Raw genomic sequence first — 72,089 nt, 5'->3', positions numbered from 1 at the left:
TATTTTATCTTATTTTTAGTTGTTGCTGATTTATAGACTCATACACTTACCAATGTGTTTTCTCAATCTTTTACTTCCTATAAATAAGTAACTTCCAAGATTCATGTCAAATTTTTTGGGTGCAGTTCTTCCAAAAGTGCTTGAAAATGGAGAATCATTCTTTATTTCAATAAGTTTATTATTCGTACTTATGTGCTAGATGATATGCTTATTTCACTTTTCTTTTAAATGATAGTGCAATTGAGTATGAAATTGAGGGTTCAAAGTTTTTCTTAATTTATTGTCAGCAGTTCGTAAATATTACTTCATGCCTTTTCCATTTACTGTGTTCTTTTTGTATATGACATGTTTTTTCTCCCTGGATTCGTTCAAAGTTTCGTACTACTTGTATTTGACATTTTTTAATTTTACCGAACTGTGTTTATCTGTGTATGTTTGTGTGTGTGTGTGTGTGTGTGTGAACCTGTCCTGTTTGACACTTTATAAACTCTTTCAGTTAGAGGTTTTATGACTTTCTTTAATTCTGAAAAATTATCTGATATTATTTTTCAAATATTTTTGCCTTTTCACATTTTATTCCCTTTTTCCATTCCTTCTGGCAGGTCTTTTAAATAGGTATAAAAACAAGTACTTCCTTCCTATTTATCTTTTCCTTTTTGATATATCATTTCCATCTCTTTATCCCCGACGTGTTTGGAAGAATTTGTGACATGATCTATCAGTCAGTAGTGCATTTCCTAGCTGGAAACATTCTTCTATTCAATACCTCCACTGACTTTTTTATTTCAACAATTATATATCTTTTTCATAACTATAGTTCTACTTGGTTCTTTTCAAACAAATTACAACTGCTTCTGTTTTACATTTCCAATATACCCTTTTATCTCTGGAAAGGCAATTACTATGTTTAAGTTGCATTATTACTCTGTCTGGGCCATTAATTCTGCTTTCTGTGGTATAGATTATTCAGTTTGTTACTTCTCTTTCATAATGCTTGGATCTCATAATGTTTCCTTATATAAATATATTATACAGATATATACTATACACACATGGAGGCTCAAACACCCTTGGGATTTTTCATTTCATCAGTTATTTTTATTTTAATTTTCAGCCATTACCAGTTACGATTACCTTGGCTGGTGTTATGTATTTGGAGCCAGGCAAAAGCCCAGGATCCTCACATATTCGTGCAGTTGAGTTTAGGGAAAAAAATTTGATGGTGCATCTCAGAGAGTGCAGTTTATGGTGTTGTAGTCTTGGCTGCTTGCTTTACCCTGTTTGTTTTACCCATCATACCTTCCCTCTGACCCCAGGAGATGGAGTTTACCGAATGGGGTTTGAGACGGTATTGAGGCACTAAGAGACTACTCTTTGTTATATTTTTTCATCCCAGCTAGTTTTCAGTATTCTTCTGAAGTTAATCTTGTTTTCATTTAATTCTGGATGGCTCTGCTGTTTCTTGGCCTTCTATGTGAGTAGGATAAGCAATTATTATCCAAGGTCAGGTAGGGAAGAGAAAAGGACACTGGAATAATTTCTCCCAGAAAGTCCTTGCCAATGGTGTCTTGCTCCCTTTGTTTCTAGGTTGACAATACCCTGCACCTAGAGACCCAACAATCTGTATTTCTGTGAATGTTTCTACTAGACTTTGTATTTAGTTCTGATTAAAAAAAAAAAATCAACCTCCCTGTTGCTTCTGTTCATAGCTAGGGTTGACCTCTAAATCCAGAAATCATGTGTTGAATTTAGGTATTTAAAAAAATTTTTTGCTTACCTCTCACCACACTTTTCCTGTTTTTCTTTTTGTTGTTTATTTGTTTGTTTATACAAACATATGGAAAGCCAAAATTATATTGAATCTGATTAAAACAAGATTTTAAAAAATAATTGGTATTTTAAAGCCCATTCATTATTAAACGTTTTACTACCCTGCCAATCAGGGTACTTAACAAGAAATACAATTTAACTCAGATGGCCAAAATGAAAATTGTTTATTGGAAGTACTACAGCTGAAGAGGTATATCTGGGATTTGAACAAATAAAGGATTGGTCAACTCCCAGAAGTAGAAATAGTGGGAAGCCATTGCCACTGCTAGGGCCACAGACACAAGGGAGGAAAGAAGTTCCACTGGAGTCCAGTGAGAGTTGGAAACATGGAAGAGGGACCACCTAGGGAGAAACTTACCATCATGGAGGGACACAGTTACTACCAGAACGTCTGCACTGAATTAAGAAGGGAGTGAGGAAATGATGCACCTCTGTTCTCTCCTTCCATATTCCTGTTTCCTGCCGATGCCAACATTGGCTGAACCCAAATAGAAACCAAGGTGGTGAAGGAGTTTGGAGAAGCAGTCCAAAGAGGCAACTTTCTAGAGCATGGGACAGGTTGGAAAAAGTTTTCTACTTTTTCTGTTTTTCAAAGAGATGTGGGAAGAGGGTAAATTGAGTACTACCAGCAGTTCAGCCTTTCTGCGCTATATTTGTTCACCTGAAACAAATAGACTTGTCCGATATTTCTGCAGCAAAGATGGGTTTATTCGAGATCAGCAGAGAATCACAAGTCAGGATCTGCAACCATGGCGAGCCACGTGCAAGACTCCACACAGCAAAGAAAGGAGAATGCTATTATCAGAGGGAAAAGGAAGTTGGGAGGGCTATAGCAAACAAAGAGTCCATGGCTTTTCATTGGCTGAGTCCTTGCCAGGAAAGAAGAGGGGTCTTTCTTCTTCCTGTTGGGCTCGGCTGTCATGACAGTGAGGGAGAGCTCTCCCTTCTGGTCTCCCAAATCTATTTAACTGAGGTTTCTGTTTATTAGTTTCTACATATTGCATCATCGTTGCTTCGCACATTTTGAAATAAAATACTGCATTGGAGAATTCTGGTAACACTGTCATGAATATTCTTCTCCCCCTGGAAAACATTTACCTGTTCTGTACTCCACTCTAACAGCAGTACCTCTGTGAAAATCTCCCTCATCCCATCCTCTGAGTTTGGCGGGCTGTCCACTGTTGTCACATATTTACTATGTACTTTCAGTACAACAATTTTCACATTTTGCCTTAATTAATTATTGACTTTTATTCTTCTTATTTTCTCCAGAACAGAAATGATCTTTGTCATTCTTGTAAACCTGGGGCCTCTCCTTATTATTGGCAGATGATAAGTACCAAGAAAATTTTTGGTAAATGAATAAAAAAAGAAAATGAGTGGGTATGAGATAGTATCTGCTCCACAAGAAAAGGAAGGGGTGGGTAAATAGATCACAAGCACACAGAAAAAATAAGAGATTGGGAAATTAAAAAATAAATGATAGTGTGAGTGCAATATAGAAGACATAAGTAAAAAAATGAAACTCAGAACTGGACTAAAACTTAAGTGAAAACAGAAAATCCATAGGACAAAAAATAAACACAAAAACACTACCACATTTTAAAAGATGTTCAATCCAAATAAAATAAAGCTTACAAATATGCTCTGCAATTGGTTAAGAAAAAAAATCTAACTTGGAAATGGCTTTTCTTAAGGTGCTGAGAAGAGAATTTTGAAGTCAGTGCATCCTTTGGTTCTTTGATTTCAGCAAAATATTTTCCCTTGTATTTTTTACGTTGAGGGTAGAGTGTGATTGGCACCATTTCAAAAATTTGTACCCATATTTTGTCTTAGCAGCCAAACAAAGTTTACATTTAAACTTGGTATTTGTCTATAGTTAATAAGAAGGAGAGAACATATGCCGTTGTTTAAGGGCTCTGATGAATAATTTTCCCTTATTTCTAAAAATATAACTGATATTTAAAGACTGACCCATTCATCTAATGTTCAGATAACTCAAGGCAGATTGTAGAAGTGTTTCTTCACACTCAAGATTATTAAATATGAAAGAACATATGTCCATCCAAAACTTATAGTACTCATTTTACTAAAATTCATTTTATATAGTCCAGCCAAAAGACTACAACGCTCTGCTAATTTGATAGCAGTTCATTTAAATAGTTGCTGGTTTCTACACATGGAAGAAAGAAAGAGAGGGAGAGGGAGAATGAAAGTGGTGAGAGACAGTGAGGGACGGGGAGAGAGAGTGAAAGGGGGGGGGGGAAGAAGGAGAAGAAGAAGAAGGAGAAAGAGGAGAGGATGAAGAGGAAGAGGAAGAAGAAGGGGAAGGAGAGGAAGCAAAGAGAAGAGAGAGAAAGAAAGGTTTAATAGGTTTCATTATTTTTCATGTATGGTAAGGTTAACAGTTCAGACTACTGCCATTGAAAAGACAGTTTGTTACATATCCCAGGAGAAGGGGACATGCTACACCACAGGTTGCTGCACAGGGAAGCACTGGGTCCATCAGGAGGCAGAGAGAGGAGAAACTGCGGGCAACAGCTTCTATTGTGGTTTCCTTGTGCAAGGAACAGGTGACTTAGGGTATGCAGGTTTAGGATTGGCTAGTTTGAATAATCTCAGTGTGCTCTGGCATATAAGGACTGTCCCTAGTTGTTTGGTACCTGGCCCCGGGGTGATAAGGGCAAGCTGATAGTGGCCTTGAGAGTGTGACAGCCTGATAGAAGACATTGTTGGAGGTGTAAGCTCTGGATTGGTGGATTTGCATTTGAAAGGCATGTTCCTGGATGAACCCTTTACTGTCTCTAAAACTTTCTTAAACCTGGGATCCGCTGACTCTCTCCAGGGTCAGCAAGGTGCCAGATGTCAAACACCAGAAAATAAAAGACATGGCTAATATAAGAAGGAAGAAAGGAAGGAGAGGAGATAGAAAGGAAAGAAGGAAGGAAGGAATTTTTGTTCCTTAATATACTCAGTACATAGAGTAAAAGCAACAATAAATTGATATCCAAGTTGGAAAAGGGATGGGTCTTTGTTTATTTCACTTTGTTCCTATAAATAGCAGTGGTGTGTGCAATATTAAGAGCTCTGACTTTGGATTCAAAAGGAACTGGGTGAAAATGCTGGTCTTTAACACTAGCTGTGTGATCTTTCTGTGAGCCTTACATTTCTATAATGTTGAGATGAAAGTACCTTCTTTAAAGAATTGTGAGATTTAAATGTGAGGATGTGTACATGGTGTATTAAATAAATACCAGCTGCTTGTCTCTTAATTCCTATTGCCTAAATACTTAGTATTAATGCCCACCTAATACAGATGATGAAATCATGTGTTAGCTTTTCAAGTGAAGCTATATAATTATACATCAAAGAAAAGGGTGGGATATATCTTACCTTGCACCTAAAAGTGTTTTAATGTCTTTTTAAAAAATATTTATTTATTTATTTGGCTGCGCTGGGTCTTAGTTGTAGCATTTAAGATCTAGTTCCCTGACCAGGGATTGAACCTGGGCCCCCTGCACTGGAAATGTGGAGTCCTAGCCACTGGACCACCAGGGAAGTCCCTAACACATCTTATTTTCAAAGGGAGGAAGGAAGGGAAGAAGGAAAGAAGGAAGGGATGGAGGAAGGGAGGGGGAACGGGGGAAAGAAGGAAGAAAAGGAGGACAGGAGGGAGAAAAATGGGCAATTTGATGAATGAATAAATGAAGAGCAAATGAGTAAACATTTGAGCTTAGAATTCTGATGAAAGACTAAAAAAATATATATATCTTTTGTCCATAAATATTTAATGAAGGTGTTGCCAGATAAAAATAAGAGGTATAGAATATTTTGGCATAGATGAGCTTAAACATATATATAATTTAAAGTATTGATACATGATTCTGTGAGCCATGAAATCATAGAAATTGATTTGCAAACTTCAATTAATGACCTTGGTTATTAGTCAATAAGAAAAGAGAGAGAGGTTATGTGAGCTCAAGTAAGTTAACCTTTCATTCCATACTCTACTGACTTCTACACTGACAAGTAATCAAGATTGTTTGACAGAAACAGCAAGTTGTTTAGCTTCTCAGCTCTCTTGCCACTAAAATATGATGTCAGATAATTTGTTCCTGTTTAGTTCTAGCTTGATTACTTCTGGTTCCTTGAGATTTGAATTGATGAAGTTTTCCTTTAGTTACATGGCAGTGTTAATAAATGCTGTCATGTTTATTAATGAGCTGCCAAAATCGTATTGTTATATTTAGAGGACAGAGTCAAGTTCATGTAACTTAAAGTAGTTGAATGTGATAAAAGGTTAATTAGACTTCATGACCTGTTTGGAATATGTCTTAGGGCTCAATACCAAGATAACTTTCAATGCAAAATACCAAGCCCAGAATTAATTTATAAGATAACTATATAATAGCCTGTCATTTACATAGTAAATGATTCTAACAACTCCTGAAGAAATTTTCTGGATACAAAAACAAAAATCAAAAAATAAAGCAAAGCAAAGCAAAGGAGATCCAGCTAAGGCCAGCCATGGTGATATTTCCCTTGATCCAACAGTGAGCTTATTACACAAATATTTTACCCACGCTTTATTCCCAGGATTTTAAATTGTTTCCATTGAAAGAAGAATCCTTAGTGAGAACTTTCTGCAAATTACTCAAGATGTATTACATGGGATTTTAAAATGTAATGGAGTCAGTGAATAGCAGAATACGTGCCGCAGAAAATTTCTCATTCATCATTACTTACTAATTTTTGGCTGGAGATAAAAATAAGAATATTATTCTGGAACACCAGGCAGAACACCATCCAATGACTAAGGACAACTCATAGGTAAAAATAAACATGCAGAACTGAAACTTCAGCCATATTGAAATTATAAAATAAAATTTGTCTTATCTAATGAAAGACTTTACTAAGAATATTAAATTTTTTTTTCATTTTTCATGAAACAGTACAAAATGAATCCATATCTAGACATATCTAGGTGGAATTTTTCAAAGGTAGATGACAATAAAAATATCCAATGAGCTTCTAGTTTTTAAAAAGGATTGAATTACTTTTAAAAAATCAGATCTGGAAACAAAATGAAAACAATATTCAAAACAGGAAAAATTATTTGTAAATTACAATAATAGATCCAAAATTTTCTTACCTTAGTGGGTTACAGAGAAATGACTCTAAAAAAGGGTACAAAATTTTATTGAATAGAAGACAATGTGGACTTCCTAATACTATCATTCTTACTTCATAGTCGTATTTAAAAGAAAAATTACCTAATTAATAATAGTAAGAAGTAAAAAATTCTCTCTTTCTTGTTATTGAACACTCTCCTTCTACTGAAATCTCCACATTAATAGTGTAGATTGTTGAGTATCATATAAATTTCTCCTTGAGTGAGATTTGGTAGTTTGAAAAAATTGTTCACTTCATCTAGATTGTTGAATTTATAGTTCTAGATAGCTCATGGTATTCTTTTGTCCTTTAAATATCTCTAGGGTCTGTAGTGATGTCTCTTCGTTAATTGTGATATTTGTAATTTGTGTTTTCTTTCTTTTTTGCTCTCAGTCAGTCTAGTCAGAAATGTAACAACTTTATTGAACTTAAACATACACAGTCTTTGATTTGATTGATTTTTTTTTCTGTTCTCAATTTCATTGATTTCTATCCTTACTTTTAATATCTTTTCTTCTGTTTGCTTTTAGTTTGTTCTCCTATTTTTGGTTTCTTAAGGAGGAAGCTTAGATCATTCAATTGAGATCCACTCTTTTTTCTACTATAGGCATTTAATGCTATAAAATTTCCTCTAAGAACCATTTTAGCATATCCTCAAAATTTTGATATGTTGTCTTTTCGTTTTTACTCAATTTGAAATATTTTCTAAATTCCCTGTGACTTTTGAAATGTTGATTTTTGAGAAATATGGGTTTTCAAACCCCCAAATATTTAGAGATTTTCCAGTTTTATTTCTAGTTTAATTCTATTATATCCACCCCATGGTGATGAGATAGACTCCTTACCAATTAGTGGACTGAATGTTGAGGCTAATGATGATACATATACCAAAAGAATTTGGAATAAAATTTATCACTTACAAAAATAATTCTTGGAACAGCAGGACAGGTACAATCTCAGCTGTAATGGGAAGAGCACAGGGGAAGTGGTGGTGTGATGACTTGGTTTTGACTCTGGATAAAAGGTGAGTCTGGAGTGAGAGTTTCTTCCTATGTCCAGGGTTTGTGTGGTTTGAAGTTCCTGTGGGCACCAAGAGGACTAATGGATTGAAAGAATCATTATTAGCTTGCCTATATTATGGGGCAAAAGGGGAGAAGGAAGGTATGGGGCTTTGAAGCTGTCAGTGGTCAAAGATCAAAAATGGAGTCAGACCTCTTACTACAATTCACCCCAATGTTTGACTGATGATGGAAATGTGCCATGTCTCATTCAATTGAATTTGAATTTGTTTAGGCGTAATTTTAGGAGCCATATGCCTCTATAGCAAACTAAAATGAAAATGAAAGAGCTTGGTTAGACATATGTATCCAGTCATCTTAGGCAGTTGTTGAAAACCAGGAAAAAATGTTAGCTGGTGTCTGGAGTATTTGCTCAAGAAATCAAATGGTATTTTAAACAAACTTACCTGTTGTCTCAGTTGTTGGATTATTTGAGGAACTTTTCCCTTTATGTCTATCCACGCGTAGCAAGGAATACTTTTTTTTTTTTTTAAAGTTTTTCCCAGTTTTTTTTTTTTAATTAATTAATTTATTTGTTTTTATTTTTGGCTGCATTGGGTCTTCATTGCTGTGCGTGGGCTTTCTCTAGTTGTGCTGAGCGGGGGCTACTCTTGGTTGTGGTGCGCGGGCTTCTCATTACAGTGGCTTCTCTTGTGGCAGAGCACAGGCTCCAGGCATGCAGGAGTCAGTAGTTGCGGCATGCGGGCTCAGTAGTTGTGGCACACGGGTTCTAGGGTACAGGCTCAGTAGTTGTGGCGCATGGGCTTAGTTGCTTCGCAGCATGTGGGATCTTCCCGGACCAGGGCTTGAACCCATGTCCCCTGCATTGGCAGGCGGATTCTTAACCACTGCGCCACCAGGGAAGCCCAAGGAATACTTTTAAGGGAGAAAACACCTCCCTGGCTGGCCAGTAAATAGGCTAAGTCTAGACAATTATCAGCAACAAAGGTCACCAGGAAGCATTGCTCCTCATTGGGGGCATCCAAAACATGGGCAGCTTGTTGCATGTGTTTAGAGGGGATTTTGAATATTTAGTTGTTCTGACTGGATTATGAGTACCTAGGGCGGTGCCAATGACCCCCAAGACTATAAGTGGGGCAAACATAATGTGCAAGATCATAGTTCTTTTGTACGTAATAAGGCTGAAAAAGAAACATTGAGCAGAGAGCCCAGAAGGAAATATTGCCCTACTCCCCAGTGTGTCTAGTGTATATATGATGTCAGAGGAAAGCCCTGGTGGTGGTGTGCAAGAATGGAGGAGCAGGCAAGTGTTATTAAAGTAAAATTAGAGCCCCTGGAGAATTGAGAATCATGGGTAAGGCATACGGTAGTGCAACAACCCTGCTTATGAGGCACCAATAGGTTCATTGCTACAAGCAAAGCAAGAAAGTTTCTTAGAAAGTTTCTTAGAAAGTTGTAAAGCAAATCAGAAAGAGAGGCCAAGTGGGCAACTTAAATAAGTACTTTAGGATCTGATTAGTTTTATGGAGTGGTACATAAGAAGGGGAAGGCTGGCCAAGGGTAAATTCTTATATGAGATTGGCTGGAAGTGGATAATGAGAGCTGATGACCCATCTAGGGACTGGTGTCAAGCTCAGCAGTTAGTGCAGTAAAGGGCCTGAACTGTATGCTTGATGAGTGGTAAATATATATTTTGGGCGAGACCCTTCAAGACAGGGAGGTGCTTACTATGACAGAATGAAGTGGGCCTCAAGGAAGGGGAAAGAACATGAGCAGAGATGGGGATGGGAGTGAACACGGTACTAAAAACTGAGTGGGGTCAACTAGGGGAATGGAACTGGGGAAAGGATGCCTATGGAGATGGCCTAAAGGAGCTGGGGAAGAAGTACCTATAGAGGGAGTGGAAATGTGGGCCTCGGCAAGGAAGGTATGGACTTGTTCATGAGTGGTGGAGTGGTAGTTGTCAGGCTTGGACAGTATTGAAGTCTGGGTGCCAGGTGGTGAAATCTGGAAGAAAACTAAGGATGGTTTCAAAAGTTGAATGTGTCAGGCTGTAGCCTAGACCAGTAGAGCAGAGCAGACAGAGGGTATTCCTAGGCCCAAAGAGAACTTCAAACAATCCATCAGCAGCTCCTTGAAACATGTAATAAATAATAAATAACTATGGGTTTGATCTTGGTGCTACCCATAGCATAAATAAGCTGTTGTAAACACTGACAATCTTTTGTAGCAATATTGAGTGTAGGCATGGTGTCGTTGCATTTGTGTGATATAAAGAATATGGTGCAGAAGAGACTTACATATTGGGGCTGGGTAGGGAAAGGCTTGAGACAAGCAGCTAAGGTGAAGTAGCATTCTCTCCTCCAGTTTCTTCAGGAACAAACCAAAGACAAGCTTCCATTTGCTCTGAGTCTCGTAGCCTGGGGAGGTGAGAGTGTGGACTTTAGGAGTAGAGGTAGAAGGGAAGAGTGAAGTTAGCACAATCCAAAACAAAGAAAGAACAAAAGAGGAGCAGCATTGGTCACTGGCAGTAAAGTTCAGGTCTTCAGTGGGACTGAAGTAATAATCTGGGTTGTATTGGTCAGGTGGACTGAGGTACTCCTCCATCATGGATATGTTTTTCAAGTGGGTTGAGGTCAGCTGGTGGTCAGGGAGTGCAGCTCGCATGTCTACTACCTCCTATATTATGCAACTCCCCTGTGATTTCAGAATAGCCGGTAGAGGCTGCTTCAGGCATTGTAAGAATGTTTGTCATCAAGGTGGAAATGAATTATTGTACCAGCTAGGCTGGATGTGGCGATAGTGTTATCAAGCCTGAATAAGTGTGGGTGGCAGCATGGTCAAAATATAGACCAACAGTTTTTGCATTGATAGGTTTGGTCTGTACAATGGACTGTTGTACCCCAAACCCAAGCTATCACCTAAAGTGATAGCCAGGCTATGAAAAGCCAGAAGACCAATCATTTGTGCAGTGTGGATGCTATAGCTTGAGGAGCCAAAGGGTTGCTGATAAGTATGGGCATAAAGTGGAACAGTTGATGTTTCCATTCTGGATCCAGACACGGAGGGGAAACCTGCATCTCTAAACAGAGAGTAGTTTTAGCAGAGACCAACTTTAATTTATCTTAGCCTCACTCAGCAATACACATGGTAGTAGGTGTAGGTCATAAAACTATAGTTTTTACTTCCAGAATAAGCTCATAATTGACATTATTAATTAAATATCTTTTATCGCCTGACAATTTTGTTGAAGCTTGTGACTTAGGCAGGTTATCATTATCAGGGTACCATCAGAAATCTAGCATTAGCCAAAGACACATTCAGTGGTGAATGGATCATAACTTAAACTTTGTACAGTTTCAGTTATTTTAAGTTTGCTAAGGTTTGTTTTAGGACCCCGAATAATGGTCTATGTTGGTGAATGTCCACTGGAAAAGAAGGTGTTGTGTAATATGTTGTGTACTATTGTTAGACAAAATTTTGTATAAATGCAGTTAAGCCAAATTGGTGATATATTGTTCAGATCCTCTGTATCTTTATTGATTTTCTACGTATTTTTTTTTTTTTGATTACTGAGAGGAGTGTTGAAGTCTTTAACAGTAATTGTGGCTTTCTCTTCCCTTTTTACAATTTAGAAATTTTTTCTCTATGTATTTTAAAGTTCTGGTGTTAGGTGTATACACATTTAGAATTGTTATGCTTTCTTGGTGAGTTGAACCTTTTATCATTATGTAATATTTCTTGTTTTTAAGTCTTTTTTTGTCTGATATTATAGTCATGTGTGTGGGTGTGTTGGTAATTATTTTGCTTGGTGTTTTCTGAGGTCTGGGAATTGTGATTAGTATCTTGATTAATTTTGGAAAATTCTCAACCATTATCCCTTCAAATATTTTTTCTACTCCATTATCTCTCTTTTGCAATTCTAGTAACATGTGTGTTAGAACATTTTGTATTGTCTCACAGTTCTTGGATGCTCCTTTTTCTTTCTACTGTTTTTGCTCTTGGTGTTTCTGTGTGGATAATTTCTATTGATGTGTCTTCAAAGTAACTATTTCCTTAGCTTTGTGAAACCTACTGATGAGTCTACTGATGCCATTCTTCATCTTTGTTAGTGTTTCATTTTGATTATTTCCATTCCATTCTATCACGTATTTTCATCTTTCTGCTGAAATTCCCCACCTGTTCATGCATGTTGTCCCTTTTTCAGCTAGATCTTTTAACGTATTAATCAGTGATATTTTTAATTCCTTGCCGATATTCCAGTATCTGAGATCTGGGATCATATCTGAGTCTGGTTGTGTGTATTGCTTTGTTTCTTGACATTATGTTGTTTTTTTCCTGGATTCTTCATATGTTTTTTAATATTTGATGGAAAGCTGAACATTTGTTGTAAGACAGGAGAGACTGAGGTAATTAGTATTTTTGGCTAGGAAAGGGCATATCATTTCTTTTTGTGCCAGACCTTTACTGTACACAATTAGTTTATCTTGTCAGGAGCTGAGTTAGTTTTGGGTTTTGCTGTTGCTATAGTTACCCTAGTGCATCCCAGTTTTCAAATTCCTCTAGTATAACGTTATGTGTAAGATGTGGGCTGGTTTGCCAGAGGTTTTGTTTTGTTTTGTGTTGTTTTCAGTGTTTCCTCCCTCAACTTTAGGTTTTCCCTTGACTCTCATAGAGGGTCTCTCTCTCCTTGCTCTTGTTTCTCCTCTGGCGGTAGCTTACATGGTGTCCAATATCTGACATCTACCCCAGCCAAATGAGTATTCACTTCTCATCTTACCATGCAGACTCCTATCTTCCCTTGGGTTTCAAGTTAATTGTTTGCCTTACAACCCCAGTTTTCTCATGGTTTCAGTAGGAGTTGTAATTTTTCAAGTTATTAAACTTTTTATCGTAAGAGTGGGAATGTTTCTCTTTTAGCATTTTAAGATGGAAACGGAAGTCAAACATATTTTAAAAAATCAAATGTTTTCTAAATCTCTGGTAAAAAACTTATTATATTTGTGAAAGACAATCAGAATAGTATCAAGACCCTCTAAATAATATGCCCTGAGTTTGGAATTTATATCATGACTCTAGGTAACACTTAACTCCATGAGAAAGTATTCTTAATGACTCTTCTTTCTGAATTTCCTTGGTCCCATGCTGAGAAGAGACCATGAATGTCCCACCAGAATTTTGTTTCAATTTAGCAAATAGACTGTATTCTGTGAGCAGCTCTGTCTAGTTGACAGTTCTGGTAAGGAGTTGATATTTAACTATTTTCTAAGCGTAATAGAGACTTAAGCTGTAAATGTATTTTCCTATCCTCATACATAAAACCAGAGCAGAATAAGTGGTTTATCAAAGGATTTATGCTATCATCTAAGTACTGTGGTTAGATGGACTTTAGTGAGAAGGCTGGTGTTTTCAAGTTAGAGTAAATACACGTGGAGAATCTCCCCAAACCATGTCTTTTCATATCAGCCCTTTCAGTATCAAGTTCACATGACAAACAGTGGAGGGACCTTGAACCCATGCACATGCTGGACAAAACCATTCCTCTAGTCCAAGCTAGAACTGGCGCCTGACCCAACCAACTGAACCAATCATTACCTCAGTCCCTGAATTGGATGGCTGGGATTCCCCCCAGTTGATATGTGGCTCTGGATCTTGGAGCACATGTATTATGTTTCTTAGAAGAAATAGGTATGATGGTTTATTAACAGACAATATTGTTTTTCTTAAGTTAATTTAAAAGGAAATTTTCAGATACTTTTAGAAACCAGAGAGGCTGTTTTACTTTATTTGTTAACATCTTCTGTCATAGCAATCTAAGGTTATAAATCAGTGCTGCAACAGTAAACTATGAGCCAATGTGTGTGAAAAGAAAAAGAAATAGATTTTAACTGATGAAATCCTAAGAGGTTATTAAAAATGAGAGAGAGAAAAGAAGAAAAGGGGAAAAATCCTTTAAAAGAAAATGTAATAGATAATACATGGAGCTATTATTGTCCCACTTCTATTTGTCTGGTCTTCCTAAACCTCTTGATGGGCACTTCTACTCGTAAGACTCTCTGGGAAAAGCATTGAGATTATTTCTCTTCTTATTACTCCATTCACCTCTTCACATTTTAGAGGCTACAACAATTGGTCATGATTGAAGTCTTTCCAGGCTACGTGAACAATAACCAAATACAATGACAATGTACATAATGGGCATAAAAGAAACATCATTGTTAAGTTTTCATGTGATTTGAACTGAGATGTTAATACTAATCATTTGCTTTTATAAGAGGTTTGTTTCAGTCTTTTCTGTTTGCTTTTCTTCCCCCAGTGAGTGTTATTTTCTTTTCATTATTATGCATGTTTTACGAGTTATGATTTATTTGTGTGTGTTGGATTTGATTTATTTCTGTAGTACTCTACAGTTTCTTAAAAATCTGATTAAAAAATGAGGTTCAGAATATAAAATTTGTGCTCTGCATTGTCAGTTCCCCCACCAATCTTGATGACCTTGACCAAATGGAGGTCTAATGTTATTCACTTATGTTTTGCTATCACATGTAAAGTTGGTACCACTGTGTTTCATTCACATTCTTTATTGTATACCTCATATTTTGTAGTTTCTATTCCTCAGCATCAATATTCTATTAAGATGACTGATTTGAGGCAATTTGAGAACAAAAATACCCCAGCTTTCTGAAATTATTCATGTACAAGTAAAGTAAAGAGATGAAAGATAGATATGGCAGCCAAGGTACATTATTTGTCTTTAATAATTCAGTATCATCTTTCTATACCTTTAACTCTTGTAGAGTTATCCTTCTAGCTAGAAATAAAGGAATCACTTACAGGAAAGGAGGATTCAAGAAATAGGGAGTATCAAGTTCTCTTGGTAACTTTATTAATCTCAAGAAAATTTGCATGTGAGAAGAAACGGTTCTGTTAGTGAGACAGCCAAATATGTGTTTGTGTAAAGCATGTGTGCATGATAATGAATATCCATGGAAGGACTAGAATAGGAAAGATGTGTCTATTTTCTCACATTTGTTTTAGGAAAAGGAAATCTTCCAGAAGACTGTGCCTATAGCTAGTGTCAGAATTTGAGACCTAAGGACTCAGTAGGTCTATCTTTATATCTTTCTAACTTCAGAAAAAGAGGCTAGGAAGTTAGGAAAGAGATTTCAGTTGCACCCATTTCAAACTACAAGGAAACAGAATAGAGAAAATCAGTGAGGATTCACATGCAAACACACACATACACTTCTTTTCTGTATATATTTCCAGCTATACTCTACCTTTCTGTATTAAAATGTGAAGATACCAAAACCAGATAAAGACATTAAAAGAAAGGAAAACTACAGATTAATAGTGCTCATGAATATAAATACAAAAAACCTCAACAAAAGATTAACAGTGTAAATCCAGCAATATACAAAAATAATTTTATTCCATAACCAAGTGGGATTTATTCTTGATTTGCCAGGCTGACTCATCATTTGAAAATTAAGTAATTTAATTCATCACATCAACAAGTTAAATAAGAAACATCATATGTTTCTTCAATAGATGCAGAAAAAGCTTTTAAGAAAATTGAAAATCTGTTCAAGTTAAACAGTTTCAGAACACTTTGAACAGAGAGGCGTTTCCACAACTTAATAAAGAAAATATACAAAAACCTGCATCTAACAACATACTTAATGGTGAAAACCCAGATGCTTTCCCCTAAAGATCTAAAATGATGGAAGGAAGTCCCCTCTCAACTCTCCCATTCAACACCCTATTAGAAAACTTAGCTAATGCAATTAGATGAGAAAAGGAAATAAAAATACATAGATTGCAAAGTAACAAATAAAATGGTCTTTTTTTCCCACAAATGTCATGTGTATCTCTGTAGAATTCCCAAGGAATCAACAAAAAAACCTCCCAGAATTACTAAGCATTTATAACAAGTTTGCATGATACAGGGTTAGTATAGAAAAATCAGTCGCTCATAGCAGCAATAAAGGGTTAGAGTTTGAAATTTTAAAACACAATCTCATTTACCTTAGAAGTGAAAATAATTAAGTAATTAGATATAAAGCTAACAAAATATGCATAGGATCTATACAAATAAACCTACAAAACTCCAAAGAAAACTCAAAGATTTAAATAAATGGAGAGATATTCTATGTTTCTGAATTGGATGATTCAATATTGTTAAAATGTCAGTTCTTCCCAACTTGATCTATAGATTCAATACAGTCCCACTCAAAATCTTAGCAAGTTATTTTGTGGATATTAACAAAATGACTCTAAAGTTTATGAAAGCCAAAGGACTCAGAATAGCCAACACAATGCTAACAGAGAAGAACAAGTCAGAGAGCTGACATTACCCAACTTCAGGGCTTATTATACAGCTACAATAATTAATACAACATGGTATTAATGAAGGAATAGACAAATAGGCCAATGGAACAGAGTAGAGAGGCCAGAGAGATTTGTTCGGTAGTGGAACTGTTAGGAATGAAACTGTAATGGTGGATACATGACATTATGCATTTGTCAAAACACATAGTAAATCTTAATGTAAACTATGTACTTTAAGAACTGAAATAATGTATCAATATTGTTCATTACTTTTTAACAAATGTACCACTCTAATGCAATATATTTTTAATAGAGGAAATTTGGAACGGGGGCATATGGGAACTTTCTGTACTCTCTGCTCAATTTTTCTGTAAATCTAACACTGTTCTTTAAAAAACAGTATATTAATTTTTAGAACTGTGAAAGCATAAGCCAGAAATATGGGGGTTGTCTTTATATCTTCCTCTTTCTTTATGACCACTCTCCATTCAGTCAGTCCAAGGATTCAATGTTCTAAACTGCTTTCAAATTTATTTGCTTTTCTTTTTAATGCTATTGCCATTTTCTAGCAGATATCATTATCTCTACCTGGATTTTGCAGTAACCTTCCAGCTGTTCTTGCTTGCCTTCTGTCATGCAGTCTTCAAAATGTTGACAGAGTGAGCTTTCTTTAATATAAAACTATCATGTCATTATACTGCTTAAAACTCTTCTTTAGATTTCTATTTCCAAACTTCTTTCTTATAAGAAAGAACTTATAAGAACTTTTATCATCTAGCCATCGCTAATCTTTCAGTTCATTTCTCTGACTGCATTCTTTCTTGCCTTCTGGCTGGAGTTACACTGAACTTCATATGGGTCCACCAAAGCCATACTCTGTATTGTCTTCAGTCTTATCTACTAATCCCACTGCCTGAATACTTCCCTTGCCATTCTTGCCTGGCTTATGCTTTATCCTTTGGAATTTTGCTTAGATAGTACACCATTCAGAAATCTTTCTACTCCCCGCAAACTGACCTAAATATTCCTCCTAAGTTACCTTGAATTTTCCTTAATATGATATGCAAACTTCATGCTTTCTTCTCAGCATCTTCATTTGATCATTACCTCTGAGAAAACAGTCATGTCTCTACATTTTGCATTATCTTCCCAGAATCTGCAGTGTAACAAGCTCTCTATTACATACTTGTAAAAAGAAAACCACTTAAAATCATTCCTAATAATGTATCACAGTTAAATTCATGTCACTAATAAAAAATGTTATAAATTGGATGAATCCAGTGGAAGAAAAGATATATAGACTAAAAGAATTGGATCAAGGATTATAATCTTAAATTCTGATCTTCCAGGACCCTTCTAGCAGCTCAAGTGACTTTTTTTTTGGTAACAGTTTTATTGAAATATAATTCACATACTATGCAATTCACTAATTTAAATTGTACAACAGTTCAGTGGGTTTTAGTATATTCAGATAGTACAACCATCAATGCAATCAATTGTAGAATATTTTCACTAGCACAGAAAGAAACCCTGAACCCTATAGCCATCACCCCTCAATCCTCTCATGCCCCGAAACCCAAGGCAACCTTTAACCTACTTTCTGTCCCTGTAGATTTGCCTGACCTGGACATTTCACATAAATGGGATCATATAATGTGTGGTCCTCTATGCCTGGCTTCTGTCACTTGGCATAGGGTTTGCAAGGTGCATCCATATTGTTCATATAACTTTTGATAGTTTTAACTGTATATCTTGCAATTTTTCAACAACAGAGCTAGCCAAAATACATCGAAATCTAACCCAATCCATTAAGTGAAGCAATTTTAAACATCGTAATTGACATTTATTCTATCGGCCAATGTACATTTTACCAAATATATTTTATATGAGAAAGTTTAAGGTTTATCACAATTTATGAAGAACTTTATCCTTTAGACTAGCCTGTCATTTGGACCTTTGCAAAGGTGCATTATATGCTATGACGAGGATGCACATTTTTCTTCACAAGAGTTTGCTTCAGTGCACATGGATTGGAATAATAACACCAGATATGTTGTGTCAGTCTGCAAATATGTGTATGGTTATTGAAACTGACTATTTAAATGTATGTCTCAAGAATACTGTTTGACTAAATTTTCCTCCATTGTAGAAAGAGTTCAGCATGCTCCTGAAAGCATAAAGGCTGCCTTTGTTTGACACAATTTGGTATTATCTTCTTTTAGCAGTTGGTGATGAAAACATAGGGAATGCTTTTAAAATACTGAGGAAATACACACTTCAGAGCACTTGTGAACAGTTGATTTACTGCTGATAAAAAGATATTAACAACTCCAGCTTGCATCATTATGTGTGCAACAAAGTAGCTAATGTTCTTTTCCTCCCTTTTGTAGAAATGGTAAATGAAGATCTGCATTCAGGGTAGAGCGTCCTCTTGGGGAAGCAGTAGATGCCTAGACTGACATTCCCTAAGCCCCAAACCTTGTTAAAAGCGGTTTCAGGCCTGGGGACCTAATGCACTGATTGCTTCCCTAGAAGGAGTCTCATTGCTTCCTCCATTCGGTCCTATTACTGAAGGTCTAATTACATCTATTATGCTGTTCAGTTTCACAGAAGGTTGGGGAAGGAAATTAGGGGTATTAGGGGATAGGATTGGGGGCGCGTAACATACACACACATACACACACACTCATGTTGTGGGTTTTGAGAAATAAACTGGTGACCAAACTAGAGTATCTGTGAGATTGAATCTAAGCTATCAAGTGTGTTACTGTAACAAGACAAAATGGAGATGGTTCCCATTCTGTATGATTGCCCAGGCAACAGGGAACCAATTACACTGTCAAAATCTTAGACACTGGAGCTTAAAAGCCCCACAGGACTTCTTTGGAACCAAACACTTTTTTTGCTATCCATAAAAGGGCAAGTAAAGCATTTTTTTATCCCATTGCAAAATGTCATTTATATTCTGAGCTCCCAAAACCTTTCCTAGCCCACTCTTTCCTTGTATACTGCAAACAGTATATGCTATGGTCTGCTTTTGTGTAGCCCAGATGAAGATGGTTATCATGGCCTAATAGAGCTCAGAATGGAAAGGGAGAAGGGGTGGAAGAGAGGCTCATTATTTTTTAAATGGCTTCACTTTTCCCATAGGAATCCTATAGATCACACTTAGCAGAAGCTCATTCCAGCACTGATTAAGAGAGAAATACACAGAATCTCAAAAGGTCAGACCTATAATCATCTGTCCTCAGGGGTTGATATGGAAAACTTCTTAATCCAACTAGAATTTATTGTCATTTTATAACATAGTGAAACAGATGATATGACATTAAAAAAAGATATATATGTATATGTCTTTATATATATACACACATATATGACACATGTGCATGCATACATATGTGTGTGCAGATGATATGACATTAAGAAAAGATATATATATATATATATATACCTGTATATATATATACACACACGTGACACATGTGCATGTGTGTGTGGGTGTGTGAGGGATATCTGCCTACGTAAACTCACAGTAACCTGGTTTACCTGAACCATTTGATTTGTTAGGCAGCCTTCCCTATAGTGTTTTACTTTATTTATGTTATTGATTTGTTTTTATATTGTTGGAAACTTTGAAACTATAACAAATTAAGTTTACTTAGAATTGGCTTTGCATTTGTGAGAAAGAATTCACAACTTATAGACTCTAAAGGCGTATGACTAAAAAAAGGTATGTAAAAAAATAGGATAATAGAAAAAGAGGAAAAACGGAAAGAATTCTTAATGTTTCCAAACTGTGTGCAAGCCTGTGATAAACACTTCTTTGTGGGAAGAATATACTTGGGGAACCAGATGGCTTAAGGTGGACAAAGCTTGGTTTCTTGTCTCTTCAAATGCATTTTTACTTATTTTAGTAAATAATTATTAGTCAATATTTCATTAAAAAATGACTTTGGTCAAAAGCTGAAGGTTTTTTGCTCATCACGCCTTAAAATGCCGTCTCTATTTATGTCCTCGCATAAAATTGCAGTTCTTTCTATCACTTTTATGCTGAGAGCAGCACCCAAATACAAAATGTTAAATCAGTCATGAACCTTCGTGCTTGCTTATCTGCGTGGAAGAAAATAGATTGTTTCTCTCCCTTCTCCTTGTTCCAAGTAGTTATTAAGTTAAGCCTGGAAGAAAATTGACCTTGGAGTTGTCTTGAGCTGTGAGATTGAGAAAGGCTGTGAAGGCTTCTCATTGAAGCATTATTCTGCGCCCCTACTTCCTGGGAGGCAACACAGTCTTATAAGAGTGATGGAAAGGAAGTGGTATAAGTGGCAAAGTGGCTACTCCCTGAGTGGCTTTTCCTTTTCAGGGTTTAGGAAAGTGGTTGTCATTCTCATCTTTTCCTACCTTGTGAAGAAGAGTAAGAAAGGAAGAGAGGGCTTCCCTGGTGGCGCAGTGGTTAAGAATCCACTTGCCAATGCAGGGGACACGGGTTCGAGCGCTGGTCCGGGAAGATCCCACATGTCACGGAGCAACTAAGCCCGTGCGCCACAACTACTGAGCCTGCGCTCTAGAGCCTGCGAGCCACAGCTGCTGAAGCCCGCACACCTAGAGCCGGTGCTCCACAACAAGAGAAGCCACCGCAATTAGAAGCCTGCACACCGCAACGAAGAGTAGCCCCCACTCGCCGCAACGAGAGAAAGCCCACGCACACGGCAACGAAGCCCCAACACAGCCAAAAATAAAAATAAAGTAAATTAAAAGAGCCTGTACCTACAGCTTAATCCTTTAAAAAAAAAAAAAAAGAAAGAAAGGAAGGGAGAGACTCTGAAGTTTAGAGCAGGTGTTTCCCTCCTCTTCTGCTCATTGGAGAAAGTACACAGCAAGTGGACACGATGAGGAAATAAATGTATTCGTCTCTTTGTAGTTTTTGGAATATGTCACAATGAGTGAGAGCATGACTCATCTGTTTCTGTGAGATACTTAGAGTGCAGCAGCTAGGGAGTGGGAAGACCAGTGACAAGACGGAGCTCCTTCCAGGGGACAGGGACAAACCTCCACTGATTGCATCAGTGGAAACGTGAGAATGGACTGGCTAGCAGCCCAGGGCATGATTCACATAGCTGGGCTTGATTCTCCACCATGTGACCCTGGGAAACCTAGTTAACTTCTCTGAGCCTCGTTTTTCTCATCTGCAACATGGAGATAATAATGGTAGCTGTTTCAAAAGTTTTGAGGGACAATTGAACGAAATTATGAATAAAGATGGATGAGCAGAGTGACTAGCCCTTAGTAGGCGCTCATTACAAGTCAGCTGCTCATCCTGTTAATGTTGGGAAGCAAAGACATTGTAAAAGCTGGCAACACCTCTCCCTGTCCTAATCAACCGTGACGGCGACGAGAAAGTATAACTGGCTATTTGCCGAGAGACACAAGTGTTTTGCCTATTTGACTTGAAGAGGTCAAGTATTTTCATATATTCAGGAATGTACCTATAGGGAGCTAATAAACCGATGAAGGAGAGAAATAAGTTGGTTGAGCCTTCAGCATAGGTCACACAGAGGGGTGTATTGCACTTCCATGCCTAACCAAGTGAAGTCCAGCTTCTATTGGAAAGCTGACCTTGAACCGAAAAGAATGCTTTTGAATAGTTAAAACTATCCAAGCAACATACTAGTTTTGCTTAAGCATATACAGAATCTTCAGGACTTCCACAGTTCTGAAACGAGCTTAAGAATTGTGGATCCTGGCTGTGGTTGGTATCTGTTAACCAAGTGATGCTATAGTGTGTCCTTGAAAAGTCCTCAATAAATATCCCTGTCACAGAAAAAGGAGTCGAAGATTCAGCTAGACTCTGGATTGACAATTTTTGTATTTAACTGATACAGAGATTGGTTGCTAAAAAAAGCTGTAAAGAATATTGGCAGGTCAAATAGAGTACTTTTTTTTCTGTTACTATCTATGAACATCAGTGTGGGGAGACTGGAAATCTTAAATCAGCATTGATTTTTACCATATATGTATATACACACACATATATATTGATATAATTTTCTCTAATCCATGTAAATTAGCACAATTATTTGAAGAATCAACATTTATGAATAATCAGCAAATTGGTAAACTGCATTTTCATACGTTCTGAAAATAACTTTTAGTTGTGAAAAGTACAGAGCACAACGGGCTTTTGTTATTTTATTAATATAGAAAAATGCTTAGGTGCTGTTCTTCATTTGAACATAACACATATATTAAAGCATGCCTTAATTTTCATATGTTTATTGAAGGTCTACTGTGTAACCAGCACTGCTCTAAGTACTGGAATTCAATGGAGAACATGCCTTCTAAGATCTTATATGCTAACGGAGGGAATATAATAAGCCAATAAAGGAATAAACAAGTAAACATTGGTTCACATTGAGGTGAACATGATGTAGGAAATATCCAATGGGCATGGAAGTGCTGCTTTAGGGAACACTTCTTTAATGTGCCATTTGAGCTGAGACATGAAGAATGGAAAGGTACTGGTCATGCAAAGGAAACCATCAGCTGGAAAAAGCTCAACATGTCTGGAGGAAGAAAAGGCACAGAGCATGGCTGGAACATAGTGAGGAGAGGGTGGGTCGTGCCTGAGGCTTGGGTGCTAGAAGGAGGCAGGGCCAGATCAGGTAGGCACTGGAAGCCATGGCAAGGTTAGGATTTAGAAGCCACTGATGAGAGACAGAGAGAGAGAGTGTGTGTGTGTGTGTGTGTGTGCGTGTGAGAGAGAGAGAGTGTGTGTGCATGAGAGAGGTGTGTGTGTGTGTGAGAGAGAGAGAGTGTGTGTGTGTGAGAGAGAGAGTGTGTATGTGAGAGAGAGGGTGTGTGTGAGAGAGTGTGTGTGTGTGTGTGTGAGAGAGGGTGTGTGTGAGAGAGTGTGTGTGTGTGTATGAGAGAGAGAGAGTGTGTGTGTGTGAGAGAGAGAGAGAGATTCAGTTGAACAACCTAATTATTGGTTTTCATTTTCTTACCACCCTTATTTTGCATACACGCAGACCTATATACAACTGAAGATCTTAACATCTGGGAAAGCTGCACATTTTAGGTGGAGTTGCTCTGTAAAAGAAACCATGCTACTTGAGAGAGGGAAATGTTTTCACACACATACACACATGCACACAAATACACATACATGCCACATCTCTTTATATTTTTTCCTTTAAGCAGTGATATGGCCTTGTCTAATTTACATTAGAAATTCACAGTTTGTGGGATGCACAATGGATTGTGGGAGGGCAAGACTGAAAGCAGGGAAACCAATTAGGAGGTCATTACAAAATCCTAGGGAAGAGATGGTGATGGCTTGAAATAGGATGGGAGCTTAGGAGATAGTGCCATTTTTATACACACACACACACACACACACACAGGATATATTTTGGAGGCAGAGTAAATAGGACTTGTGATGGATTGAATGTAGGGGTCGAGTCACAGGAAAATTAATGTGAGTTGTGGTACGAAATGGGCAGGAAGCTGGCGGGTGTTTAACATGACAGACCTTTGTTGCAGCACAACCCTCTGGCCTTCCATAAATCACTGTAACATGCAACATCAGGAACTCAAAGGACCAAAAAACTCTATTAGCACTGAAGCATGGCATCTCTTTAACACATGTATTTAACGAAATGGCATTAGTGCTATGCATTTTTCTTGTTATTTTTCTTGTTATTTCTGCATATTTGAGAGAGCAGGCCAGAGAAGGACACAGGAGTACCTAAGGTGTGATCACATTGTTCCTGAGAATACAGGAGGAAAACTGAAGCAGAAGAAGGCTGTCTTACAGAGGTGGGAGGCAAGGGACTCTGTTCTCTCAAACCCTCAAATCTCTTATGCTGTTTTCCAGCCATAGCTGCAGCATGATTCCTGATAGGGTGCATTCACAGCTGTGGCTCAGGACAGAGAGTGCTACTGAGGTTTCCTCTATGGTAGTGTTTTTCAGATGATGGGTGTGACCTTCTAGTGGGTAATATAATAAAATGATTGAGAATTATCAGCATTGGGGAAAAAAAGTGTAATAGAAAACATTACAGTGCACCTCCTACAATACTGTTTTGTGAATTCTTTGTTTTTGTTTCATTTGCATGTATGGATAGATGGATGTGTCACGGTGCAAAATGGATTTTTTAGGATGGATCTAGGTTAAAAAGAAAAGTTGGAAAGCCACTGCTCTCAGATACATTCTGGGAAATGTACTGGGAAATCATCCTCAGTTTCTTGCTTCAATATAACTGTCTGAAGACTTGGAATAGGTTTATTTCCTTAACCTCATCAACTTTAATCTTTATGGCAGGCAGAGACAGATGAATTGACCAAACATTGGAGATAAATAACTTGGTGGGTGGTGGGTCTTGGAAAAGAGGTGGGAAACATAAAACCTACCAAGAGACAGGGGGAATAAGAGGTGAAAAGAAGTTTCCCAGAAAGCCAGATGAAAACAACAGAGCCCCAGACCAGTAGTCATAGCCATCTTATCATCGGGGGAAGGGTTAGCAAAAAGAAGAGTAGAGGGTATCATAGGCAATCTGTGCCTACCCCAGTTCTGCCTGTGTCTACCTTTGGTACTCAACGATGCGAAAGAGAGACCCATAACTGACATTTAAAGAATTTCTAGATGGGAACCATAAGGGCAGCCTCTTCCTAATGGAAAATTGAAGAGCTCAGAAATGTCACAGCATATCTGTAATTCCGCATCCCCATTCCTTAGGCCGATCGTCATTTATTGGATTTGTGCTATACACAATGCCTGTGCCTGATTTCTTCATGTCACTCACAGACAAACCCTGTGAAATTGCCGAAAGATCAGAACAAAGCCAAATTGTAAGTCAAGAATGAAAAGATAGGAGCCTTCCTAATTACAGACTAAGTGTCCAAGATCTCTCCTGGCAGTGGCAAGGGTGAAGGTTCAAAAGTTTTAGTGACTAAAAAAGCTTTTTGATTTTCCAAACATCTTCTGCTTAAGGCACCTCATTCAGATAGAAGCAGCTGCGTAAGATGGGAGTTCAATTGCCTGTTCCCAACCTTTCTCCTTGCGAGCTGTTGTCTCTTGGTGTGTGCAAGACATGAGCGATTGTGCAATAGGCCAGCACCTGAGGTGCTAAAAGTGAGGGACTTGTGCTCTATAACACTTGTGATACACAATACTAATACACTTATGAAGTATAATAATACAAAAATGTGATATATGATAAAACATTTCTAATTTTTTTCCAGCATGCTTAACATACTATTCTGAAATTGACTTTGCCAGATAATTCTAACACTGGAATTGAGGCTATTGTTGACTTTTTAAAAACTATTCTTAATGAAAGATATGGTTTTAAGTATTCATATCATACCTCATATTGTTTCTAATTAAACCTCTGACCACTTTTAAAAGTTATATTCAGATAGAATGATGTGGTATGGTTATTGGAATCAGTCTATGGGAAGGAAAGTGTTGAGAATTTTAATTAGTGAATACTAAACATAAAAATTCAGATCACAGGCAACAGTTTTGGGTGCTGCAATTTGAGAAGGACATCAGTAAACTGGAATATGTCCAGAAAAGGGAAAATGGGACTACTTATACATTAGAGATCTGGAAAACAAATTATATGAGAAACAACTAAAAAAACAAGAAATCATTCATTCAGGAGGAAAGCATGAGCCCCTATTATATTGCTGGCACTGGACTGAAGTTTGAAGATACAGCAAGAGCCTCTCAGGAAGTTTTGTAAAAGAAAAGGAAAGCTTTTGGGGAGGTGTGAAAGTGGCCTTGATGTATCTTAAGAACATTTACATAGATAGAGGATGGATTAAACCTCTTTCTGTCTCCATTTTCTTTGTTTGTTGTTTTATTTTTTTGTTTTTTTAAAATTTTATTAAAGTATAGTTATTTACAATATTGTGTTAATTTCTGCTGTACACCAAAGTGACTCAGTTATACATATGTATATTATTTTTCATATTCTTTTCCATTATGGTTTATCACAGGATATTGAATATAGTTCCCTGTGCTATACAGTAGGACCTTGTTGTTTATCCATCCTATATATCCTAGTTTGCATTTGCTAATCGCAGACTCCCAATCCTTTCCTCCCCTCCTCCCCTCCCCCTTGGAATCCACGAGTCTGTTCTCTATGTCTGTAAGTGTTTCTGTTTCGTAATGATGTTCATTTGTGTCATACTTTAGATTCCACATATAAGTGTTATCGTATGGTATTGGTCTTTGTCTTTCTCCTTCTGACTTACTTCACTTAGTATGATCATCTCTAGGTCCATCCATGTTGCTGCAAATGGCATTATTTCATTCTTTTTTATGGCTAATACTCCACTGTGTGTGTGTGTATATATATATATATATATATATACCACATCTTCTTTATCTATTCATCTGTCAAACATTTAGGTTGTTACCATGTCTTGGCTATTGTAATTGTGCTGCTATGAACATAGGTGTGCATGTATCTTTTCAAATTATAGTTTTGTCTGGGTGTATGCCCAGATGTAGGATTGCTGGATCCTATGACAACTCTATTTTTAGTTTTTTAAGGAACCTCCATACAGTTTTCCATAGTGGCTGCACAAATTTACATTCCCACCAACAGTGCAAGAGGGTTCCCTTTTCTCCATACCCTCTCCAACATTTATTATTTGTAGATTTTTTAATGATGGCCATTCTGACTAGTGAGAGGTGGTACCTCATTGTAGTTTTGATTTGCATTTCTCTAATAATTAGCGACGATGAGCATCTTTTCATGTGCCTGTTGGCCAACTCTATGTCTTCTTTGAAGAAATGTCAATTTAGGTCTTCTGCCCATTTTTCTTCTCTTTTTTTTTTTTAAATTTTATTGAAGTATAGTTGATTTACAATGTTGTGTTAATTTTTGCTGTACAGCAAAGTGGCTCAGTTATACATATATATATTCTTTTTCATATTCTTTTCCATTATGGTTTATCAGAGGATACATTTGTTGAAGAAGGAGAAGGAGAAGAGACAGAGTTTGACCCAAATGATGCTTTTCAGTAGGGGTGGTACAGATTTTGTGAGACCTAAATCTTATATAATTTGGGGACCTTCTTTAAAAAAAAGAAAATTAGATATGTAAATTAATATTTGTTTAGGATGTAATCTGTTGACTTAAAAAAAATAGACTTTCAGTTATTTTTCTAGCAAATATGGGTTTATTTGGGATCAGCAGAGGATTGCAATTTGGGGTCTGTACCATGGCAAGCCACATGCAAGTACCCGCACAGCAAGGGAAGGAGAACGGTTTTATAGAGGGAAAAAGAAGTTGGGAGGGCAGTAGTAAACAGAGTCCATGGCTTTTCATTGGCTGAGTCCTTGCCAGGAAAGAAGAGGAGTCTTTCTTCTTCTTCTTGGGTTCTGCTATCATCGAAGGGCATGAGAGCTCCCCTCTCCGGTCTCCCAACGCTATTTAATTGAGGTTTCTGTTTATTAATTTTTTACAAAATGAAGCCACACAAATTACAGTTCTTACAAAACTGAAAAATCCTACATTCTAAAGCCCAGGAAAAAAACCCAAAATGTTCTTATTAGTTAGCTGCCTGACATACATCTGTGATACTTTTTAGCCTATATTTTAGACTGCAGACTCTCAGCAACTCTTCATGTTACAACATACAGTAATATAAATTTCTATATTTATATAGAGAGGAGAATATAAAGATAGAGAGAATAGAAAGATGCTTCAGTCTTCCTCCTAGCATAGTTGATAGGTGTTTTTAGTTACTGGTAATTTAGAACTTTTTCCACAAGGGAGCTTTTGATGCTGTACATTTCAAACCTCCTTTCCCACTACTATCACATACTTCCAGTGCAAATGAGAAGCTTCTATATAGGTTTGACTTTGACTTGTAGATTTCCTCCATGGACCCCTGATGCTTCTGTAGAAACACCTTAGCTGGATCTTGACTGGCCCCTCTCCCATCATACACAGGTCAGATGGTGGAGAGCCCTGTGCCCAGATTTTAACTAAAGAAGCTCTGCTCTCCCCAGCTTTATGAAGTGGATTTTCTCAGCTTCTGGGGGATTCCAAGGGTGAATATCAAGGGAAAACTGCCCTGAATGAAGGCACTAGGGTGACTCAGAAATAATCATAAAACCAAGTAAATGTTAGTCTACTTTTTATTATCACTTTGTGCCAGCAACTCTGAACAATGTCAGTGAAAAAAATTCTCCACCATCAAAAAGCTTTTGTTGGTTAGAGTTCAAAATAATTGTTGCAGTTGCCTTTAGGTTTTAATAATAAATATGTAAGCTTCAGATTGGCATGTTTTTATTATTTATACTTCAATAAACATTGCATTCTGCATGCAAGCTCATTTGGAAAACTCCCAGCCTCCAGAACACATAGAATCAGTTAGAGAAATTGGTTTTTAGAGTAAGTTCCTAATGATTCTGAACCATTCACGCTGCTTTGGTTACAGCTCATGTCTTCAGTCACTGTGGGATTACATATTCCTCGATTAAACTGTAGATTTGAAATAAACAATGTTCGTAGAGTGATTGGAAAGATTAATAAAACAGTACTTGAGGCACAACAGTTTTGTCATTCTATGTGACCACTTGGAGATTTGTTGGTGTTTAAAATATAAAACTGAAACAGATTGCAAACTGTGAGGTTGTCTTAGTCCTTTCAGGCTGCTGTAACAAAATACAACAGACTGGGGAGCTTATTAAACAACAATATTCATTTTTCACAGTTCTGGAGACTGAAAGTCCAGAATCATTGCATCAGCAGATTTGGTGTTTAGTGAGGACTTCCTGGTTCATACATGGTGCCTTCCTGCCTCACATGGTGCCGTCTTGCCTCACAAGGTGGAACGGACTGGGGAGTCTCCGTGGGGTCTCTTTTATAAAGGCACTAATCACATTCTTGAGACCTCCACCTTAAGCACTGCCCAAAGGCCACACATCCAAATACCATCACCTTTGGGGGTTAGCATTTCAACTTGATGAATTTGGGGAGGATACAGGGCCAGATACCAGACATCTAGGGACAGTCCCTATGCCCAGAGCCTGCCAAAATTATTAGAACTGTGCAATCCTAAACTCGCTTAGCCTGTTTACTTTGCCTTGCCCATTCCTTCTCAGGAGAACCACAATAAAAGCTCTCACCTGCAGTTCCTCTCTCTCTCTCTCTGTCTCTTTCTGAAAGATCATTGTACCTGTGTACTTCCCTATGCAGCCCTGTGTAGCATGCTATATAAGTATAATAAAAACTTTTTCTTTCATGACAGTTATTTTCATGTCAGTGTGTCTTACCATACCTAATTAAAACATTACTATTAAAACATTGTACTATTAAAACATTGTGACAGAGACTATATGGCCTGCAAAAGCTAAAATATTTACTATCTGGCCCTTTACAGACAAAAATTGCTGGCCCCTTCTTTAGAAGATATAGAAGATACTCTTCCAAGTTCATCCACATGGCTGTTAGCAGGCCTCAGGGGATTTCAAGCTCACCCACATGGGCCTCTTGCTAAGGTGACCAGCTGTTCCATATATGAGACTTTCAGGGCTAAAAGCAGGAAAATTCCAGGAAAACTGATAGTTGGTCACCCTGGCAAGACATGGCAGCTAGCTTTCCCAAAATTGAGCAACTGTTCAAGGTGGAAGCTGTAGACCTTTTATAACTTATCCTAGAATTGTTATCTCATTAGTCCTGCCATACTCTATTTGAAGTAAGTTAAGTCCACCCGGCATCCAACAGGAGATTATATCAATATAAGACTGTGAATACCAGGACGCAGGGTTCACTGTGGGCTAACTTAAAAACTGCCTACCATACCATCCTCTCCTTTCTTATCTTTCTACCAGTACAGCAATACATGAGAAAATACATTTTTATTTTGCATAGAGCATGAGTCAGCAGTTCTTGGTGCTATCCTAGGTATATCTGTCCACCAACACAAGAAGGAATCAAATGAATCTGAAACAAATAAATTATGCTTTGTGTGGCAAGGGTGTGATATCATGACAAAATGTGAGATTTAATCTCTACTCTGATAATTATTGTTAAACTTCTTATATCACTAATAATGAACATGGCCCATGGCATACCTTCCTCACAGTACCTCAATGAAAATGCACAACTCAAATTTCCCTATAGATTCAGCAATGCCTGGCAATTATCTCCTTAGTGTACATCAAACACTAAGTATCCTCAGCTATATTTAAAAAGTACATAGCCATCTGTATTTTAAAAAATAGATTAGTTCATAAGACATTCTTGATGTATTTCCCTCATTTTTTCCCTTTTTCAGTTTCTATCCTTTATTCTAGAAAAGAGATCATTAGCTGAATGGTTACTTAATAAGCATCTACATTCTAATTATGATTTTTCCCTTAATGTGGGTAATCTTTCCATTCACTTCTTTTCTTTTAGGAGCATCTGCTTGAAAACATAAGCTTTATTTGTAAGACATCATCTGTCCCTACAGTTCCTTTTCCTCTTGAAACTCCAGTGTTGGACTCTGATATCACCATTAGTTGCTATGGAGATTATTATGATGCCACAAACAGAGAGTTATGAATTCATGCTGGGAAGCAGCGATGGGAAGCCCACTATTAAAAATTAAAAATGTTAACTTTCTAGCTGATTTTAAAATGACTGGGAGGGAACTAAATTCAAGGAAGAAAACCCTAGCCTATTTCTCCAAGCGCACTGTGTTTTCAGAATTGTCTTTACCTGTTGTAGAAGAACTTATACCGTTCAATCTGTGACTTTTCTGATGAGACACTAAGTTTGCAAACTTTTAGGGACCTTTTTATTCAACTTATCTAAACTCTGCCTGTATCTATATGCAGTGGGCAATGGAATTGTGAATGTGCTGATAATTGCCATTTCAGTCTCCTTAATGATAAATAGCAATCTCCGTACTCATACCAATCACAGGGCCATCCCCAAAGATCGTTAAGAGGGCAAAACAAATGGAGTGAGAGTGCTGTATTTCATGTGTTTCATAAGTATACACAGACTCCCTCTAAAATAAGTATCATAACACTGAGCAGCTCATATTAATATGAATTCTCCTGCATAAAACATGAACGAAGAGTCAGCTTCCAGAACAGCAATATTATTTATTGCACAGAGAAAATGCCATATGGAAAGGAAGCCCCGGGGCCTAGATTCTGGGCTTAGCTACTCTTCTGCTTCAGTCTATAACTTTGAGCAATTCATGGAACCTCTCAGGGCTTCCATTTCATGGGAGCAGTGATGGTGTTAGGAAAACCTCTACTAAAATTGCTGCCCAGGGATCCTCTAAGAATTAATGAGGTAGTGTCTATAGAGCATTTTGAAGTCCTTAGACAAAATGAGATAGTTCTGAGAAATATTTAAAGATATTTTAAATCAGGATTAGACTCCAATTTGGATTTTTTTTTGAGTGGCCTGCTCAAGGCTGATTTGTTCCTCATTCCAAAAGTAACAAAGTAATCAAGCTGAGTTGCACTATAGATTTTAACATAACCCAGTTATCTTTATCAATTATGAGATTGAATCTGGCAAACAAAACTAATTTCTATTTATACTGAGGAAATATGAAGGAAATTGTATTAGGCAAAAATGTCCAAAATGTAATTTATTTCCCAGCCAAATATCCTTCAATTCACTTTTGATTTAAAGGTGTCTGTGTTAAGTGTTCGCACTTCAAAAATTCAGCGAACAATTTTTTAACCTTTATTTTCTTGTTTTGTTGTGAAGAACTGCCTTTGAGTTTACATAGAATTCAACATTTGGGAAATATTTTTAAAATATTTAATACACATCAACTATTTTAAATAGTAATAATAAAGAATACCCATCTCACCTCACTGTGGTTGGTTGTCTAGTAGCTTCAGTCTTCTAAAACAGTATATTTAAACACTGAATGTATTTTAGGTCAAATGAATAGCCATGTTAATACCGTGATGTAAATATCTAACTAATGGACATAAATATGCTAATGGTATATGAATAAAAGCAGCTTGCAAATCATTATATGTAGTACAATCAGTATATTTTTCAATATTACTAGAAAAAGTTCTTTACGTCTATACATGGAAATATTTACATTGGTTATCTGCGTAGTGAGATGCCAAGAATTTTTAGTTTAAAATAGTTTTTCTGAATGCTAAGAAATTCCACATAATAAGCAAAATAAGCTAATTTTATTTTAAAAATTAAAATACTTTTTACAGATGGAAACATTACCTTTCTCCCTCTTTTCAAGGTATTATGAAGCTCAATTGAGATAAGGAAGGTAAAAGTACCTTGGAAATTGTGAACTGCCTTACAAATGTGTATTGTTGGTGATATTATACTCCAAATTTCAAGCTCTTTAAAAACAAAGACTATTTCTCTGTCCATTCCAAGAATATCCTTGCATTGCAGCTATGTAAAAATATTTTCTTCATTTGGAAACCAACCCAAGATCACTTTTACATAAGTTAGAAAAAAGTACAACACATTATCTTCACACCTCAAATATCACAGATGGAAAACTGTCATTTTGCCTATTTTCTATGCGAAAATGATTTTTAAATGTAGCAAATGACTAATATACACCTGAAGAAAATTTAACATTTTAACTCCTTCTGTTTGCAAGTGACTGTTTGTGAATGGATTAATTAACAACCGTTTCTTAATGAACTGAAAGTGCAAATATCAATGAAAGTTCATTTACAATTAAGAGCAGGACAAGATGGTACCCATTTATGTAGTGTTTGTTCTTAAACAAGTCAATCTGTACTGTTTTCAATGGAGAACCCTTTTTTTTTCTTCCAGTTTTATTGAGATACAATTGACATACAGTACTGTATGTCAAGGAGTACAGCCTAATGATCTGATGTACATACCCCATGAAATGATTACCACAATAAGTTTAGTGAATTTCCATTGTCTCAAATAGACAAAAAGTTACAGAAATAGAAAAAAGTTTTTTTTCTTGTGATGATGAGAACGCATAGGATTTACTTTCTTAATGACTTTCATATATAACATAGAGAAGTGTTCATTATATTTATCATATTGTATATTATATCCCTAGTACTTATTTATCTTATAATTAGAAGTTTGTACCATTTGACTACCTGTCCAATTCCTCCTCCCCCTAAGCCCCTGCTTCTGGTAATCACAAATCTGCTCTCTTTTTCTCTGAGTTTGCTTGTTTGTTTGTTTGTTTTGGAAGTATAATAGACCTACAACACTATGTTAGTTCTGTTACACAACATAGTGATTCGATATATCTATACATTTCAAAATGATCATCACAATAAGTCTAGATACCATCTGTCACCATACAAAAATATTACATAGTCATTGACTATTTTTGCACACTGTATATTTCATACCTGTGACTCATTTATTTTGTAGCTGGAAGTCGTTATCTCTTAATCTCCCTCACCTATTTCTTTCCTCCCCCTACTTCACTCCCCTCTAGCAACCACTGGTTTGTTCTCTGTATCTATAACTGTGTTTTGTTATGTTTGTTCATTTGTTTTGTTTTTAATTCCATATATAAGTGATTATACAGATTTGTATTCCTCTGTCTGACTTATTTCACTTAGCATAATACACTCTAGGTCCATCCATTGTTGTCACAAATGGCAAGATTTCATTCTTTTTTATAGCTGAGTAATATTCCACTGTGTGTGTGTGTGTGTGTGTGTGTGTGTGTGTGTGTGTGTATACATATATACATATGCATATATATATACCACTTCTTTATCCATTCATTTATTTATGGGCTCTATGTTGGCTACTGTAAATGATACTGCAGTGAATACAGGGGTCCATGTATCTTTTATAATTAGTGTTTTCCTTTTCTTTGAATAATTACCCAGGAGAGGAATTTCTGGATGGCATGGTAAATCTATTTTTAATTTTTTGAGGAATCTCCACATTGTTTCCAATCGTGGCTGTACCAGTGTACATTCCCACTAACAGTGCATGAGGGTTCCCTTTCCTCCATATCCTCACCAACACTTGCCTTTTGTTGCCTTTTGGGTGATAACCATTCTGACAGATGTAAGGTGATATCTCATGGTGATTTTAATTTGCATTTCCCTGATGATTAGTGATGTTGAGCATCTTTTCATGTGCCTGTTGGCTATGTGTATGCCTTCTTTGGAAAAATGTCTATTCAGATCCTCTGCTGATTTTTTAATCATGTTGTTTAGTTTTTTGATGTTGAGTTGTATGAACTTTGTATAATTTGGGTATTAACTCCTTACTGGATGTATTGTTTGCAAATATCTTCTCCCATTCAGTAGGAAGGCTCCTCTTTTTGTTGATAGTTTCTTTTACTGTGCAAAAGCTTTTTAGTTTGATATAGTCTCTTGTTAATTTTTGCTTTTGTTTCCCTTGCCTGAGGAGACATATCCAAAAACATATTATGGAGATCTATGTCAAAGAGCGTATTGCCTATGTTTTCTTCTAGAAGTTATAGTTTCAGGTCTTATATTTAAGTCTTTAATGCATTTTCAATTTATTTTTGTGCATGGTATGAAAGAGTAGTCCAATTTGCTTCTCTTACATGTAGCTGTCCCAACACCATTTACTGAAGAGGATGTCTTTTCTTCATTGTATATTCTTGCCTCCTCTGTCATAGATTAATTGCCCAATAAGTGCAGGCTCAATTCAGGGCTTTCAGTTCTGTTCCATTGATCTATGTGTCTGTTTTTTTTGTTTTCTGTTTGTTTGTTTGTTTGTTTTTTTGGTCAGTACCATACTCTTTGGATTACTATAGCTTGGTAGTATAGTTTGAAAACCAGTGAGCATGATACCTTTAGTTTCGTTCTTTCTGAAGATTGTTTTGGCTATTCAGGGTCTTTTTGTGTTTCTGTACAAATTTTAGAATTATTTGTTCTAGTTCTGTGAAAAATGCTATTGGTATTTTGATAGGCATTTCATTGAACTGTAGATTGACTTGGGTAGTATGGTCATTTTAACAAAATTAATTCTTCCAATCCATGACTATGGTATATATTTCCATCAGTTTCTTTCACCAGTGTCTTATACTTTGCTGAGTACAAGTGCTTTACCTCCTTAGTTAGATTTATTCCTAAATATTTTATTCTCTTGGTGCAGTTGTGAGTGGGATTATTTTCTTAATTTCTCTTTCTGATAGTTTGTTGTTAGTGTATAGAAATGAAACAGATTTCTGTAACTTAATTTTGTATTATGCAACTCTACCGAATACATTGATGAGCTCTAGTGTTTTTTTGGTGGCATCTTCAGGATTTTCTATGTATAGTATCATGTCATCTGCAAACAGTGACTTCTTCCTTTCCCATTTGGATTTTTAAAATTTCTTTTTCTTTTCTGTTTCCTATAGTTAGGACTTCCAATACTGTGTTGAATAGAAGTGGTAAGAGTGGGCATCCTTGTCTTGTTCCTTATCCTAGAGGAAATACTTTCACCTTTTCACCATTAATTATGATGTGAACTGTGAGCTTGTTATGTATGGCTATTATGATGTTGAGGTATGTTCCCTCTATACCCACTTTGTGGAGACTTTTTTATCATAAATAGATGTTGAATTTTGTGAAAAGCTTTTTCTGCATCTATTGAGATGATCATTTGATTTTTATTCTTCAGCTTGTTAATGTTGTGTATCACATTGATAGATTCGTGAATATTGAACCATCCTTGCATCCCTGGGATAAATCCCACTTGATCCTGGTTTATGATCCTTTTTAAGTATTGTTGAATTCAGTTTGCTAATATTTTGTTGAGGATTTTTGCATGTATATTCATCAGTGATACTGGCCTGTAATTTTCTTTTTTTGTGTGGTATCTTTGTCTGGTTTTCATATTACAGTGATGCTGGCCTCACATAATGAATTCAGAAGCATTCCCTCTTTCCTCTGCATTTGTTTGAAATAATTTGAGGAGACTAGGTATTAACTCTTCTCTAAACGTTTTGTAGAATCCACCTGTGAAGTCTTCTGATCCTGGACTTTTGTTTGTTGGGAGTTTTCTTTTTATTACTGATTCAATTTCATTGCTGTGAATTGGCTGGTTCATATTTTCTCTTTCTTCCTGCTTCAGTCTCAGAGCTTGTACATTTCTAGGAATTTCTCCTAGCATGTCTGTGTTTTTGACATATAATTTTTCATACTAATCTCTTATGATCCTTTGTATTTCTGTGATGTCAGTTGTAACTTCCTTCTTATTTCTGATTTTAATTATTTGGTCCCTCTCTCTCTTATTTTTTTTTTTTTTTGATGATCCTAGTTAAAGGCTTATCAATATTGTTTATCTTTTCAGAGAACCAGCTGTTAGTTTTATTGATCTTTTGTGTTGATTTTTTAGTCTCATTTTTTTATGCTTTGATCTTTATGATTTCTTTCCTTCTATTCACTTTGGGTTTTGTTTCTTTTTCTACTTCCTTTAGATGTAAATCTAGGTTTTTAACTTGAGATTTTTGTTTCCTGAGATAGGCTTGTATCTCAGGAAACTTTCCTTTTAGAACTGCTTTTGATGCATCCCATAGATTTTGGATCATTGTGTTTTTGTTTTCATTTGTATTTTTTAATTTCCTTTTTGATTTCTTTATTGACCTTTTGGTTGTTTAGGAGCATATTGTTTAGCCTCCATGTGTTTGTGATTTTTTTCAATTTTTTTGTAGTTGATTTATAGTCTCATACCATTGTGGTTGGAAAAGATGGTTGATATGGTTTCAGTTTTCTTAAATTTATTAAGGCTTGTTTTGTGGCCTAGCATGTGATCTGTCTTGGACAATGTTCCATGTGCACTTAAAAAGAATATGTATTCTGCCACTTTTGGATGGAATATTCTGTGTATATCTATTAAGTTCATCTGATCTAACATGTCTTTTTTTTTTTTTTTTAATTTTTTTAAAATTTATTTATGGCTGTGTTGGGTCCTCGTTTCTGTGCAAGGGCTTCCTCTAGTTGCGGCAAGTGGGGGCCACTCTTCATCGCGGTGCGCAGGCCTCTCACTATCGCGGCCTCTCTTGTTGCGGAGCACAGGCTCCAGACGCGCAGGCTCAGTAGTTGTGGCTCATGGGCCCAGTTGCTCCACGGCATGTGGGATCTTCCCAGACCAGGGCTCAAACCCGTGTCCCCCGCATTGGCAGGCAGACTCTCAACCACTGTGCCACCAGGGAAGCCCTAACATGTCTTTTAAGGCCAGTGTTTCCTTATTGATTTTTTATCTGGATGATTTGTCCACTGGTGTAAGAGGGGTGCTAAAGTCTCCTAATATTATTGCTTACTGTCAATTTCTCTCTTTATGTCTGTTAATATTTGTTTCACATATTTAGGTTCTCCTATGTTTGGTTCATATGTATTTACCATTGTTATATCTTCTTTTTGGAGTCATCCTTTTATCCTTATATAATATCTCTTTTTGTCTCTTGTTACAGACTTTGTTTTAAAGTCTATTCTGTCTGATATGAGTAGTGCTACTCTAGCTTTATTTTCATTTCCATTTGCATGAAATATCTTTTTCCATCCCCTCACTTTCAGTATGTGTGTCTTTAGATCTGTAGTGAGTCTCTGGTAGGCAGCATTATATGTGTCTTGTTTTTGTATCTATTCATCCACTCTGTGTCTTTTGACTGGAATATTTAGTCTATTTACATTTAAATTTACTCTTGATAGGTATGTACTTATTGCCATTTTGTTAATTATTTGTGGGTTGTTTTTATAATTCTTTCTTGTTCCTTTTCTCTTCTTTTGCTCTCTTCCCTTGTGGTTTGATAACTATATTACGTGTAATGTTTGGATTTCTTTCTCTTTTGTGTGTGTGTGTGTATCTATTATAGATTTTTAATTTGTGGTTACCATGATGTTTATGTATAGCCACCTATTTATATATACATGATTATTTTAATAATAACATGCTGTTCTTTTATTTTCTAACACATTTTAACAGCCCTGCATTTTTATTCCCTCCATATTTACTGTCTTTGTCATCATATTTTACATCCTTTTGTGTATTATTTAACTACTTATTGTGGATATAGATGATTTTACTACTTTTGTCTTTTAACCTTCTACTAGCTTTATAAGTTGTTGATCTACTGTATATTTGCCTTTACCAATGAGATTTTTTTCCTTTCATAATTTTTATGTTTCTAGTTGTTGCCTTCTTTTTTTTGCTTAGAGAAGTCCCTTTAACATTTCTTATGAAGCTGGTTTTGTGGTGCTAAACTCTTTTAGCTTTTACCTATCTGTAAAATTTTGATCTCTCCTTCAAATCTGAATGAAAACTTTGCTGGTAGAGTATTGTTGGTTGAAGGTTTTCCCTTTTATTCCTTTACATATATATCATGCCATTCCCTCTGGCCTTCAGAGTTTCTGCAGAGAACTTAGCTAATAGCCTTATGGGAGTTCCCTTATACATAACTTGTTGCTTTTCCCTTGCTGCTTTTAATATTCTCTCCTTATCTTTAATTTTTGCCATTTTAATTACAGTGTGTCTTGGTGTGATTGTCTTTGGGTTGATCCTGTTTGTGACTCTCTGTGGCTTCTGGACTTGGTTGTCTGTTACCTTTCCTGGGTTAGAAACATTTTCAGCTTGTATATCTTTAAATATGTTCTATTCAACTTTCTTTCTCTCTTCTTCTGGGACCCTTCTAATGCGACTGTTAGTGAACTTGATGTTGTTCTAGAGGTCTAAAACTGTCTTCATTTTTAAAATTTTTTTTTCTTTTTTTGATTCAGCTTGGGTGATTTCCACTACACTGTCTTCCGGTTTGCTGATCCATTTCTCTGTATCATCTAAACTACATTTTATTCCTTTTAATGTGTTTTTTTTATTTGAATTATTGTATTCTTCATCTCTGCTTGGTTCTTCTTTATGCTTTCTAACCCTTTATTAAATTTCTCACTATGTTTGACCATTTGTCTCCTGATTTCTTTGAGTGTCTTTATGATCATTACCTTAAACTCTTTAATAAGTAGATTTCTTATCTCTATTTCACTTAGCTCTTCTTCTGGGGTTTTATTTTTTTACTTTGCTTGGAACATATCCCTCTGTCACCTCATGTCACCTAATTCATTGTTTTCATTTCTGTGTATTTGGTAGGTTGGTTACATTTCCCAGCTTTGGAGAAGTGGCTTTTTGTAGGGGAAATCATATGTGTCCCAGCAGCATACTCCCCTGTGATCACCAGAGCTATATGCTCTAGTGCTGCCCCTTCATGGGCTGGGTGAGCCCCCCTGTTGTGGTGGACTGACTACTGTGGGTGGTCTGGTAGGTGCAGCTGGCCTCCGGTCCAGTTCGTTGCCAGTCCCTGCCTTGTATGAAGGCTGCCAGCCCACTGGTAGGTGAAGCTGGGTCCTTGGGTCTCAGGCTGCAGGATTATGGTTGTACTGGGGTTGGTGTCTGTTCTAAAGAAGTCAATCTGTAGTGTGTTTAATGAAGAACCCCCTTTTGCTCCAGAATAGTTCACACTGATGGTCTGTATATAGATGGAAATTATATACTTATATTTCATTTAATTTTCTGATATGTAAATCTAAAAAACAAACAAAAAAGTCAGACTAAAGAAGTGAAAACTTTCTTGATGTTTTAAGATGATTTGATGTTGATTTTAGAACGACTATATGACCATGTGATAAATGGTACATAATTAATAATACAGGTAATATTGAGGCCTATGATATACCAACATCTAACTACAAGACCTCAAGGTAACTTCTAAAAGAAGACTATTTCAGATATTAGAATTTCCAAAATGTATGTAAGTATACTGGTTTCCACCTCTTCACGAGGTGTAGGCATTCATTTTATTATTGCAAGTAAATATTATCTTAGCTGGCTAACTGAGATCCATAAACACGTCTTAAAAAATCATGAGTTAGCTAAAGTTATTTGCTCTGCTAGTTTTGATTGTGGTTTGCTGCTCCTACTATTGTCAACCACCTCTTTTGCTAAATATGTATCCCAGCCTTCTATTGCTCCCCATATTGTTTTTTTTTTTTTTTTAATTGTGGTACATTTCTTTTTAATTAATTAATTAATTTATTTATTTATGGCTGTGTTGGGTCTTCGTTTCTGTGCGAGGGCTTTCTCTAGTTGCGGCGAGCAGGGGCCACTCTTCATCGCGGTGCGCGGGCCTCTCACTATCGTGGCCTCTCTTGTTGCGGAGCACAGGCTCCAGACGCGCAGGCTCAGTAGTTGTGGCTCACGGGCCTAGTTGCCCTGCGGCATGTGGGATCTTCCCAGACCAGGGCTCGAACCCGTGTCCCCTGCATTGGCAGGCAGATTCTCAACCACTGTGCCACCAGGGAAGCCCCCCCATATTGTTTTAATAGTAACTTTTGCTACCTTTAAAAAGTGAAGTTGCAAAAAAGTCCAAAGTGCATTTCTGCTGAATGTACTTTGGACTTTTTTGCAACTTCACTTTTTAAAGGAGTGGTCTGTGTTCTTATTGCTGGTGGGGTGATGGAGTGGGCTGAAACCATGCACTCTGGAATTTGTTGTGTATTATCTCTCAGTAAAGCTTTATTTATTTATTTTTTTTAAGTGACGTTGCAAAGTTAATCTGCTTAGAAATCTGAGCCCACAGATTTGGAACTTCCATCATGCGCACACCAGCATACAGGTTTTGGTAGATATGTGGGTATGAGTAATGGAGTCTTATGTACCAGGAGCAAAATTGCTATCACTATAAACAGGTTTTTTTAAAGTAAAATACTACGATGGAATGAATACTTTCTGTAAAATATAAAATATAAAATTATTAACAATAAATATATTAAAGAAAATGGAGACAATATAAAATATGAATTTTCTCCAACATAAATAGTCACTTATTACTCATTAAAGCCAATCCTTAGTCATTAAAGAGTACTCATTTGTCATAATGTTCTGCAATTCTGTGTTTCAGAGTAGCTGATGATTTACAGCATAGCTTCTGCTTGCTCCTCTAGGTATGAGCTGATTGCAGGAACTTAAAACGTATGCAGACTTTTCTCTGTCTTGTGGCCTTCTAATGCAGAAACTCAACCCTGATCTCCTCACGAGCCTAGGAACCCAGATTCTTGGAGGCTGGGTTCTTCTTAGGAGAGTGGGCATCCCAGACATAATTGTCTTCATTTTTCTTTTTCCTTTATGCTCAAACTCTTCTGTGGAGCTAAAATGCTGAAGGTTTGGTAGTGTTAGGGAGCAAAATTTGCCACCCCAAAATGTGTCTCTTTGGCATGTGGGTTATTTTGAGCCGAAAACAATCAGGTCCAAAAGACTCAGGAAGAAACTTTGACCTTCCCCATAACCACCTAAAAGAATTTAGATTAGAGGACCTGTTCCAGGAAGGTGGCTATCTCCATAGATCACTGTAGTATGAACTTTGTGTGACAGACATGCAGGAACCTAGCGAAGTTTGTTAAAATTCTTCTCTGTATCCCACTGTCTCTGCATGGCCCAGCAAACACTTGTTTACCAAACATTTGCTTTTCCATCTCTATGTGAATTGCCTTCCTCCCCTTTGAAGTCCTAAACCACTACCCGCAACGTCCTCTTTTGTCTTAAGCTGAAGATAGCATTTAATGTGAGGTTTTCAGTCATTTTGACAAGTACTCAGTCTTCCTGGGTTTCTCCCATGTATACGTCTTATTAAATACTTGCGTGATTTTCTCCTGTCAACCTGTCTCATGTCAATTTAATCCTTAGACCAGCCAGAAGAACCTAGAAGGGTAGAAAAAATTTCTTCCTCCCCAACAGTAGCCACTGATATTGTTCAGAGCTGCTCCTCAGTTTGGTGTTCCAGATGTGTTTCCACAAGGCTTGCTGTAATAATCAACTGGATGATGCACAGGGACCTGAAATATTTAAAAATAAACTCACCTCTAAAGCCTCCACCTATTCTAAGTCAAGTTTTTAGTGTCATGCTAAATGCCTCAATATTTCAAACTTTAATATCCACATCTGTAAAATGGTGACAATCATTTCTTCCTTATAGAGGCTTATGGTAATGGATGTAAAAAGCTTAGCACAGGGCCTGTTACAGTGTTAGCTCTCAATACATATGAACTGTGGAAATGGTGGTGGTGGGTGACTATCACCCCCTTTACTTTTTCCAAATAGTTTTGCTTATTTATTTGTTTCTGAAGCTAGAATGCAAGCCCACATTGATAAGAACCCTATCCTAGTTAAGTTTGTTTCTGGCATGGTAATTATCTGCTTTTTTTAAATGACTAGCTTCATAAATACTGCATTACTTGTATTTTACATGCTATAACCATTTACATTTGATGTAAAGCTTCTTTTGTGCTCCTCATTTTGAGCTCCATAACTATCTTACGAGGCGTGTAAGACAGATACAATATATTCATAATCCAAGGAAGGAGGATGAGAAGTTGTGACTTGTCTAAGCTCACATAAGCAAGTAAATGACAGATTTTAGAACTGATTTTCTATGTTGAGCTTTCCTTGGTGTATTAAGAACACAGTCATCTTTCTTCCAGTTGTACCTTTATTTAATTCCAATTTGATCTGTGAACACAGGCATCAGAGAAGTTGGAACAAAAGTAGTAGCCAGTGTAGTTTCAGAAAGATCCACTTAATGATTTCCTCAGTAATGATTTTGTCATAGGCCCAAATGGGCTGTGATCATCCATAAAAAAAAAAAAAAAAATTGGCTTCCCATGTGAACCAGGCTCAATACAAAGTGGAAAGACTTGCCAATTCCTTCTAGACTGATGACTGATCTTGTTCAGAGCCAGCATAAATTCCTTTAAACTCCAAGAGCATGACTATATAATAATGTTCACATTGGTCTGGGCTACGTTTACATATCTCATGAAGGAATTTAAAAACCAGAGTTAGGGGTAAACTAGAGAATTTAACAATCTGTATCTGATTTTGCAATGTGTATGGCCTCAGTGTTAAATAAGACTGGCTTGGTTTTGTGTGATGGGAAGTGATTGGCCTGAGAGAACATAAGCTGAAAAGAGTTGGTGCCCTCACCAAGGACACCAAGTACAGAGCGGTGAGGATCATTTCATAATAGAGAGTTCCAGGTATCTCTTTTTTCTGGCATATAGTGTTCATGTTTCATTTCAGGTATCAAGTGAAGGGGAACAGACTCTATCACCCCCAGAATATGCCTCTTTGGCATAAAGATTATTTTAGGCTAATTATTCTTAAGAAACAGCAGACATAGAAGAGGCTATGAAAAGCAAGTAAAAGTTATCCTTTCATAAGAGATATTTACATTTATGAGGAAATCTCCATCTGCAAGGGTGTCCTCCTCTCTAGTCATCTAGAGGAAGCTGACTCTAAATCTCTAGAAACTCTTATCAATAAAGAAGGCAGGACTTAAATCCGCATAACAACCACACCATTGTTTACTGTGTTTGCCAGATAACCTCCCATAACTGTCTCCTGCTTCCCCCAGCAGTGTTCTTTTGTCTTTAACTAGAGATGGTATTTAAGATGATAGCTTGGACCGTTTTGGGGAGTTACTCAGTTTTCCTGGGAATCTCCCATATATACAGGAGCTATACATATTACTATACTTCTGTTTTTCTCCTGTTAATCTGCTTTTTTATTACAGGGACATCTCAGCCAAGAACCTAGAAGGGTGGAGGGAAAATTATATTTCCTTTCCCGCATAAGGAGGGATCAGAGAAGATCAGATAGTTCAATTTACCAAAGAGTCTGTAACACATTCCTAGCATAGTCTCTACTAATAACCGTGCCCCCAAATAAAGGCGTGCTTCCTGTCATTTTATGCTTGGGAATGTAGCAGGAAATAAATGTGCTAAGAGCCCATGGGGATGCCACAGATTATGGAATACAAGTTAGAAGATAGAAACCACTAGAAGGGTAGACAAAGGGCTGCAGTCACAGTGGGATGAGTGATATCAGGGCTGTAGACAGCTTATAAGCTATAGATAATGGCAATAGGATGACAACATAAGCAATGTGGTTGAGAGATCTGATAGGGAAAAAAAATAACTCTTCCGACATGGGGAAAATCAGCACAAACCATTCTAATGAAATGATAGGGCCCTCTGAGAGCATGTGTCCTCATCCCTTCTCTTTCAAATGATATTCTTGTTGGAAGCACAAAGGAAAAAATGAACGCTGAAGCTTTGGGGAATTTTCATTAATGTGACAGATTGGATGCACCCAGTGTCCCATGATCTTATTTCTTTGACAAGTTTCTGTGAGACATGCAGGCACCTTGTCAGGTTACTCTTTTTAACAGTGGAAAAGCATTCCCATTTCCCTGCAAATGTCAGGCATGTTGAAGAAGCGGATAGGGACCACTGTCTGGTTCTAATGTTAATCTTCCCTTTCCAGTTCCCTCCCAATAGAACAAAGTCCTTGTGTTCATTTCAGAAGTGATAGGCTAATGCTAACTAGAAGGTGTGGCCACTTTTGAAATCAGGAGCATCAAAAGAATAATATTTAAGGCTTCTTGAGACCCAGGCTCAGAACTCATACAGTGACAATTTCCATCACATCACATTGTCAGAGCAAGTCACCAAGTCAGCCTGCACTCAACAGATGGGAGGTGCTTCAAACTAGTGTGGTATTTATCTCGATCTACTGTAACCAAGGGCATTAGCCTCACATCTATCCTGTCCCTAGATTAAACTTCAATTAAAATTCCAATTGTCTTTCAGTGTTTAAGAAAATTGAACTTCTTTTTTTCCTATCCTCATCTACTGTTCCATCATATTCTTGTCAGACAGAATCCTTATGCCCAATTTTAAAATGGAATTCCTGAAGCAAAGTGAAGCACTGTTTTATTTAAAGTAACCATTCCTACTAAGCTAAGATTGAATTTTCTTTTTTTTTTTTTAAGGTATTTTTTTAATTTTTATTTTTATTTTTTTAAACATCTTTATTGGAGTATATGAATTTTCAATTCTACCTGGACAGTTCCATAAACAGGAAAAGGCTGTTTTGCCTTGGTTCTTCCTTTTTTCAGTATCTCTCCTTTTCAAGACCATAATTATCCTTCATTCTTTTGTTGACAAGCTTCGGACATTAACCTGAAAACTCAAGAATGTAATTATCCTTTATTCTTCTTTTGTCAGTTCAAGTTTTCAAGTTAACAGTCCAATGCTTTAAGTTATGAGTGGATGACTCTTCTTTGGAGATACATACAAGTAGGTTAAGTTTACAGTTGCCATACATACTCACTGTGCATTTGAGTATAAATAATCCTGTTAATAAAGTTATGTCGAAGATGAGAGAGAGTGTGTGTGTGTGTTGTGTAAGGGGACAGAGAGGGCAGAGAGGGTTGGTATGTGTCCAGGAGGAATAATAAATAAAATCCAGAGAAAGCTAACTAATGAGAAGCAAAAGCAGAGAGATTTTCAAAGCATACATCTGCACTGCTTCCTGTGGGCAGCTGCCCAGGTGTCTGGGATGATGCTGGAAAAGCAATTGAAAATTCCCAATGGTCTCTATATAAATCCCTTTCATTCTGGGGTAATCTGTCAGTCTCTACAACTCAGGAGGAGCCTCCATTGGCTACTTGCTGAGTGTTTCTGCTTATGTGAGTTTTTATCTTGTTGCCAAGAACCCAGTCGGATGAAGAACAAGCCACATTTACCTGTAACTGCCTTACACTAGCTTGTGATGCCTAATCTCTTTTATTGATCCTCCTTGCTGGTTTCTGTAGACCGTTGATTTTCCTGGCTGTCAGTTTGTGGCCTTGCCTCCTTAATGTTTATTTAGACCAGCCTCCATAAATTGCTTCTGGTACAGAGGGTGAGGGACACAGCAGGAGGTCAGGGGCGCATGTATACCTGTCCGTAAATATAAATCACAGCTTTTGTTCTTTGCTGTTGTTTGTGAGCACTGTTTGCGAGGTGAATGAAAAACGGAAGTATTCCACTAAAACGTGGGGAAGCCATTATGGATTCCCCTGTGACTGTCTGTTTTTTGTTTTTTTATTGCAATCTAGGTATTCAGTGTTCTGAATCCTAATGGTACCTCTTACTGTCTACTCAAACACGTAATGTTTCTTTTTGTTGAAGAAAAAAGTGAAGGCATTGCTTGTTGGCCAGCCCAGAGCTGTGCTTTTGAACACAGGTGGGTTCATTTTCCCTTCCCACCACCCAAACTGCTTCTTCTCAACACAAGCATATATATTCATAAATTTCCATCTTTCAGGAGAAAAGAAGCAGCCTTGGAGTTGACAGCACCTGCTTGAACAATTGAACCAGCCCTGCTCTTCATAATAAAGTTTATAGGACTATCTATTTAGACAGAGGCCATGGCTTTAATGGAAAAGAACTTTTAAGGTGTGTGGCAGCTCACGGTCAGGATGTTCTAACAGGGGGTTGATGGGTGAAGTGCAGAGAGCCACTGTACCTGCAACGCCAGTTGACAAGCCCAGTTGAGCACAAGGCAATATGGAAAATTGTTGCAAGCAGGTGGCTGCTCTGTTATAAATAATTCAAGGGCACATCCTGCAAAATCCAAGGGAAAAGCCCCACACCTCATTATAACAGGGAGTTGGTAGACTGCTAGATCCTTAAATCACTAGAAACACTAGAAAATGTTTTGCAACAGCTAAGAATTTTTTTTTTTTTTTTTTTTGGCTGTGTTGGGTCTTCGTTGCTATGTCCGGTCTTTCGCTAGTTGTGGCGAGCGGGGGCTACTCTTCATTGCGGTGCGCGGGCTTCTCATTGCGGTGGCTTCTCTTGTTGCAGAGCATGGGCTCTAGGCACGTGAGCTTCAGTAGTTATGGCACACAGGCTCAGTAGTTGTGGCGCATGGGCTTAGTTGCTCCGTGGCATGTGGGATCTTCCCGGACCAGGGCCCAAACCCGTGTCCCCTGCATTGGCAGGCGGATTCTTAACCACTGCACCACCAGGGAAGTCCAACAACTAAGAATATTTTCTCCTCTGCAGTAGTAGACGTCATAGTCACTATGAAATGACAAGTGGTTCCCTTGAGGCCAAGAGGAAAGCAATCAATAGAGGGGCAGCCTGGGCTACTACTCTCTTAGTTGATATTGAAGCATTGTGCACGGAAACAATGCCCAAAATAAATCATCAGGAAAAGAAGCATCCTCAAGACAGGAAAAGAAATACCTTCCAGAAAAGACTTGGTGGAACAGCTTGCTTGATTTAGCTGTCTCTGTTTTAACTTAGCTTTTTCATATTAGTTACTAGTGTGGGTCTACTTGAATTTTCTAACATTTTTACTTCCACTTCCCTAATATGCTTCCTGTTATTTTCCTCCTTTACTACCTGTGACACTCACATGGGCCCTGCATTTTATATGCACTCCTCATTCTCTACCCTTTAAATCTCTAAAATCTTTCATGAAAAAATTATTCATTATTGTCAGTGGTTTTCTATTTCTCAGAAATCTGATAGCCAGTTTAACCTGTGCCAGAGTGTGATTACTTATTTGATGCCTGGATTAGTCAGGATAGGTTTGCTCATACTGCAGTAACAAATAAGCCCCCATGTTACAGGACCTAATCAACAAAGGCTTATTTCTTGCTCTCAGAGCCCAGTTTAGATCTAGAGCTCTCTTTAGCAGCTTCCTTCCTAGTATTAGCTCAGGGATCCAAATGCCTCCCACCTTTACAATGATGCATTGGACATATGGCCTCCAAAGTAGGCATAGGGGGAAAGAGAGAGTGTGGACAGTCACCCAGTAGGTTTTATAGCCAGATCTGGAAATGGAGCACGTTGCTCCTTTAGAAAAGAATTCTTTTAAAAATATTCAAGTATTTTTTCATCTGAAATAATTGTCTCCCTACCCCATCAAGGCTAAAAATACATTCCAGATTCATCATTGATCCACACGTCAAAACTTATGAATTATAAAATGTTAGAAGAATATTGCGTAAACATGGCATAAGGCTTTTTGCAGCAACACAAAAAAAGCAAGAAGTTAAAAGAGAAAATATTGGTAGATTTGACAACACAAAATATTTTAGAAATCTATTAGGCAATAGATTATCACCTTAATTATCACCAAATTAAGGTTTAAAAACATATCACACATGAAAGGAAATAAGGGCAGTATACAAAACGAACAAAAACTCAATATTGCTCATATAAAAAAGATCTCTAACAAAGCAGTAGGGGAAAACGCCAAACAAACAAATGAGAAAAAAAAAGCACAAAAGTCATAATTAATCTAGTCAAAAAAAAAAAAAGTGGGGCTTCCCTGGTGGCGCAGTGGTTGAGAATCTGCCTGCCAATGCAGGGGACACGGGTTCGAGCCCTGGTCTGGGAAAATCCCACATGCCGCAGAGCAACTGGGCCTATGAGCCACAACTGCTGAGCCTGCGTGTCTGGAGCCTGTGCTCTGCAACAAGAGAGGCCGCGATAGTGAGAGGCCCGCGCATCGCGATGAAGAGTGGCCCCCGCTTGCCGCAACTAGAGAAAGCCCTCGCACAGAAACGAAGACCCAGCACAGCCAAAAATAAATAATAAATAAATCAAAAAAAAAAAAGTGAACCAATAAAAGTAAGAAAATAATGCCTAACATTTCTATTGTTTAGACTCATGCAAATTAAAACAATGAGGTAAAGCTCTGACCCTAAACTTATCAAAATTTTTAAAATAATACAGTTGTTATGGTTATATGAAAAAAGGCTCTGGGTCATACCATTGGTAGGACTGTAAACCAAAACTACCTTTTTAAAATGTAATTTGGTAGTGACAGTCAAATTTTAAAAAAAAATTTTATTGAAGTATAGTTGATTTACAGTGTTGTGCTAATTTCTACTGTACAGCAAAGTGACTCAGTTATACACATATATACATTATTTTTTTATATTCTTTTCCATTATGGTTTATCCCAGGAGATTGGATATAGTTCCCTGTGCTATACAGTAGGACCTTCTTGTTTATCCATTCTAAATGTAATTGTTTGCATCTACTAACCCCAAACTCCCAGTCCATCCCTCTCCCTCCCCCATCCCCCTTGGCAACTGCAAGTCTGTTCTCTGTGTTGGTAAGTCTGTTTCTGTTATGGAGATAGGTTCATTTGTGCCACATTTTAGATTCTACGTATAAGTGATATCATGTGGTATTTGTCTTTCTCTGTCTGACTTATTTCACTTAGTATGAAATCTCCAGGTCCATCCATGTTGCTGCAAATGGCATTATTTCATTCTTTTTAATGGCTGAGTAATATTCCATTGTATATATGTACCACATCTTCTTTATCCATTCCTCTGTCAATGGACATTTATGTTATTTCCATGTCTTGGCTATTGTAAACAGCACTGCAGTGAACATTGGGGTGCATGTATCCTTTCAAACTATGTTTTTCTCCAGCTGTATGCCCAGGAGTGGGATTGCTGGATCATATGGTAGTTCTATTTTTAGTTTTCTGAGGAACCTCCATACTGTTTTCCACAGTGGCTGCACCAACTTATTGGGTTAGCCAAAAAGTTCATTTGGGTTTTTCTGTTACAGAAAAGGCCAAATGAATTTTTTGACCAACCCAATACATTCCCACCAACAGTGTAAGAGGGTCCCCTTTTCTCCATACCCTCTCCAGCATTTGTTATTTGTAGACTTTTTAATGATGGCCATTCTGACCGATGTGAGGTGGTACCTCATTGTATTTTTGATTTGCATTTCTCTAATAATTAGTGATGTTGAGCATCTTTTCATGTGCCTACTGACCTTCTGTATGTCTTCTTTGGAGAAATGTCTGTTAAGGTCTTCTGCCCATTTTTGATTAGGTTGTTTTTTGGTTGTTGTCGTTGAGTTGTGTGAGCTGTTTGTATATTTTGGAGATTAAGCCCTTGTCTGTCGCATCATTTGCAAATATTTTCTCCCATTCTGTAGATTGTCTTTTATTTATTTTTTTATGGTTTCCTTTGCTGTGCAGAAGCTTGTAAGTTTGACTAGGTCCCATTTGCTTATTATTATTTATTTTATTTCTATTGCCTTGGGAGACTGACTTAAGAAAACATTTGTACAATTTATGTCAGAGAATGTTTTGCCTATGCTCTCTTCTAGGAGTTTTATGGTGTCATGTCTTATGTTTAAGTCTTTAAGCCATTTTGAGTTTATTTTTGTACATGATGTGAGGGTGTGTTCTAACTTCATTGATTTACATGCAGCTGTCCAACTTTCTCAGCACCACTTGCTGAAGAGACTGTCTTTTCCCCATTTTATATTCTTGCCTCCTTTGTTGAAGATTAATTGACCATAGGTGTGTGGATTTATTTCTGGGATCTCTGTTCTGTTCCACTGATCTGTATGTCTGTTTTTGTACCAGTTCCACACTGTTTTGATTACTGTAGCTTTGTAGTATGTGACAATCCAAATTTAAAATGCACATAACTATCTAGCCATCAGCTCCACCAATAAGAATTATTCCACAGCAACTTGTGCACAAATGGTGCATGACGACACACAATGATCACAGCAGTATATGTCATAGGAAGAAAAACAGAAAATCTAAAAGATGTACAAGAAATGTTAAATTACAGTTATAGGAAGAAATTATAGGAAGAAAATCTGGAAAGACAAAGATGGAATTGTTCATGGGGCCTCCTATCTGGCAGGGGTTTGGAGTGGCTGTCCTACTGCTACTGCTGTTGTTACTACTACAGCCACTACCCCTGGTGGCTGACACCTGCCAGGCTCTAACTACCCCTCATATGTTAACTCATCTCATCCCCTTAGCACACTTCTGAGATAAGTATTAGTAACCTTTCCTATTTTACAGGTGAAGAAACTGAGGCTCTCAGAGCGATAGTACCTGGACACAAGGAAGGCAGAAAATTTCAGTTTTAATTTCATAAATTTCTACTCTTGACCTCCCACTCCTATCTCTACATAGCTTCCCAGAGTGATCATGTTAACTGAAAATCAGATCCTGTCACTCCTCTGCACAGAATCCTTCCAAGACTTTCCCTCTCTTCAGAATAAAATCTAATGTCCTTACTACAGCATACAGGATCTTGGGTTCTGAATATGGGATGTCATCTTCAATCAAGCAGCCATATTTCTTTTCTTGTTCTTCTCTGCTCTTTATACTAATAGCTCATTTTATTTAGGCTCTCTGCTTAAATACCAAGCCTTCCACACATCACTCTATCCCTCTTTTTTTTTTTTTTTTAAAACATGTTAATTTCTTTTATTTATTTATTTATTTACTTTTGGCTGTGTTGGGTCTTCGTTTCTGTGCGAGGGCTCTCTCCAGCTGCAGCAAGTGGGGGCCACCCTTCATCGTGGTGCGTGGGCCTCTCACTATCGCGGCCTCTCTCATTGCAGAGCACAGGCTCCAGACGCGCAGGCTCAGCAGTTGTGGCTCACGGGCCCAGTCGCTCCGCGGCATATGGGATCTTCCCAGACCAGGGCCCGAACCCGTGTCCCCTGCATTGGCAGGCGGACTCCCAACCACTGCGCCACCAGGGAAGCCCCCCCCCTTTAACTCCTTATAGTGCTTGTTACATGAGATAGACTTTTGACCTTAGACTATATTTACTTATGCCTTTGTTAATTATCTATTTTCCCATGTAAGGATGTAAATCCATGAAGACATGGACTTTGTTTTATTCCTATAGTTTAAGTGCCTAGAAAAGTATGTGGCACATAGTAGCTGTTCATTAAATATTTGTTGAATAAATGAATGACAACAAAAAAATGCTAAAGGGAGTTATTGCAAGTGTGTTACGATTAAGAAGATTAAATAGCTGTCTGTATGTGTGTGTGCGCCTTGTGTATGTGTGTGTAAATTGAAAGCATAGTTGAACGTTGTTTAGTATGGGGATATCCAGCAGTGCAAAAAGAAAATACAGATTTTTTTTTTGCAGTCAATTAGAATTAGTTTAATCCATATTTGGCACTTTATTTTGACTCATGTCAACCAAAAGCGAAACAAAAACTGAAAAAAAAAAAGATAAAAGGAAGTAGTTTATATGTTGGTTAGTTCACTTTATAAAGAGGTGGACAGTAGGCTCGAATAATCTTTTATTCCCCATCCACTTTCCCTTAATTCTGTACCCACTTGCCTCAACTACCACATGTTTAGACAGATAAAAATATCTTACTGGATAAATAAACTGTACCTGAGCAAAAATAGATTAAATATCTGTGAAGGAAAATGGTTTTCCAATCTTATGTAATAATCGATGAAATCAGTTTCAACAGCTACGTTCTTTGTAACTCTATAGCTCTATGATTCTAACTCATCTAAGAAAACCATTTTCGTATCTCTCTTCATTCACATACTATATATTTCAATTGTGGTTTGGTTGGAAGCCACTCAGCGTATTCTAGTTATGAAGGGTTTTACGAAGTATAAGGGATGGGCAGCGTAAAGGACCTTAAAGCTTAGGGAGCACATGGGGCAAAGCCACTACCGAGCCCCTCAGCCTGAAGCACTGAATCATCTGGTTCTCAAGGGGAACCTGGTGTATTTCCTAAGAATTTCTGGGAAATTCCCACCAACTATTTAATTCTGAGGCAGCAAAAGAGTGGTTGTGAAGAGCTTACCAAGAAGACCCTGTGAGTCACATCTTCCTACACATCTGTATGGAACTGCTTCCAGAGAATAATGGCCTCTCTTTTTCTTCTGCCTTCTAAGCTTTGTACAAGTGACTGTCATTGGCAAACTCTTTCATGGAGGATATTCTGGAAATTCCAGAAAAAACCTCTGAAGAGGATGGTAGTGATGCTGATTTGACAATAGGTATTCTGACACATTTCCTTTAATGGCACATCTGGTTTTTTTAAATTTTATTTTATTTATTTATTTATTTATGGCTGTGTTGGGTCTTCGTTTCTGTGTGAGGGCTTTCTCTAGTTGCGGCAAGCGGGGACCACTCTTCATCGCGGTGCGCAGGCCTCACACTATCGCGGCCTCTCGTTGCGGAGCACAGGCTCCAGACACGCAGGCTCAGTAGTTGTGGCTCACGGGCTTGGTTGCTCCGTGGCATGTGGGATCTTCCCAGACCAGGGCTCGAGCCCGTGTTCCCTGCATTAGCAGGCAGATTCTCAACCACTGCGCCACCAGGGAGGCCCAGGGCACATCTGTTTTTGATTGAGAGGTTTGTGAACACTCTCATCAGTTTTTCTAGGCAGATATACATGTATTTGTGTAGATGCTATGCCAGAAGTTGTAAACTAGCTGGCTACTGTGGGGTTTTTTGTTTGTTTGTTTGGGGCTTTTTTTCCCCCACACAGTATCTTTGTGTTCTTTTTGAGCCACTATTTACAAATTGGAAAATTTCACATATAATTTTGAATTTCTGGCTTCTCCTAAAAACTGAAGATCCGTCAACGCTAGCTTCTATTTCCCATGAGAACTGTATCCGGGTACCCGTAGCCCCCTTAGGCATGGCATGCATTCACAGGTTTTCCACAGCTCTTCACCTCTCAGAATGTTTCTTACACCTAGTTCCCTTAGCTCATTGATATTACCTTCCTGGGCCCTAGAGATGTTAGAGTTTATAACCTCTGCTTCTAGAACTTGAGAGAGGTTAAAGTCAAGACTTTTATGTGACTCTGATGTCCTGAATACATTGTCAGGAAATGTTTTTATGAGCTATTAGCTATGTTTGAAGCATGTTTTTTTTTTCTCCAAATCCCGTTTCCTATGCATATTTTCACATCATAAGTTAGCAACCTTTTCATCTTTTACAGGCTTCTTTATTTTTCACATTACAGTTGTTTTTACTTCAAGAAAAATGGAAAGTTTTTTTTTTTTTTTTTTTGTCAAAGGTACTGTGCACCCTATGACATGAATAAAACATAAAGGTCCTACTGATAGTTAGGATTGAGCAGTTGTGTGCAACCACTGATCTAGTTACCCCTACACATCACAATTGTAACCCATGTGGCTTAAATTCAAGGTCCAGCAAAATACAAACGACTATAGATCTTGGACCCATGAGTCCACAGAAAAGTAGACAAAAATATGGCAGTTGAATTTACAAAAGTCAAAAGTTTGCTGTAAACTCACATGTACATTTACATATGTCTCTTTCTGTATATAAACACATTATTGCATGTCACACACACACACACATACACACACACACACACACATTTCCCACACTGTCTTCTGAACCTCTACACACAAAACAAAATTTAGTTCTAGGAAACAATAAACTGAAAGTCACCTTGACTTTTTTAAACTTGACAAAAAAATAGAAAAAAATGCAGTCAAATTGCAATCAAATGGTAATGGGCTTTGCTATGAAAATCACGTAAAAAGGAGGTTTAGAGCTATGTGCTATATCAGAACTAAACAAATAAATAAAAGACAGTCTAACTGTCTCAGCAGGTGAAGTATGAATTGAACTTTGAGCAATAGGTTTATTTCCTGACCTTCAGACCTGAGCTGAAATTAGGTGAGAAAAACACCTTGTCACCTAAAGTGATTATAGACTATTCGGGTAATTTGGAAGCCTGAAGTTAGAGGGCTGGAAATGTACATATTAAAAAATACTTAAACTTTGGAGAGTCTTATAAATAATGTGCAGCTGTCCAGCAATATGTATAATGTCTGCCAACTGTATAAAGTCTCCACAAATTCTGTTTTGGTTTGGCATTCAGTGTAGAAAAATAATATATCTGTTCCTTGTTTTCCACTTGAAGGCAACTACACTTAAGTGTTCTACATACAAGTCCTTGTTTTTCCCCATGACTGACATTCAAATACCAGAAATGACAAGTTATTGGCTATTGCAGAGAATAAAAATTCATTTATGTCTATAAATATCCAAGAGTTGTTTATTTAGGAGGAAACAGATGACCTAACTGAAGACTAAATCTTGGCAAGTTGACTTTCATTGGCTGAACCCTGCCAATTTCATTCTAGCCAGCTGGTTCCCTCTAATCCTCTCCTGTTCCTTCTGTTTGAGTGATTTTGTAGGGTTTTTTTATGCCACATGCATCCATCACCACCAATTCCAAACAAAGAGCATGCTGGGTGAGAACAAAGCACAGATGAGCTGTCTAGGGGTTCACAATACTGGGGATGAGGCCAAGGAAACTCATCAAGAAATTCACACATCCATAACTGGGAGTTAATGACAGTACAGAAAATGAAATTTAAGAGGGAGCCCCAAACCCTTTTTACTCTTGTAGTTTAGTTAACTGGACAGCTGGAGGCGCTCCAAATGACCTTTAGTTCAACCTAAATTATGTCATTCTGTGTTTAGAGAATCAGAACAGAGGGGCCAGGAGTCCACAGAGAAAGACTTGCAGAGTGGCAGGAAGCTTGCTCTCTGTTTGCATAAGGCAGTGAGTTAGAGTCAATTAAGCTTATAATTTATTTCTTTTTAAAGATTCCAATTTTTATTTCACAATAGCCCTTTCTTGTGTTTCCTTTAAATTTCATTTTAATGACACAAATGAGGGTTTGATTACAATTAAACTTTCCCCTCTAAGGGCTGGTGTGCCTGGTCAAATAAAGTTGGAAGGGAGGGGACTGGCCGAGGCAAGCAAGAGGCACAAGGGGAAACCCAGTGCAGGTGTGGAATGGAGCTGAGTACCTAAAGAAAAACTGGAAGCACGATGAGCAATGTATAAATCTGGTCTGCCTGTTTTAATTCCTAAGTGATAGGGGCCACAGAGAGCATACAGAGAAAAAGCAGAAACAGTTGTTTGATGGATGTTACACATTTAGGTCCTGTAATTACATAGGAAGTGGATTTATCACAGTGTCCTTGCATCAGTGAAACATCAGGGGCAAGACACATGTGTGGCCCCATCAGAGGAGGAATTGTTTTTAGGAAGCTCTGGCTTTGCAGTCTGGAAACGACAAGAAAAACATGAGGCCAATGTTATTACTTCTGAGAACTTTCAACACAATTAATGCATGAAATTAAACGTGTAAAGAAGTGGAGAAAGGGAAAATTTCAAGTACAATCAGCAATGCTCTGGCAGCTTTGAAAATCAAAATACTATGTAAATGTTTCTGAGACTAGATTTGCTTAACTAAGAGACCAAGTATCCTCACCTTCACTGTGTTAATACATGTTAGATTCTCCTCTCTGGCATATGTTCACTCCATGTACCACAGATGAAGATTCTTAAAATATTTCACGAGTTTTCTTGGCCTCTTCAAGATATTAATGCCTGGACTCTGTTGTTTTTAATCATTGTTCACATTAAGAAATTGAAATACTCATCAAGGAGTAAACAGTCAGGTTAAGACAAATTGTGTAGACAAAGCTATAACAAAGATATGATCTTGAGAAATAGATAAGCAACTTTGAAAAATTATTAAGCAAGTAACCTCAGTAACATTTAAATTTCCATTAGATATTTTTCTTGAAAAATAAAGCTAAAATACCAACAGAATATACATACACATGCACATACATATGTACATGTGAACATACATACATGCACACATACGGATATACACACATGTACATGTGATATGTGTTTAGATAGAGTTGAATATCACAGGCTATGGATTTACCTCTGTCTTCCTCTATTCCCTGTGCATTATTCTCAGGCTGAATATTGCATTAATTTGAGTGTTTATGAACATTTTAATCAGGGACAAAGTAATTTAATGAATGATATAGACATGGATGATATAGACACAGTGACTTACTGTGAAGAATGTAATGATATTGAATGCACGTTGACTGATTTCTTTTTAATTTCAATGAAACTGACTGTAAGCTAATAGATCCTTTTTTTTTTTTTCCAGCACAATGGGAAATAATGTAGTATCCACCTTTGATGACTTCATTATGTTGATTCTATAGCCATATATAATAAGGTAAGTAATAATGATTGGGGACACTTATTATTAGTGGTAATATTAAATTGTTCCTGTATCCTGTATGCATATTTCAAAGGCCGGAGAACAATTAACTATCAAGTTGATCATAACCTATTCAAGTTGATTTTATTTGAGGATTATCCAGCAAAGTAAATTTTGAAAACTTTGCTATAAAGACAAAACTCAGTTCTAATGAACAAGGGGTAGAACCTTAGCATCAGCTAGTTACATGTCAGTTATCACAATTGTGTGCCAAAGCCAGCTCACACATGCTTGTGAAAGACAATTGTTAACGTTTTCAAGAATGTTGAGAGCTGATTATTAAAATTTAAATTATATAAACTCATAATTTATGTACAACATAGATAATAAATTATATTAAAACAAATAATAAATACTCAAAATGTATCACTTACTAATTAATTCACTACATTTTACTATTGTCTGTGTTCTTGGGGTTATTTACATCTATGTAGGTAAATTTTATTCATATCTGTATGATGGAAACGCTACATAACATGCTACTGAACATCTCCTCTCAACTTTGTGTTCATTGAAATCCCATTTGTAGGTTGAAATTGGCCATGGTAGTATTTATAGCAAAGAGATGAAAATGGTACAAATCAGAGCATTTTATTTTTTAGATGTTTGGAGATTGAGTTGTCAAACATTTATCACACCATTTCTTTGCTAGTCCTTAGCAGTGCATATGGGCCCTATTCTTGTCAAATACCTGTGTCTATTTTTGGCTTTTAATTCTTGGAAGCTAAATTATTCACTTTATGTTCTATTTGTTCTTGTGTTCCAATTCTGTCACCAATGCATAAATGCAGTGTTACAGGAAAAACAATAAAGTGTGAGGATAACAGAGTAGCATATCTACCCTGGATGAGGCAGCAAGAAGTTTTGCTTGTTCAAGAAGTCATTTTCCACCTCTCTTCTGTTTGCAGTGCCCAGAGGTTGTTGTGAATGAAAGTTATGTTTTCACTGTTGGAAAACTGGTTGACAAAATCACTTCAGGCCCCCACTGTTTACAGTATACAGTCTGACAAATATGCTGGTTAGGAAAAGAATTGTTTCCAACTTACTCCCTTTGGCAGGTAGAAGCAAAGGCAAAAGTTGGCATGTGTGTGTACATGTGGTTCTGTATTTGTTTTATTTATTTGCTTTTGTGGTAATGCGAAGCTAGGAATGGATTCATCTATATTTCCTTTCCTTCATAATATAAGGCATCTGAATAAGTGATTTTATAAAAGTCAAATAATACATAACACATGGCACTCTGGGCAATGGGTACATCCCCCACCCCTTGTCAAACTTGAGAAATGCCTACAGCTGTTCTTAGCGGCCAAAAAAAGAAACTCTGGCTTATTTAGGCAGGAAAAAAATTTTAAGTGACGGCATTGTTCTCAGAATCACCAGGAGCATAGGAAGACTGGCCGCAGGGCTGCAGAGCCAGGAGGAAAAGAAGTACCTGAAACCAGTCTGTATGCACAACCAATTACTGTTTGCCGTTGCTTTTTCTGTTGACTAGTAGCAGTCACCATCCTTACTAACCACCATCAAGACTAGAAAAGTCCATTGTGTTCCTTCCTTCTTTTCCCTGCTAGGGCCAGATTGTAGATCTGGAACAGGTGCATTTAACTGATGGTGCCTAACTAATGCCATTAGATCATGGCTGAAGTCGAGTAGAAAGTGTGCTCACTGACCTTTTCAGCATCTAAAGTGGGAGATCCCATAATAGAGGAGCGTCTCCCAGCATGGGTGGGCAATGGAGATACGGAGTGGCCAAAAGAAAGACAATTGTCGGCAGCATTCTCTTAATACTTATCTTCTATGGAGAAGCTCAGTCATTTCAGTCTCATACGTTCATAGATCTGTGCTGTTTTGTTCTTTGCTATATGACATATGGTGAGAACCAGTTCCAAAAGCCCTGGAGACACTGCACCTGTATGTCCTGCACCTAAGCTACGTTTTAACTCTTGAGAAGAAAGAGCAGTGTTCTAGCATGCACAGAACATATGCTAATCAGCTGCACTCTTCAGGCACAGATGAGGATAATGCGTTCATTGTTTAGACACCGGAATTGTTCAGTACAAAATGACACAGTGTTTGCCAATTTTGTCTTCATTATAAATGTAAATATTAACTGGCGATATGCAAAAGAATACAAAAAGTCAACAGCAATTAATTGGCTTCTGCAGTAATTAGCAACTGTAAGGCAAACACTTAGGAGCCGTTGTAATTGTCTGCATTAGGAATACACCTCCTGTACAGATCTAATTAGCAATTTAAATAGTGCAGAAATTATATGCCTCTTGCCTTTACACTCCCTGAAGTACTGTTCATTAATGGGGGAAAAAATTGCTAGTAAATGTCATTTGCATTGTCTTGAATTAAGGGCTCTACATCAAAGCCTCCGTTACTGCCTCATACTGAATAATTCTGAGCTGTGGCTTGTGGACCAATACGGCTGTAATTAGGCAATGATGCCTTTGTAAACATGAGACACAAAGTCTGACTGGAGTTTATTTTGCTCTGAGGTATCTCCTTCATGGTTTAAGCTGTAAATAAGAAGAAGGAGATAGAATAGGGATACAGCTAAAAATTAAATAAAGATTGAAATTGACAAATATTGACTCTTCACGGGCCGTTGAAGTGATGGTTAAAAAGGATATTTAAAAGACTTTTCACAGAGTTTTAGTTGGTCATGAGATTTTAGCAATGCAGCTGATGCAGATACCAATGGTCTGTCTGAGGAGACTGGTCAAAATTATGATTTAAGGATTACGCTGATGGCAAAGTAGTTTCTGATTATATCTGTGCTATATAGTGAGAATTACATATAACAAACACATCAGGTCCATGACGAAAGACTAAAACACAGCTCGAGTACACTATATTTCAGAGATGCATCAGTCAGAACTGAAATCTCTGATTAATGAAGCTCCAATTTATGTTGTTCCCACACTTCCAAGTGTATGGTGTCTTCTGTTGTGGAACACAACTTCTAGTTGTAGAAACATCAAGGAACAAAATTCCTGGTGGAGACTTTGGAGCTATAGAAATGTTTACTTTAGTTAAGAACTCTTGAAAATTTACTTGGATAAAAAGAAAAAAGAGAGCCTTATATTGAGGATAATAAATCTGGGAGAGATGATCATATATAAAAGAAGACTGAATCAATATTCAAAGTGATCTCAACAGGCTAAGACAAAATATTAAGACACTAAAGATAAAATATAATTGGGGATAATGAACAAACCTGAACTTGGTTTCAAGTTACAAGATGTGAATGAGACCTGAGGCTCTTTTTAAAAATATGTGAGGTCTAGAAAAAGTCACAGTGTGACGTATCTGACAAAAGAAGACAAAGTTTTGAGGTAGATTAATAGGAATATAATATCCATAAGAAAGATGAGTAATAGTCTCACTGATTTTTGCATTGCTGATATTGTACATTGTGATTAAGTCTGGGTGCTATATTTTAACAAGGACACAAACTAATTGGAATGTGTCAAAGAGGACATAGAGCATAGAGCATCTGAAGCCACGTCTGATGAGAAAGGGTTGATAAAATTTGTGATGCGACATGTGAAAAGATGAGACTTCTCCAGTATCTTTATACTGCCATATAAAATGGTTAGAGAATTATTCTGCATGGCCTCACAAGATAGACCTGGGTTTAATACAGGAATACCATTTGATGATTTTAGCTTAACATATAAAGAAAAGTTTAAACAATTGGAGTTGTTAGACAATAAAAATGGGTTGCCTTCTAGATTGTATTCCCCTCATGTAACTACTCTTTCGTAAAACCCTGCACTGTCATGACACATTGCTTACATTGGTCTCTGATTATTATGATAAAGCAAACGTAGGGAGGAATGTTCATTGCCACCTATTGGCAAAAACAGAGAACTAAAAAGGATTGACGATCATTTGTTTTTTCTGAAGTTAGAATTTATGAGCAAATAGATAATATTCAGTGGTTATTTTAATAATTATAAACTAAAATCTGTGAATGGAAGTCATGTGTTTGTTATACAAGTGCCCTTTCAGTGGAAAGGTTACTACTTTAAAATGAACATAAATGTGAATATAAAGAAAGGACAGCTATGTGATATGTAAAAGGATATGTTCATCTGTAAAAAAATATGTTATTAGCATATCCACTGACCTTTAGAAGTGAAACAGGATTAGTGGTTATAACACGTTTGTGTTCTTTGTAACATTTTTCAGTGTTTGTTTATCTATAACTTCATAAAAGTACAATGTTTTTAAGACAAAATATTTAGGAATTACTGAAAGATTTTATTAGATGAGTAATGACCTCATTAAAATTTAATTTCATATTTATATAGTTATTTTTTGATGTATAAAGCAAACTAGTTTGGTGTTTATAACTAAGTACAAATGCAATACTTGCTTGTTGTGATTATTGATTGTCGGGGAGATGATCTTTGGGGATTTAGCTGTGGAATATACTAAATTATGGTATTAATGGATTATTCTACATTCAACTGAAGACATTAAAAATATATGAACATCTCTCATAAATACAGCTTTCATTTTTTTCTATCAAGAATTTAGGGAGTACCTGCTGTGTGCCAGGAAGCACTGTAGGTGTGGAGAATATAGCTGGCAGTAGGAAAAGCACAGACCCTCTATTCTTGAGGCTTACAATCTGTTTTGGGGAGGTGGGGTAGGGATGAATGTATACCCTGGACAATAAAAAAACAGAATCACTTCAGATAAATGCCAACGTTATAAAGAAAATAAAGCAGGCCCACATAGATAGACAGTGATAGAGCTGAAGAACTTTGGATTGGGTGGTCAGGGAAGACCTTTCCTTAAAAGGTGGTATTTGAAAGAGTTGTGAATTACAAGAAGCTGCCAGCTGTGCAAAACTTTGGGAGAACATCCCAGGCAGAGTAAAGAGTTGATGAGTAGGGTTTATGTTGACAATAAACTTTTATGTTCAAGCAATTGTGAGGGAATGGAGAAATATGAGCCCAGATTATGGAGTGGGATAAAGTGGTAGAAGAGTTTGGGGAGATAGTGGCCAGACCATGTAAAATCTTGTAGGTCAGGTTAAAGAACTTGTATTTTGTTCTAAGCATAATGGGAAACATTTGGTGTCTTAAGTTAGGGCAGGAGTGAACCAAATTTGGCAGCATACTACTTTTGTAAATAAAGTTTTATTGAAATGAAGCCACACACATTTGTTTACATTTATTTATTGTCTGTGGCTGTTTTCATGCTACACAGAGTTGGATATTTGTGACAAAGACCACATGGCCCACACAGTATAAAATATTTACTGTCTGACCCTTTACAAAAAATGTTTGCCCACCTCTGAGCTCAGGAGTGATATCTGCCAAACATTTTAGGTCACACAGTCTGTGGAGAAGGATTGTAGGGGGATATAAAAGTTAGGAGGCTATTGCTATAGTCTAGGTGAAATACAATTGTGTTTTATACTAGGCTAGAAATAATGGGAATGGGAAAGAGTAAAAAATGTGGAAGATGTTAAGGAGCTAGAATTTAAGATATTTTCTAATGGTTTAAATGTGTGGGTAAAATTAGGAGAGAAATCAAGAATAATTAAAACAATTTTGGTTTGAGCACCTGGATGGAGGGTGATTTGTATATAAAATTATCAGTAATTTATAAAATTTTTTGGACTAAGAATTACATCCTTTTTAGTGATGCACAGAAACAAATAGGAAACAGTTTTTCATCATATGAGTTAGCAAGATCTATCTGTCTGTCTTTCTATCTATTAAAAATATATATGGCCTTGAAGTTAGATAATACCTGCTCAGTCAAGTATTAGTTGAGTGGCCTTGAACAAGCTACTTACAATCTCTGAGAACAATTTTTGTTAATTAAGATATAAAATTAATAATTATACAAAGACATTATATGATTTTTTCCAGATTTATTTTTCATTTTTAAAATTGGGGTAAAATAAGCTATCAGCCTATGACTTTAACCATTTTTAAATGTATTGTCCAGTGGAATTAAGTACATTCACATTGGTATCCATCCAACTCCAGAACTTTTTTCATCTTCCAAAACTGAAACTGTGCCTATTAAACAATAACTTTTCGTATATCCCTTCCCTCAGCCCATACCAACCATTCTTTCTGTCTCTACTAGTTTGACCAATCTAGGTACCTCATATAAGTGGAGTCATATGGTATTTGTCCTTTTGTTTTTGGCTTCTTCTACTTAGCATAATATCTTCAAGATTCATTCATGTGTCAGAATTTCTTTCGTTTTTAAGGCTAAGGAATATTCCATTGTACATACATACCACATTTTACATATCCATTTGTTGTAGACTGAAAGTTTGTGCCCTGTCCCCGAAATTTGTATGTTGAGACTGAATCCCAGATATGATGGTGTTTGGAGGTGGGGCTTGGGAAGTGATTATGTCATGAGGGTGGAACCTTCATGAACAGAATTAGTGCTCTTTTAAAAGAGGCTAGTATAAATGAGATTGTCTTCTTGATTTCTCTTTCAGATAGTGTATATTATTAGTGTATATAAATACAACAGATTTCTGTATATTAATCTTGTATCCTGCAAATATACTGAATTTATTTATTAGTTCTAATAGTTTTCTGATGGAGTCTTCAGGGTTTTCTATATATAGTATTATGTAATCTGCACATAGTGACAGTTTAATTTTTTTCCTTCCAATTTGGAATATTTTTTTTCTTGCCTGATTGCTGTGTCTAGGACTTCCAATACTATGTTGAATAAAAGTGGTAAGAGTGGGCAGCCTTGTCTTGTGCCTCATCTTAGGGGAAATGCTTTCAGCTTTTCACCATTGAGTATGATGTTGGCTGTAGGTCTGTGACATATGGCCTCTATTATGTCGAAGTATGTTCCCTCTTATACTCACTTTGTTGAGAGCTTTTATCTTAAATAGATGTTGAATTTTTTCACGAGCTTTTTCTGTATCTATTGAGATGATAATATGATCTTATTCCTCTATTTGTTAATGTTATGTATCACATTGACTGATTTATGGATATTGAACTATCCTTGCCCCCTGGGATAAATCCCACCAGATCATGGTGCGTGATCCTTTTAAAGTATTGCTGAGTTTTGTTTGCTAACATTTTGATGACTATTTTTACACCTATGTTCATCACTGATATTGGCCTGCACTTTTCTTTTTTTATGGTCTTTGTCTGGTTTTGGTATCAGGGTGATGCTGGTCTCCTAAAATGAGTTTGGAAGCATTTCTTCCTCTCCAAATTTTTGAGATAGTTAGAGAAGAATAGGCATTAACTTTTCTTTAAATGTTTGGTAGAATTTACCTGTGAAGCTGTCTGGTCCCAGACTTTTTTTTTGTTGGGAGTTTTTTTTTTATTACTGATTCAGTTTCATTACTGGTAATTGGTTTCTTCATATTTTGTATTTCTTCCAGATTCAGTCGTGGGAGATTGTACATTTCTAGGAATTTATCCATTTCTTCTAAATTGTCCATTTTATTGGCATATAATGTTCCTAGTAATCTCTTATCCTTTGTATTTCTGTGGTGTTGGTTGTAACTTCTCCGTTTTTATTTCTGATTTTATTTATTTGGGCCCACTCTCTGTTTTGCTTGATGAGTCTGGCTAAAGGTTTATCAATTTTGTTTATCTTTTCACAAAACCAGCTCGTAGTTTTATTGATCTTTTCTATTTTTTAGTTTCTATTTATTTATTTCTGCTCTAATCTTTATAATTTTTTTTCTTCTATTAAATTTGGGTCTTGTTTGTTCTTCTTTCTCTAGTTCCTTTAGGTGTAAGGTTAGGTTGTTTACTGAGATTTTCTTGTTTCCTGAAGTAGGCTTGTATCACTAAAAACTTCCCTCTTGGAACTGCTGTGTCCCATAGATTTTGGATCATTCTCTTCTCATTTTCCTTTGTCTCCAGGTATTTTTTTGTTTCCTCTTTGATTTCTTCAGTTACCCATTGGTGGTTTAGGGGCATATTGTTTAGCCTTCACATATTTGTGTTTTTTGTAGTTTTTTTCTTATAATTGATTTCTAGTCTCATAGAACTGTGGTCAGAAAAGGTGCTTGATACGATTTCAATCTTCTTGTTTACTGAGACTTGTTTTGCAGCCTAGCATGTGATCTAACTTGGAGAATATTCCATGTGCACTTAAAAAGAATGCATATTCTACCGCTTTTGGATAGAATGTTCTAATATATCTGTTAAATTCATCTGACCTAATGTGTAGTTTAAGTCTGGTATTCCTTTATTTATTTTATTTCTGGATGATTTTACTACCAATATAAGTTGGGTGTTAAAGTCCCCTACTGTTATTGTGTTTACTGTCAGTTTCTCCTGTTGTGTTAATGTTTGATTTATGTATTTAGGTGCTTCTATGCTGGGTACACATATATTTACAATTGTTATACCTTCTTGGATTCATCCCTTTACCATTATGTAATATTCTTCTTTGTCTCTTGTTACTTTGAACTCTTTATGTTACTTTGAACTCTTTATTAGATAGATTGCTATCTCCAGTTTGCTTAGTTCTTCTTCTAGGGTTTTATCTTTTTCCTTTATTTGGAATATATTTCTTTGTTGCCTCATTTTGCCTACTTCTCTGTGTTTATTTGTATGTATTAGGCAGGTCGGTTATGTTTCCTGATCTTAGAGAAGTGGCTTTATGTAGGAGACATGCTATGGGGCCCAGCAGCACACTCCCCTTGGTCACCAAAGCTGTATTATATAGTGGGTAACCCCTATGTGGGCTGAATAGGACCTTCCATTTGATAGAGCTGACTACTGTGGGTATGCTGGTAGGTGGGTCTGGTCCCCAGGCCAGTTGGCTGTTAGGCCCTGCCTTGTGTGGAGGCTGCCAGCTGCTGGTGGGTGAAGCCAGGTCCTGGCATGGCTAACTGCATGGCTCAGGGGTCCTGGGACTGGTGTTGGCCTACTGGTGGGTGGGGCCATGTCCCAGTGCAGCTGGCTGGGAGGGGGGGTTGCTGTGGGAACCTGGGGCAGATGGCAGCCCTGTGGAAGTGGAGCTGGGTCCCCAGGCACCTGGCTGCTTGGCCTATGGGATCCTAGGACTGGTGCTGACCAGCTGGTGGGCAGGTAAGCCCCAAGCACTAATAGACTAGAGGGAGGACTCCAAAATAATGCTTGCCAGCACCAGTGTCCCTGTGGTTGAATGAGTTCCCCAAAATTGCTGCCCCCAGTGTCTAAATCCCTATGGGAATTCTCAGTTGCTTCCTGCCTCTGTGGGAGGCTCTCCAAGCTTAGCATCTGGATCAAACCAGGCTCCTTTCAAATTACTGCCTCTGTGCTGAGTTTTAGAGTATGTGAGATTTTGTATGCACCCTTTAAGAGCAGAGTCTTTGTTTCCTACAGCCCTTAGGCTTTCTTGTATGCAAGTCTTCCTAGCCTTCAAAGCCAGGTGACAAGCAATGGGCTTGTCTTCCCATTGCAGGACCAATGGGCTGGGAAGCCCAATGGGGGGCTTGGACCCCTCATTCCTTGGGGAGAACCTCTGCCATTGTAATTATCCTCTTGTTTGTGGGTCACCTACCTGGGGGTGTGGGTCTTGAGTATACCATGCCTCTGCCCCTCCTATCCATTTCATTGTGGTTCCTTCTTTATATCATTAGTTGTGGAAAATCTTTTCTGCTAGTTTTTAGGTCTTTCTCATCAACAGTTGCTCTATAAATAGTTGTGATTTTGGTGTGCCTGTGGGAGGAGATGAGCTCAGGATCTTGCTTACTCTGCCATCCTGGCTACTCTTAATTAACCCCCTTTTTTGCCTTTCTGAAGTCTGTTCTTTGGAGATTATATCCAAAAAAATCATTGCCCAGACCAACATCAAGAAGCCTTTCCCTACGTTTTCTTCTAATAGTTTCACAGTTTCAGATCTTCCATACAGCAAAGGAAGCAATCAACAGAATGAAGTGACAACCTTTGGAAAATATTTGCAAATCATACATCTGATAGAGGGCTAATGTCTAAAATATGATAAAGAGCTAACATCTAAGATATATAAGGAAGTCAAACAATTCCACAGCAAGAAAACCAATAACTCAATTACAAAAATGGTCAAAGGACCTGAATAGAAGACATAAAAATGGCCAACAGGTATATGAAAAATGTTCAACATCACTAATCATCAGAGAAAGGCAAATCAAAACCACAGTGAGGTAATAACTCACACGTTAGAATGGCATTATCAAAAAGACAAAAGATAATAAGTGTTGGCAAGGACATGGAGAAAAGGGAAACTTCTTACACTGTTGATGGGAATCTAAATTAGTACAACCATTATGGAAAACAGTACGGAAGTTCCTCAAAAAATTAAAAATAGAACTACCATATTGTCCTGGAATCCTACTTCTGGGTATGTACGCAAAGGAAATGCTAATGGGTACAAAGTTTCTTTTTGTACCTACTCTGAATATATTAAACCCACTAAATTTTATACTTTAAATGGGTGAAATTTACAGCATGTGAATTATATCCCAATACAGATGTTTTTAGAAACACAATAAATAGAAGCAATTAGCCAGTGGAAGCCTTGAATAAAAGCAGCTAGGAAACAATGTACAGGAAAAGAAAGACTTACTATAAGCAGTATGAGGAAATGAAGGGTAGGTAAGCCAAGCAGAAGCTGAGTCCTTTATCAAGTAATTTATCTGAGTAATTTATCAAGATGAGCATTTATGAGGGACCATTACTAGAGTTGCTTTTGGGAATTAGAGCTGTTTTTCAGTGATAGTGGATGTTGCCATTCCATGAAGACTAACTGTGGGACCTCAGTGAGGATTTACTATGCTTCTTAATTTCCTTGTATACTTATAGGAAACTTGGATTACCTGAGGCAACTTATACTTGTCTGTTTCTCACAAGCAGAAGACATTGACAAAACTACATATTCTGGCTTGTTCCTACTTCACAGATAGTGGGAAACAAGGTTTTCTGGTTGATTTTTGCAAAATGTCATTAAAATAGTAGATAGAAATGAACTTGGCCTTTTTTAAAGTTCATTTGTTGCAGAATAACTTTAAAATAGTAGATGAACATGATTCAGGCATTTAAGCCTAACTTAAGAAAAGATGAACATAAAACAGATAATTATTAATCTATTTCAATTTCACCAATCACATAAAAAAGAAGAAACATCTTCTTTGGAAAATTATGAAATAGTAAATAAGAACATCTCATTATATACCTATGAAATATTGTGTTGATATATAATATATATTGAAATTATAATACAAATGTAAGAGATGTTATGGTAAATCAGATCCTCTCAATTTGTTGATTTCAGTGGAATTTGGTACAATTATTTTGTATTTTAATTTGACTATCAAGAACAAAAAAAAGTTATGTCATTTGACTCAGGAAATTTTACATTTGAGGATTTATGATAAATTAAAATTCAAATGATGAAGAAGATACCTCTCCCTGTCTCTCTTTAACTATGTAACCTATTTACAAAAATATTATGTATAAATTAAGGCAATAATTATAGGTGATATGGGAAATGCAAGTAATCATAAGGTAAAAAAACAAAAGGCTGAGTATAGTGTTGCATTCCTGCTATGACTGTGACAATATAAATATCAAATGTGCAAATGGGAAAAGTATAGAAAATTAAAAATAAAAATGAAGATGGTTGTGTTAGTGTGATGGGATCAGAGGTAACTTTTTTTCTTTGCTAAATTTTCTTTAATTCTCCCATATTGCTTATACAATTTTAGGAAGATAAGTAGGTAAATCTTGATGTGCCTATAAATATATATTACATATAATCTAAATAGAAGAGAGGAAAAATAAAAATATATAATATAGAACAAACTCCAGTACTAGGTTTTTATGAAACAGCAGTTTCTGAAATAACAGTACTTTGTGTGTGTGTGTGTGTGCATGTGCGCGCATGTGCACACAAAAGATCCAAACTTTCAGAGAAAAATACCTTGGAGAAAATACTTCTGCAAATATATTTGTGTTGTTTTATCTCCGTGGGTAAGGGGAAAAAAAACTCTTTGAAAAAAATATTATATTTCTGAATTATGCCTTTCCAACTGGGCTTTAGGTTTCTCTGAAGTACATCGAAAACAACTTTGCCAGACAAAGCTTGAAACAATCAGCAGCACCCTTAGGACTTGTTAACAAATGGCCCATTTCAGAGAAGTCAACATTTGGGTTCAAACTAGAACACTTCCATCAGGGAAGGTTTCCATGAGGTTCAAAATCCTGCCCTAAGTGTAGACATGTAAGGGTCTTTGATGTTGGGAGAATTTTTGCAAATGGGTTGGGAACTACTGAAGAACTCTGATAGGCTGGGAATTTCATTACCTAAAGGGGATTCATTTCATGTGCATTCTTGCCCAGAATGAAAAATTAAAGGAATAATGCACGCATTTCAAGTTAAAAAAAAAAAAAAAGACGTTTGCAATATCCTAATAATTCAGATAGCAAGTTATTTGCTTCAATTACTAGCATGATCGCTTAAAATCATTTTTAGTGTGTATATAGTCACAGTCTGTGTCATTTATTGCTAGTGTATTAAGGGCAACTGTCAAAATTTGATAGCCAAACCCAGTGATTTTCAAAGAATTCATTACCCTTCTTCAGAATTGGTCCCCTCTGCTCTTTCTGTAGCACTTGGCCATGATGCTGAACTGCTATCTGATTATTAACACAAATCTATGCCTTAGATATTAGAGGAGGAAAAATAATGACAAGAACTACTGCTTGAGTTCATTTTTACCACAGCAATGTTTGGCCTTTTTAAGGCATTATCCTCTGGATGGTTTATCTTCACATGGCAATTATTTATAAATGATCACAAAATGATTGGTGAGAATGGAGGTGAGAATACCTGAGAATACTTTCACCCAGTGGCTAGTAGTCCAAGAGGTGAAGAAAAATTTGGTGTACACTGGCTTCATTAACAAAATAATGAGAAGTATCTTGTAAGTTTGCAAACTCCTAAAAATATCTAGATTCTTCTGGAACTAGGAACAAACTCCAAATCTTTGAGTATATAATTTCTTTGAATTTTCTGATTCTGTTTTCTAAAATAAATTTTTCTGAGTGTTCTTCTCAATGCTTTTAGATAATCATATTTTCATATAAAATATTATGTGGAAGCTTAATGCACGTAAAAAACAAAATTTAGCTGCCTGCTTAATGTGACTTGAGAAATTCAGAGCGCCTTCATTTCTATGCCCAGAAACATCTCTGTGGAAGCTCCAGAGTTCCAACATTAGTGTAAAGATCACTGAACTTGATGATTATATCCCTCTGACAGGTAGATAGCAGAATAATTTCAGTTACTGAAAAGTGTTTGGCAAAGTAATTTGGAAGGTGCTGCTACAAGTGAGTCAGTACTCATCCAAATCAAATTTTCATGAAGAATCCTTTTATAGACAATCATTAACAAAGTTTTATTTTCAAGAATAGCTTAAATTCATTTGCATCTTTTAAATCGTGAAGAGTATTCATTTCATCAAAATGAGAACTAGTTAATTTTTTGATATATTTTCTAATATTTTATCTCCCTGGAAGGAAGGGAGGGAGGGAAGAAGGAAGGAAGGGAGGGAGGGAAGAAGAAAGGAAGGAAGGAAAAGGGGAGGGGAGGGGAAGGGAGGAAGAAAAAGTGTTTAGGACCAAATAATTCATTTTGAAGTCTTTGAGATCTTTTCTATTATTTCTTGCTATGTACAACTCTTCAATCTTTTCTCTCAAAATATGAGCTCTCTGACAGTTCTCTGTGCTATAAAATCACTCACTGTAACAGATACCTCCCTTTTTTATTTTCCAAAGAGAGATGTGTCAGAAGTGGATTCTGATACCTCCATATTAAGAGCAGGCTCAGTGGAAACCAGCATGCCATCCTGATGCAACCCAGATTGCGACATGATTATCATTTCTGACAGGGTATCTGTCCTACATATGTGATGTTCTCTTTATTAAGCATAAGGGACAGGAATCCAATTGAAGCATCTCAAGAGAATGCTTTCTTATTGGACCCCCTTTCCTTTCCTCATCTCTCTCTTTCTGTGCAAATTAAAATGCTAGTCTTATTTATCTCAGTCTTTGGAAATGGCATTTAGTCTATCTTTCCTTATACGCCTGTGTAAAGATTTCCCTTATGTGGTTTCATTCCAAATAAGTCTTTTCAAATGTTTCTTGATATTTTTACCTTGTCTGGTTAAATAATTTTTATAAGAAATACTTTAATTCTTGTTTACTCTAGTGCAAGCATCCCTGGACATGAAAGAAAATCATGTCAAAACACTTTTTAATCTTCCCCTGACAAAGGGACAGTAATTTAGGAAGACAAATTATATACCATGCTTTTTTTTTTTTTTTCTCAATTTTATGAGATGCTTTGCAGGAATTTGCAATTTGAGGTAGAAAATGTAGCTTCTGTCCAAGCTTTCAGTGTTTCTTCTCTTGAGATTTATTTTGGGGGAGGGGAGAGGACCTTTCCTGGACATAAAAAAGAAAAAAAAAAGTTTAGTTAAAAGCAGAAGTTTGTTGAAGACTAAATAATACATTTTGGAAATAATCCTGGATAATTAAACAATTTTTAAAGCCTTTGGTAAAGTTTTATTGGTGAGTCAGAAACTTCTTGGCTTCCCCTACCGAATAAGAGGGCAGCTCTTTACCTTACTCAGTAATTATTCCAACTAGCACCAAAAAAATTACCCACTAGAAAACATTCAGAATATGTAATTGCATCTGGCTTGGTGATCTTGAATCAATAAAAGGTATTCTTCCATTCACTGAACCTAGAAAATTCCACATGCTTGGGTAATGATGCTACAGAAATGTTTAATTATCACTCTCCTTCCTGACCTAAAACTGTTCATGAGTTTTGGCATAGAGAAAGGAGACTCTAAAATTCAGCAAGCTTTGGACTGTGATATCTTTCCGATGTGGAGGTCATATAATTACATATGAAAAGACTCTCTGTCTTCAGCCAGTGAAGCTTTGATGAAAACCTACATGAGGATCACTTACTTTTTTTCACAAAG

This window comes from Eschrichtius robustus, chromosome 10 (genome assembly GCF_028021215.1).
Source record: "Eschrichtius robustus isolate mEscRob2 chromosome 10, mEscRob2.pri, whole genome shotgun sequence".
In the NCBI taxonomy this organism is placed as follows: domain Eukaryota; kingdom Metazoa; phylum Chordata; class Mammalia; order Artiodactyla; family Eschrichtiidae; genus Eschrichtius; species Eschrichtius robustus.
The sequence above is the reverse complement of the archived record's forward strand: the minus strand, read 5'-3'. Positions refer to the sequence as shown.